This window comes from Megascapheus bottae, chromosome 22 (genome assembly GCF_031878675.1).
Source record: "Megascapheus bottae isolate mThoBot1 chromosome 22, mThoBot2.hap1, whole genome shotgun sequence".
Taxonomy (NCBI): domain Eukaryota; kingdom Metazoa; phylum Chordata; class Mammalia; order Rodentia; family Geomyidae; genus Megascapheus; species Megascapheus bottae.
Window position 1 is genome coordinate 6,292,578 of NC_143530.1, and position 71,540 is coordinate 6,364,117.

General features: G+C 43.4%; 2 protein-coding genes and 1 pseudogene across 2 annotated transcripts; 1 reads left to right on the top strand and 2 right to left on the bottom strand.

Moving 5' to 3' along the window:
• Nucleotides 1-9,867: 9,867 nt before the first annotated feature.
• Nucleotides 9,868-51,206, bottom strand: Cdc5l (cell division cycle 5 like). The gene is made up of 16 exons (XM_090355554.1): nt 51,038-51,206; nt 49,386-49,489; nt 47,654-47,815; nt 45,661-45,788; nt 43,251-43,350; nt 38,183-38,401; nt 35,254-35,398; nt 33,816-34,004; nt 31,483-31,631; nt 27,711-27,873; nt 26,272-26,436; nt 25,027-25,107; nt 24,542-24,784; nt 23,447-23,644; nt 12,223-12,435; nt 9,868-11,335 (listed from the first exon to the last, which is right to left on the bottom strand). Exons 1-16 carry the CDS (start codon nt 51,080-51,082, stop codon nt 11,231-11,233), a joined length of 2,409 nt encoding a protein of 802 aa, XP_090211680.1. The 5' UTR covers nt 51,083-51,206; the 3' UTR covers nt 9,868-11,230.
• On the top strand, nt 39,378-39,611 carry LOC150047626 (immediate early response 3-interacting protein 1 pseudogene; annotated as a pseudogene).
• A 3,476-nt stretch (nt 51,207-54,682) lies between the features above and the next one.
• On the bottom strand, nt 54,683-64,872 carry Spats1 (spermatogenesis associated serine rich 1). The gene is made up of 9 exons (XM_090355555.1): nt 64,766-64,872; nt 64,289-64,365; nt 62,202-62,346; nt 60,861-60,979; nt 60,008-60,169; nt 58,122-58,242; nt 57,173-57,235; nt 55,636-55,751; nt 54,683-55,342 (listed from the first exon to the last, which is right to left on the bottom strand). Exons 2-9 carry the CDS (start codon nt 64,302-64,304, stop codon nt 55,314-55,316), a joined length of 771 nt encoding a protein of 256 aa, XP_090211681.1. The 5' UTR covers nt 64,305-64,365; nt 64,766-64,872; the 3' UTR covers nt 54,683-55,313.
• Between the last annotated feature and the right edge of the window lie 6,668 nt (nt 64,873-71,540).

The window sequence follows — 71,540 nt, forward strand, 5'->3', positions numbered from 1 at the left end:
CTAAAACACCAGGAAGATACATGATTACACCAGTAACAGATGTGAAATTCACCAGAACACAGGACACTTTGAAGAAGGGACTTGACTACAGGGTGCGGCGGCCGGGCGCTGTTCTTACCTTCTTCAAAAGGCCCTCATGGAGTGAGGCATCGTGGGGTATACCTGTAATCCCAGCTATGTGGACAGCAGAAGTAGAAGAATCTCCATCAAAGGGCAAAAGCATGAGACCCTAGCTGAAAAATAACAAAAGTAAAAATGGTATGGCTTAAGTGATAGCCTGGTTAACAATTTCCAGGCTTTGAGTTCTAATCCCAGAGCCACCAAAAATAAAAATAAAGTAAAAAGAGCCCTGACTGTCCACTCTACCCCATCCATCTCCCCTCGACGACATCTGCTTCAAGCCATGGGACTTCAAGCACTGGATGGTCCCACTTCACAGAGCTTACTACTTATCAGCTAGTGAAGGGTCCCTCCTGTCCCTGCCAGTGGCCAGCCCTAGGCACAGAAGCAATGCCTGCAAGCACACACTCTGTAGACAGATTCAGCAGGCAGGACCCACGTGCCACCACGTGTCACCCATGGCCTCATCCCTCAGGTGCACAAGTCCCCAGAGGCCCCCAGCCCTGCCTGAGTGGCTATGAATGGAGAACATTCCAAAATTCGCCTGCAACACCGCGGTGTTAGGCAGGAATCCCACGTTGGAATTCCGGTGCCTTTGCAAATGCTTTTCATTATTTGCAAAAAGAGCATTTAAGAAGAGAGATGCTTCCCCTCGTTTCCTGCCCTCTCCTGCACAGGGGCAAGGGGTTTTATTCAGAGGGGCAGATTCTGTTTGGGGGGGGAGAAGGGGGGACAGCCCCAGGGGACTTGGCTACCTTCAGGAATTTATACAGACTAGAAAACATAATCCAGTGCTTTCATTTAGCACAGTTATCACCAGAGGGGTTGCTCCCAGCCCTGGACAACATTTCATGCCTGTGAACAAGCAGATCTTCGAAAACTTAAGAGGCCTTGGCTGAACCAAAATGTTTGTGTCTCCTGTGTGTGTGTGTGTGTGTGTGTGTGTGTGTGTGTGTTTAAAGAAACACTTTCCAGCACCAGAAAGGTAATATTCTGGAGGGCTGCCTGCCTTCCTGCAATTAACTACAATACCACCCAACGACATTTGTTGGCCAACACTTCCCATGGAAATACCTCAAATGCTTTTCCTCCTGGTGGTTCGGCAAGGAGAGACATACAAGCAGACAGAGCTTCCAAAATGGGACCTTTGTCTCTTTCCTGTTCAAGCCACAGAAGGCCAGCAGGACCCGCAAGCCCTTCCTCTGCCACCCACCAAGCCCAGGCCCCAGGCAAGGGGTAAGGGCCTGCTCCAGGGTGGGCTCCGGAGCCAGGAGCCCTGAGTAGGAAGGGGTGCTGCCTGGCTGACAGCCCTGCTGCTTGAAGCCAGCCCCCTCCAGCCAACCTCCAGCGTGTGAACTTGACCACAGGCCTGCACCGCCCCAGCCCCAGGCCTCTACTTCTCTGTCTGCTCAAGGGGACCACGCTTTGGAGGATCATTGAAGGACACGCAAGTTGACACCTGTGTGAGCTCCTGACACAGAGTGGGTACTCGTGACAGGGAGGGGGACTCTCTGACCTCTTCCTGCTGCTCCCCCATCCCTGTTTAAAGGATGGACAGCCTGGGTGGGTTTCCAAGAACCCTCAGAGGAAGAAAGGAGGGGTGTTGGCAGGCAGAGGGGACTGAAGGCACATGACTGAAAGCAGCCAGTCCATCCCACCAGGACATGCCCCAAGACGGCCTGTTGCTTCTACCAGGCCCCCAAAAAGACCCCCTCTGAGCCCCATCTGCACACTGCCTGCATGGTCTGTGCTGTCTCGGGCAGAACAGGCCGTCTACCTTCAGGCCGTCCTTCACAGAGGAAAGGGAGTGTGTAAAGGGGTAGCATTTACACTTGTTAGGCAAGTGTCACACCCCTGGAACCAGCCCTTTTGCTTGTGAATTTTTCAGGTGGGGCCTTGTAGCTGTCACCCAGCCAGTTCTAGGACCTGATCTTCTTACCTCCACCTCCCAAGCAGCTGAGATTACAGGCAGAAAGTACACAGCTGCTCAAATGTTTCAAGCATGGAGGAGATAAGCTCTGATTCATTGTTATTTCAAGGAACCAATTTCTATGATTTCATCAGTGATTTTTCATAAACCTTACGAGTATTTAATGCTGGTTTGACAGAAGCTGATGGCAAATCCACCAACATCCTGCTGATGGCCTGGGAAGAGATTGCCTTCCTGTCCTCCGACAACTCAAGGCCTCAACCATGAATCATTCCCTAAGTCACTCACACCATCTACTTCCTATACCACTTATGCTGCCCTTCAGAAAATAAAGGAGGATGTACTCTTTCCATTTTTTCTTTATGTTAGATTGTGTGATTCACACTGTCATCTCAGTTAAATATTTGAATGCCAACTCCTGTCTGTACCCAATAAATAAGAAAGTATGACCCACAGCGCCACTTCTGGTTTTCTGGTGGGTAATTGGAAGCATCTCATGGATTTTTGTGCCCAGGCTGGCTTTGAACCTCAATCCTCAGACCATAGCCTCCCAAGTAGCTAGGATGACAGGCGCGAGACACCAGCGCCCGGTTAATACATCACTTTATGTCTTCTTTTTTCTCAATGCCCCTTCTCCATCTTTTTTGATGGCAGCACTGGGCTTTAAATTCAGAGTCTTGTACTTGCTAGGAGATCCAGTACCACCTGACTATGCCCCTAGCCCTTTTGGCTTTCATTAATTTCCTAGTAGAGCCTTCCTTTTTACCTAGGCCATCTTGGACTGGGATCTTCTTCATGCCCCCATATAGCTCCCCATAGAGCAAGCACTCATGACCAGGACCAGCATTTTATCAGTTGAGACAGAACATTAAGGACTTTCTGCCCCTAAACCATGATCTTTCCAACCTCGGACTCCTGAGTGGGTAGGGCTACACATGTGAGCCACAGAGCCCAGCAATCAGTGACACCTTTCCATTACCACCCAGCTATCTCTTTTGAGCCCCTCTCATGTGTTATGGACACTGGCCAAAAAATAATAAATACATATATATATATGTATTACACAGTAAATATTTAATGTATGATATATATATATACATACATATATATATATAAGGGGTGTGTGTGGAGACAGAGCAGCTAATGGCTACCATGGGGTGAAGGACAGTTTGGGAAGAGCCTGCTCCTTTCTGGATATTCCTTTTCTGTTGGGTTTCTCTGCCTTTTTGTCAAAGCACAAAAGTGGGAACTATAAACACAGCAAGAGCCTTGCTCTCCTCATAGCCTGGTCTCCATCCACCCATCCATCCTAGAAATCTCTAGGGCCAAATATTATTTCTAATAACATAGCTTTCTCATTCCAGTTCAAAATCACAAACCCCTCTGGGGAGAATGTCTTAGAGCACAACAAACAGCCTATGCAAAGGTTTCAGAAAATTACTTTATGAAAAACCTTTGGAGTGGACTCTGCCTGGAAATTAAATAAGTATCAGGTTGGCTTGAGAAAGTTATCGCATGAGCCCCAGTAGCTACAGGGTGTTTAAAAAAGCTTGCTTTATTTATTTATTTATTGCTGCTTCCAAATAAGGGATGAATTGATACTATGATGAGTGACCAAAGGTGGGCTGGAAAGTGAGCTTATCCACGATTTCTTGAGGGCTGCCAGAACAGAATGCTCCGTCACATGAAGGTATAGCAGCAGGTCCCCAGACTTCAACCTTATTTTTAAATCAGTACTGGGACTCAAACTCAAGGCCTGGGCACTGTCCCTACCACTTGTGCCACAATTCTACCTCCAGAGTTTTGGTGGTGAGTTGGAGGTAAGAGACTAGTGGACTTTTCTGCCCAGGCTGGCTTTGATTTGCAATCCTTAGCTCTCAGCCTCCTGGGAAGTTAAATTACAGGAGTGAGCCACTGGCATCTGGCCCTGATTCCCAAGTTTTAGTGTGCATACGCACAGCTCAAGAACAGCGTTAAAATGCAGACCTCCCAGTGCACTGATCTCCCACGAGACTGAGACCTGACGCCCAGGGAAGCTTGGCACAGGACCTGAGTGCTGAAGTCAATGAGAGCAGCCACCTGGAAAAGGCAGCTAACAATGGGACAGTGCCCCAACTCCCCAAGGAACGTTTCACTTGAAATGAGCATCTGGGAGCCTACAAGAAGTCATTGTCCTTACGGGACTGTCTCCCTTGGTGTCTCTCTCCTTCCCATTTCCCACACCATCGAGACAGTCTAGCAACATCACAAACCGGTGACCTTGGCCTTACACCTCTCAGACCTGTCACATGACTCACTGCCCCCAGACCCCCACTTCAATCTTCCTCTCCTCCCTGTCCACTCCTCACCTGCTCTCCAATAGTCCTGTCCCCTGCCAGCCAGCCTCCTCCTTCCACCTCCACCAGAAATTCCTCTTCCTATTCCATCAGTGAAGTCTCCCGTTTTTTTTTTTTTTTCAGACCATCACCCTGGCATTGTCTGGAAAGGTTTGGTTCCAGTAACTGAAATCAAGCTGGTTTCAGATGATGTGGGGTGGGGGTCAGGAGAGGTGAGGCATGGAGGCTTGTTTTTCAAGAAGCCTCTGAAAGCTGAACTGAAGCCTCTCTAGGTCCCATCTCTGCCCCTTTCTGCGAACAGTTTTCTTGGTTCTTTTAAAACCATGAATGAAGCATGCGTCTTTCAGGTCCTGATTCCTCAGTACAGCCACAAGTGGAGAGTAACTCTTCTTTTCCACACCAACTTCTCAGTAGAAAGGACTTATTGACTCATCTTAGGTCCTGGGTCAAGTCTATTCTGACACAAACAAGCAGGGACTGGAACCCACAACCTGCAAGAGAAACTCCCTCAGGCTTCAGCACATGCCTCACTGCCGGACTCTCCTGGAGTTCCAGCAGGATGCCTGGTTGCAAGCAGCAGAAACTAGTTTGGACCTGTTTCTGTGAAAAGGGAATGGTAGCTCAGCCACTGTCAGGGGACCGAGAAAACATCCTGCAGACTCAATCCAGCCCCACTGCCCAGCCATCATTCCCCAGGTTGTGGCATCCACTCTCACAGTGCTCCTTCGAGTCTCCAGCTCCTGAACCTGTCCAGCAGATGCACTCCAATTTGCAGGAAGTTTGAGAAACTCCTCACTTCTACATTCTCTGAAATGAGCCATGGATTTCAAAGTTGTATCACAGGGACTGTTATTTTAGAATCTAGTATAATTTTGCAATTTATCTAGTTCAAAGGGGAGTTTTCAAAAATATAAAAGCAATGTTGCTTTAAAATAATGACAATGCATATGCTCTACTCCAACGGAGTGGTCAAAAGGTCAATCCAGTGACTGGCACCTCATTCCAGTGAAATTCCTCTGGGTAACCGCTAGGTGGCACCAAGCTGTAGTGTACGATGGATCACATTGGTCAGGTTCCCTGCCCAAAAGGAGCAACCACACATGCATTATCACTTCAAAACCAATGCTTACTAAAGGCAAGAACCAGATAACTGATGGCAATCAAAGAAATAGTGGAGGGCAACACCAAATAGGTGACTTGGAAAATACTAGTCTGCAGTTGAGAATAACACACGTCATCCCAGCTATGACAAAACCTCAAATGGGAGACTTAGGTCTTGGGCAGTAAATGAGACTGAGAGTATCTCAAAAATAATCAGTGCAAAAAAGAAAGCAAGAGCCTGTATTCCTAGCTACTCAGCAGGCCGAGATATGAGGATCATGGTTCAAAGCCAGCCCAGGCAATAAAGTTTGAGACTCATTATCTTCAAATAACCACCAGAAAACCAGAGGTGGAGGGCTCAAAGTAGAGTGCGAACCTTGAGATGAGCTTAGATAGCACCCAGGCCCAGAATTCAAGTCCCATGACCTATCAAAAAACAAGAGACTATTATCAGCAAGTATTACAGCTCACATCTGTTATCTTTCACTCCTAGGGAAGCAGAGATCAAAAGGGTCTGGTTCAAGGCCAACTCAGGCAAAAAGTTAACAAGACTCCATTGTAATCAAGAAACCAGGCGTAGTGGTGATCCAGCTACATCAGGAAGTTTGAGTAGGAGGATGGCAGCCTAAGGCTGTCCCTGGACAAAACATGAGATAGTATCTACAAAAGGACTAGGAGCGCTAGTTGTGAAGCACTCCTAGCAACCTTAAGGCCTCAGCTCATTCTCTAATACAGAGAGAGACAGAGACAAAGACAGACAAGACACCAAAGGTCAAATGTTCACGCTGCCCATCACACAACCAGACACTCGGGAGTCAGAAGCCGGTGAAATGAGGTTTATTCAAAGCCAACCCTGAAGAAGACAGAGGAGGGGAAACTGACAGGAATCTCTACCTCAGGGGGCTTCAGGGTGTGAAGACATTTTGTAGGAGAAAGAGGTACAGTGACACAACAGGCAGGAAGTCCATGCACTAGGCGGGAGTTCATCCAGAGGCGGCTCTTTCTTCTGTGGCGGGAAGACAGGAACAGATTTCCATCTCTTGGGGAAGGCTAACTAAAACCCTAGCCAGAGCTTCTAGCAAAAACAGTGAGAAAGTTTTCTAATTAACAGTTAACCACCAGAAGTTACACATGAAATTAAAAATAGGATAGACAGTTTAGCAGGCAAACCCAAGCAAGAAGATTAAACCCTCTAATAACAAAGGAAGTAAAATTCAAGGCACACAACAAAAGGAACTAAGTGTTGAACTGTACATAACAGGTCCAAGTATATCTAAAACACAGTATCAAACTATACAGAGCAAAACCTCCTGATAAAATTCAACAGAAATGATTATGACTTTAAAATAACACATCAATTCCACTGTGTTTATAAACCAAAAAACTAATATAACAGTAATATAAATTAGTTAATACCTGTTCACCTCTGCAGCATGCAAATTGAACAAATCTTCATTTAAAATATGCACACAAAAAAAGATTTGATAAGTCCCAAAATTCAGAATTCTAAGAAGCAAAAATGGCACACACACTGGTATTTTCTTTCTACAAGGTAAAATTTCTTCAAGTAGCAATTTCTTGAAAATAACCCCACAGAAATTTCTAAATATCCCTAGTACTTAAAATTAGAACTAAAACTCTAAAGGTGAGAAAATAAGGTGAGTGCACATCAGAATGGTCAGGATAATCACATTTTTAACTGAGATGTAACTTACAACTTAATATGCACATACAATCAAAATAGGCATCACTCAAAACCTTAAAACAAAGAAATATAATTCAAGACAAAAATCACAATCAAAACACTAGTTTTCTGAAGGAAAAAGGTTGCCTTACACAAGCCAAAAATAATCTCTTGAGAAAGTAAATTTCTTAGAAATAGCGAAAAATCAACTTTTAAAGACTCCTAATTAAAATTCTATGCCACCAAATGTTTAAGCTTCAACAAGTGTAAATTAAATTCAGTACATAGTAAACATAACACAAGTATATCTTAAGACAGAAAATTTTAAACTTACTGAAATTTGAAGATAGTACACTAATAGTCACAAAAGAAACTAACAATTACCAAGAAATTATTTTCCAACAAGGCTCTGAACTCAACGGTTTTACAAGCACAGACTACCGCCAATCTTTCATAGAACAAATCTCCCTCATGCTAGGGCCATTTTAATGCACAGAAAAATATACACCGCCCTATTTACTCTGGAGAGCTAGCAAAATCCCCATATCCTAAGTTGTACAATAGCCCAAAGACCCTCTGGAGAATTCATATGGAAGTTGTCAATTTCATAAGTAACAAAAAGAAGTCAGACTCAAGCACAAACACAGCTGTCCTATTTTGAAAGAAAGGCTTCCCTACAGAGGATGAGAGCTAGGTAGAGTAAGCATGCAATTAGCATAGTATCTTTCTTGAGTGCTTTATCCAACATCACCTCTAGTGCTTTGAATAGAGTTTTGAAGAGAGCTACAGTGGTTTCTCTTGACTCAATCCTTCCCAAAGTTAGGAGACTTTTAACACTAGGTTAGCACTACCACTTTGTGAGTAGCCATGAGAACCACATAATCAACATGAAGGATGAAACAGGCACCACATCACTCAAATCTATGCTGATGAGCAGCCTTCAGTTTACAGGGGACTAACACGGCAACAATATTCCATTACAGATGACAAGGCAGAATGGCTCACAATGCAATACACACTAAGGAGAACAATTGGTGATGTTTGTAGGCATTAACTTCCATGTAATAAGAACATGGTGATTATCAGTACAATTAGATTAACTATTTTAAGCCCATTTAATACAGGTCTACATAATATGCAAATTAACAATAAATGTTTTAATTTTTTTTAATGAATCTACCTGGTTCCAGGAAGATGGTTTAATATAGGAAAACCTATTTTTGTAAGTAATCATTACATAGAAAAACTATATATTATCATCTTAACAGATGCCAAAAAATCTATTTGACAATATTCCACAGCTTTTTCTAATTCAAACTTCTAAAAACAGACATAACACTATTAAGATAGTCTCTAACTCAAAACAGCCTATTTAAAACAATACAGCCATTATATTCACTGTACATTTGTGAAAATGGAACCACATAACTTGAGGTTACGGGGTGGGGTTAGGCGAGATGGAGATAACGAAAAGAGTGACACTGAGCAGGATGCATTATACCTATGAACTAGTTTGTTGAATTGAAACTCCTTTGTGCAACTAGTAAAATATAATAATAGCCTAGTGGTAAAGTGCTTGCCTAGCATGCACAAAGACCCGGGTTCTATTCCTCAGTACCACATACATAGAAAAAAGCCAGAAATGGTGCTACGGCTCAAGTGGTAGAGCTCTAGCCTTGACAAAGCCCAAGGACAATGCCCAGGCCCTGAGTTCAAGGCCCAGAACTGGCCAAAAAAAAAAAGTAAAGCAGAGCGAACATTTTCATTCAAAATAGAAAGAAATAAAACAAGAATACATCATCACCACCATCTAATGTCGTTCTAACTAAACATATCCACTACCACAACATGCAATAAAAATTTAATGAAGCTATGAGAGTATCACTGTTCAGATATTATTTCCTAGAAAACTTAGAATTAAAGTCTGAGAATTAAATGATGCTGGGAAAATATGTTCGAAGATTTAAGAAATAGGACCCCTTTAATCTCTCCTCCAATCTCTATCCCCCACCTCAATTTTTGCATGAGTTTGTCTGGAATACTGTGTCAAGAATCCCCCACTAACTGACTTTTCATTTGCTACCTCCAGCAAAATGAGACAAATGTATCATTCGTCCCCCATCACAGAGACCCAATTCCTGTGTCCTTATACTCCGGGGCCTAGCATGGCCTGCAGTAAGGCCATTCTTGACACTCCTGCCACACTGCCCTCCTGTTCCCAGGTCAGAGGATGGCTCTCTCTAAAAGGGTGATCAAGTATTACCTCAAGTGTTAGCTCTTCAGATCTTGATCATTCCCTATTCACATGGGTTCTATTTTCACTTCTCCACAGAAGCTGACACTCAGGATCTGATACTTCTCCCTGTTTATATTCATTTTCCCAAATTAACTTCACCTCTACAAGGACGACCTTGTTGTAATAACACTCATCTCCACTGCCAGTAAACACTTAGATTTGTTGTAAACTCCACAGATTGTAAACTCCACAAAATAAAATCAGAAGCATGTCTATTTTATTCATTGTTCTTTCTCTGGCACAGGACATTTATTCAATAAATAGCTAGTGAATGAGCAGGTCTCTCCTGCCTCCTTTTAACAGTCAGATGGGGCAAAAATTCAACCACATGTTGAATTCACACATTGAGCTTATAGACAAAGTAAATGAGTAAACCCTTTTTGTTGTCAGGATTTGGGACTTTTTCTTTTTTTTTTTTTTAAGATAGGGGTCTCTCATTATGTAGTCCAAGCTAGCCCTGACCTTTTTTGCTCCTCCTGTCTCAGCCTCCTGAGTGCTATGATTACAGGTGTGCACCACCATATCTGGCTACTAAATCATCTTATACATATATATATATATATATATATATATATATACACTTACAAAATTATCTGCTCCCACTTCTGCTTATTCTTCATATTCTGCACTTAAGTACTTGATAAGTAAGCTAAATACAGAGCTGTAATGAAGCTGGAACCTTTATGCCTGAGGGGTGGGAGGCAGGGAGGGGGGAAACACTTTGTAAAAAAAGAAAACATGGGCCAGGATCGTGACCTAATGGTAGAGTGGCCTAGCACATATGAAGCCCTGGGTTTGATTCCTCAGTGCCACACACACAGAAAATGTCACAAGTGGTGCTGTGGCTCAAGTGGTAGAGCACTAGCCTTAAGAAAGCCCAAGGACAGTATCCAGGCCCCGAATTCAAGCCCCAGGATGGGCAAAAAGCAAAAAAACTCATAGAAAAGAAATCATTTTGGGGCCGGGAGTTTGGCCTAGTGGGAAAAGTGCTTGCCTAGCATGCACAAAGACCGGGTTCGAGTCTTCAGTACCACATACATAGAAAAAGCTGGAAGTGGTGCTGTGGCTCAAGTGATAGAACAGTAGCCTTGAAGAAAGTCCAAGGACAGTGTTCAGGCCCTGATTTCAAGCCCCAGGACTAACAACAACAACAACAACAACAACAACAACAAAAAACCCTAAAAAAAAAAAAAAAGAAAAAAAAAACATTTTGAAGTTCTAATTCATGAGCTAGGTAAGCACCGTAAAGGTGAAGAGTGAAGAACCAAATTCATCTGACTCACAGTGTAGAGCAATGCATACTCTGCTGAACACAAAGGACTGCCCCCGAAGAACGCAGACTGGATGTCAGCTGAGTCCCTACAGTCACTGTGTGACCCCCGAGAGCAGCATCTGCTGTGGGCAGCTTCTGACTATTTACTTTACAAAAAGGCTACATTCTCAGTTTTGACATCTTTTTATTCAAGGGGTTACTCACAGGCAACACTTCAATCATGTTCTTTTTTAATGAAAGGCCAAAACTAAAAAACACAACTATGACACTGTAAAAGAATGCTCAGCTTAATAATTTAAACCCTGGTCCATCCTGTGTAGTTAAAAGTCCTTATACAGAATGTGTAAGACTGATTTGAAATTATTTAAAATAAACAACTGAAAAACTGCAGATGGTAGGTAAATCTGCCAATGAAGACAAGCATCCATTTCAGCCTTGCAGATATGGAAACCAGTGATTCTTTTGTCTTGTGAGAGACACAAAGTGTGCTTCAGAATTTGGACTGCAATGTCTCCTTCTCCAGCAGTAGGTCCGCATACCTCTGCTGAAGCTCCTTTTCTCTTTCCTGCTGCCGCTGCACATCTTCTTTAAGACACTTGGAGAGAAGAAAAGATGAAATAATAACTTCACATGTACATTCATAGAAAGTGAAAAAATCTGATGAAACAGAGCCATCCTAGAGACAGCCAAGATACTTGAGCACCCAGGAGGAATACATCCCTGGAAAGAGAATCACAAGGAGCAAAGATTTTTGTTGTAAAACCACTTCTGGGGCTGGGAGTTTGGCCTAGTGGTAGAGTGTTTGCCTAGCACACATGAAGATCTGGGTTCAATTCCTCAGTATCACATACATAGAAAAAAGCTGGAAGTGGTGCTGTGGCTCAAGTGGTAGAATGCTAGCCTTGAGGAAAAAGCCTAAGGACAGTGCTCAGGCCCTGAGCTCAAGGCCCAGGACTGGCCAAAAAAAAAGAAACAAAACACTTTTGTAACCATCCTTTTCTTTGCTTTTGTTAAAATTAACATCTTGTAAAATCTCTGCTGCTAATGCAATAAAGAGCCACTACTACCCTCCCAGCACACACAAATATCCTAAATAAGCCCTGACTGCCTTGAACTGGGCTCACTGAGGCGAGATGGACAAAACTTGGCCAAAAGAATTCAATGTTCTGAGGTTCACAGAATCCATTTACAAAAGGACATGGCTTCAGTTACCCTCTTCTAGGGACATGAATGGGATATGGTTAGGTCAGTGGGATAGAGCACCAGCAGTACTTATTCCCTTTCCTAGAGTATCCACATGGAACTGGAGGTGAGGAAAGGGAAGGCCTCCATCATTTGCCTGGCATATACATCACAAGGCAGGTCTAACTGGACGAAGGCCTCCAGTACACACTTCAGAGAAAGCCTACCAGGAAGAGGAAAATGGCAAAGCTCTGATCATTCAGTTATTTGCAGCTTTGAAGCAACAACACAAAGTGCTACCTCTAGTCTCCGTGGAATTGCAGAATCTTCGTGTTTCTTGAGTTCTTCAAAAGTGCGTAATTCCAAGTGGGCCTGCTCAATTTGGTCCCATAAGTCATTCAACTGTTTCATAAGGCCCATAGCCCGAGACTGGTAACCTCCAAGCAAAATCTTCATCTTCTTTTCCATCTTTGCAGCTCTCTTGGCTTCAGTTGTCATGTGACCCCTGTTTATCTGGGGGAGTAGGGGAAGATCACCTCAACATATGTGAAAAAAGCAAAACACTAAAGGACTAAACAGAGCCTCAAAACAAAACTACATGACAGCTCCTCTTACTTCAACTAATATGGCACAAATTTAATTTAAGAAGGATCTTGCATTACACCTGAAGTTTATCCTCTATAATCTCTCTAAAGTAAGTTCACTCACGATTCAATCTCAAAGCAAGTCTTAGTTTTTAGGGTATGGGAAGATGACTATGTTTTAAAAAATATGATTTGGGACATGATATAAAAATCAATGTTAATAAATTCTTTAATAAAAAATGCCCCCCCCAAATATGATTTGGGCCAGGAGTATAGCCTAGTGGTAGAGTGCCTGCCTAGCATGCACAAAGACCTGGGTTTGATTCCTAGGTACCACATACACAGAAAAGACCAGAAGTGGTGCTGTGGCTCAAGTAGTAGAGCACTAGCCTTGAGGAAAGCCCAGGGACAGTGCTCAGGCCCTGAGTTCGTACTCCAGGACTAGCAAAAAAATAAAAAATATGATCTGGTATCAATCCTCTGCATTGATTTTGAACAGGCAGCATTTATACCTCAAAACTGAGCTTCTACATTAGACAACTTGGCCATTTTTAATAACTGTGGTAACAGCCCATCCAATTATCATGTTGTAAGTGAAACAAAGCATAATATTTTCCATATACAAAAGTACTATGTCAGAAGCTTCAAGGGAAATAAAAAATCCCATTCCTGATAACAATAACAAAAATTCTGAGGAAACAAAAGGTTAACAACAACAACGAAAAAAAAAAACCCTAAGAAAAACAACATTTTTCTATTAAATATGTGTGCCGGGCATATATGAGCTACCCTCCTAAAATTGTAAGGAAATAATTAAAAGTGTGTAATTCACCAAAGAACAGAAGAATAAAAACAAAATTTTCATCAACATTCTGGCACCTTATAAACTGGTGTAGCAGGCAGAGAAAGGCCCTACTCAGAGGGAGGAATAGCAAGAAGAGAGCTGCATCCATTAACACACAGGAATATATTCTACATGCCCACATCATAACCACATCCGAGTTCGAAGTGATCTGCAAAAGCCTCATTTTGACACACAACACACAATGATGAGGTTTAAGCCTTTCCTCCTTCCTCTGTCTCTCTCAGTATGATAATATAAATGCTATTCTTCTCTCATACATTAAATGAAATGGGGATACTTAAACAGAAATGGTCTTCATGGAAAATACTACCAAATGCAAAAAACTGACATGAAAATCATACCAAAGATGTTCTGAATAGGTTTAGAAACTAAGTCAATCAAAACAAAATATACAGTTTTTCTCAACAACTGTGATATATAACATCTGGTTTCAAAAAAATGCAGGCTCTGGGGCCGGGAGTTTGGCCTAGATAGAGTGCTAGCCTAGCATGCACGAAGACCCAGGTTCAATTCCTCGGTAACCACATATATATAGAAAAAAAGCCGAAGTGGTGTTGAGGCTCAAGTGGTAGAGCTCTAGCCTTGAGAAAGTCCAAAGACAGTGCTCAGACCCTGAGTTCAAGCCCAGGACTGGCAATCAATCAATCAATATTATTTTTTTAATGCAGGCTCACTCTCAATGCTTTATGGTCAGAATATGCAAAAAAAAAAAAGTATCCATGGTCCAGGAATTTGGCCTATTGGTAGAGTGCTTGCCTAGCATGCATGAAGACCCAGGTTCGATTCCTCGGTACCACAACATAGAAAACAAACAAACAAAAAAGTCAAAAGCGGTGCTGTGGCTCAAGTGGTAGAGCTCTAGTCTTGAGAAAAAACCCAAGGACAGTGATCAGTGCCAAGCCCACGACTGCACCAAAAAAAAAAGTATCCAGCAAAAGAAAGTTTAGTGCTTCTACTAGAAAAGTAGTACTTGATTCATATCTACCCAGTCTCTAGCTTGGTTTATTACAAATTAAATAAATGACAGGGAAATGCCACTCTATCATGTGCCTTACAAGCATAACCTATGCACAAAGCTCCTTTGAAAATATTCTTCCAGCATTTCATGAAAGCTAAGCTTTCATTATTCTGTACTTTACCTGAAAAACTAAACACAGGTGAGTTGGTAATGGAACCATTTTCTCCTAAAGGTAACAAATCCAGTAAGTTCCATGATATGCTGTCTTTCTTTTCTTTTTTTTTTTTGTCAGTCATGGGGCTTGAACTCTGGCCTGGGTGCTGTCCCTGAGCTCTTTGGCTCAAGGCTAGTACTCTACCACTTGAGCCATGGTGCCACTTTTGGTTTTCTGGTGGTTAATTGGGCATAAGAATCTCACCAAGCTAGGTGTGGTGGCTCACACCTGTAATCCTAGCTACTCAGGAGGCTGAGATCTGAGGATCAGTGGTTCAAAGCCAGCCCCAAATACTAAAGACCCAGAGACTCTCACCCTCAATTAATCAAGAGAAAACTGGAAGTGAGGATGTAGCTCAAGAGGTAGGGTGGTAGTCTGGAGCTAAAGAGCTCAGGGTCAGTGCCCAGGTCCAGAGTTCAAATCCCATGACCAACCCAAAAAAAAAAAATGTCTCATAAACTTTTTGTGTCAGGGCTTGGTTTTGAACTGGCTTTGAACTGTAATCTTCAGATCTCAACCTCCTGAGTATCTAGGATTATAGGTATAAGCCACTAGCACCCAGCTTGTCTTTCATATATATTGCCAATCAAAGTTCAGAATCCCCTTAGCGTGCTTTAAATACATATCAACACATCATTTCCAATCATTTTTATTTTTGGTAGGTCATGGGGCTTGAACCTCGGGCCTGGGTACTATCCCTAAGCTCTTTTGCTCAAGGCTAGCACTCTTAACACTTTGAGCCACAGCTCCTTGTCAGATTTTTCTAGTGGTTAACTGGAGAGACTTTCTTACCCTGGATGGCTTTGAACTGAGATCCTCGGATCTCAACCTTCTGAGTAGCTAAGGATTACAGGTGTGAGCCACCAGCTCCAGGCTCCAATAATCGTAAATAAAATTAAGTTCGCTATCACTATTAGGAATTTAAAGCAGACCAACACCTGACCGATTAAAGCTGACTTCATCCAGTGTAAAAGGTAATATTCAACCCAAAGCAGACGAATGAGAATATGTCAGCACATCAGTGTGTGAGAATGTAAATGCTGTGGCTGACAGATCACAAAGTTTCTACAGTTCTCTCAACAGCATCATGCATCTGGAATAATATCAGGAGAAGTAGTGACACCAGAAGGGCCACAATTTAATGTTTGCTAAAGTTGGGTAAGGACAGAGGACATTGGTCTAATTACTTCAGGACAGATTTGAAAATTCCTGTAATAAAAGACAATTTCCGGGCAATGGAAACAAGGGTTTTTTTGTTGGTGGTGGTTTTCTTTTCTTTTCGTTCTGATTGTTCATTTATATGTCTTTGGAAGTGCAAGGGGAGACAAAGAAATGGAAGAACAAAGAATGAACAAATGCGGCAATAATATTCACCAGACACTGTTGAAAATGAACTAACTATACAACTTGTGGGTGAGGATGGGAGGAAAAACCAGGAGACAGCAAGAGAAAGTGTGACATTTTCCAAAAAGAAATGTACTCAATTACCTGACCTATGCAACTGTAATCCCTCTATACACCACTTTTATAACAACAACAACAAAATCTTATTAAAATTCATGCCTACTCTAAAGGGGATTGTTAACATATGACCAACTATTCACCAATCACGAAACAACAATGTAATGAACTATAATGGAACCATTAATATTTACAAAAGCATGTCAATATATCAAAACATAAACATAAAATGATAAACTGAAATCCATGACAAAAAACCCATTTGCAATAACCAAAAATCTGAACGTTAGGTCTTGCTGGGTATAACAATCTCTCTTTCAAAATCTACCCATGTGGGCCAGAAGTTTAGTCTAATGGTAGAGTGCTTGCCTAGCATGCATGAAGCTCTAGAGGGCTTGATTCCTCAGTACCACATACACAGAAAAAGCCAGAAGTGGTGCTTAAGTGGCTCAAGTGGCAGACCACTAGCTTTGAGAAAGCCCAAGGACAGTGCTCAGGCCCTGAGTTCAAGCCCCAGGACTGGCCAAAAAAAAAAAAAAAACCAACCATGTCTCCAGCTTCAGACATTCATTAAAACACACAGAATATGAGAACTTTTAACACCCATTGCACAATGAAGTTGCTTCTTTTTTTTACCTTTTTTGTGCCAGTCCTGGAGCTGAAATTCAGGGCGTTTTTACTCAAATCTAGCTCATTGAGCCACAGAAAGCCTTCTAGCTTTTTTGGTGCTTAATTGGAGATGTGAATTTCACAGACTTTCCTGCCTGGGCTATCTTCCAACCTCCATCCTCAGATCTCAACCTTTTTTTTTTGCCAGTCCTTGGCCTGAACTCAGGGCCTGGGCACTGTCCTTGGGCTTTCTCAAGGCTAGCACTCTACCACTTGAGTCACAGCACCACTTCTGGTTTTTTCTGTGTATGTGTTATTGAGGAATCAAACCCTCTAGAGCTTCATGCATGCTAGGCAAGCACTCTACCACTAGGCCACACCCCCAGCCCAGATCTCAGCCTCTTGAGTAGCGAGGCATGAGCCACTAGTGCCCAGCTCAAGTTGTTTCTTGAGGGTGAACAATTTTCAGCCAGGTATCCACCACTGAGGGAACCGAGGTTTGCAGACACACTTGCTCACACTGCTCTCTGCTAGTATCTCATTTCATTCTCCTCAAACTACCACTTCCATTAGGCAAAAACTATTACCCTTCCAAGGTTCACAGATAAACAAAGTGAGGGAGACCCACATCAGTCACTGTGCGCTGATGCTCTGCAGTGGTACCCTACTTTACAGCCCACCTCAGGCACACCGCTAACAAGGAACCACATGTTCTCCTTGCTCTAGCCTGAGATAAAAGCATACCTAAGCCAGGCGTGGTGGTTCCTGCCTGTCATCCTAGCTACTCAGGAGGCTGAGATCTGAGGATCAAGGTTCAAAGCCAGCCCAGACACTAAAGACCATGAGACTCTTATCTCCAATTAAAAGGAGTAAAAGGGAAGTGGGGCTGTGGCTCAATGGGAGGGAGGTAGCCTTGAGCGGAAGAGCTCAGTGACTGCACCCAGGCCCAGAGTTCAAGCCCCACAACGCACAGAGGGGAAAAAGCATACCTGAAAAAAATTCAACCTGTGAGACTGAATGGCTTAAAGCTACCATATGGGTCCCTGAAAAGCCAATCACTCCAGACCCTGACCACAGGACCTTGGTAACTGCTGTTGCTCCTCATTCCTCTCTGCTGGGACAGGCAGGGACCTGGGGCAACACCCACTTAAAAAATTTTTGACACTTAAGCAAGTTTTTAACCTTTCCCAGATTCTATATTTAAATTCCCAATTATTTTACTCTTAAACTATAAGCCTATTTGAAAATAAACATTTTTGAAAAAATTTACAGGGAATGACTTTTTAAAGAATATGAGCAAAATGAAACCTGTGTTTAGTTATTAAAATACGATCTTTGCTACAAACTTTTGAGAGAAAAAAGATCCTTTAAAAAATCATATTCATGGGGCTGTGAGCATAACCTAGTGGTAGAGTGTTTCCCTAGCATGCATCAAGTCCTGGGTTCAATTCCTCAGTACCACATACACAGAAAAAAAGCCAGAAGTGGTCAGAAGTGGTGCTGTGGCTCAAGCAGTAGGGTGCTAGTCTTGAGAAAGCTCAAGGACAATGCCTAGGCCCTGAATTCAAACCCCAGTACTGGCAAAAAAAAAAAAAAAAGAATTATATTCATGGGCAGGCACAGGTGGCCTGTAATCCTAGCTATTCAAGGATCTGAGATCTGAGAACTACAATTCAAAAACAATCCAGGCAGGAAGTCAGTGAGTCTCTTATCTCCAATTAACCTCTGAGAAGACTAAAAGTGACACTGTGGCTCAAAGTGATAAAATGCTAGCCTAAACAAAAGAACTTAGGGACAATATTCAGGTCCTGAATACAGCCCTACAACCAACAAAAAAAAAAATCATATTCACAATATTGTAGTATTAAATGAAGTATCAATATGCAGTTTTAATCTTTCCTCTCTTCACCTACACACTAATAAAAAGACATACATATGCACACAAAATGTTGGGAGGTGATTATGTTAGATAGAAGACTACTATATTCTTCTATTTTAACTTTCCTAGAATAGACAGGTATTATTTTTAGAAAAATGTCCACACTTTTTTTTAATGTATAGAAGAGAAACTGTCTAAAAGCCTGGCAAGAGACCCATGGAAAATTTATGATCCCCAGGAGATGAGTCAGCGAAACCGTAAGTGTTTCCTCGGGTCATTATAAAAGGGAGCTGTATGGGACTTCTAAAAGTGTAACTGTTACTTTCAAGCTCACTGAGTTTGCTAAGGTTACTAAGTCTAAGTAATTCCAAAATAAACACATTATCCTTAGGTTTCCAACACTGTCTTTAGTTTAAGTCTGTTACAGTGAGGTTCAGAAACACTTAGAGCATCCTTCACTAAAACTCTTGCTTAGGGGCTCAGAACTGAATCCTACACCACTATAAAAAGAGGTTTAACAATACCCAAAATAAATACACAGTGGATGGCAGCTCCACTCCCCAGTCACCATTCAGCAACATGATTCTATAATAGAAAGATATGGTCCTATCACCACATTTGCAAACAAAAGTCACAAGTAGTTCCTCTCATTTCCAGACTCCTCACTGGCATGAAGTCTCTTCACTGAACCTTCCCTCTACCGATGAGAGCAAGTTCCAGTAGGAGATTACAGTCAACATCTATCAGAGTGAGCAGCCAGCAGAATGAATCCCTGAAAGTAAGCCAACAGGCAGTCCCTAACTAACAACCTCTCCAGGGTCAGTAATCCACTAACAAAACAACACCAGCATGTTTTATGGCATATGTGAGACAGTGAAGTCCCAACAGCCTGAAGCAGATCCAGTTTGGGCTGAAGAATCACAAGCAACACAACTAAACCAAGGAAATCTCTGATCCAGCTCTCAGTTCTTGCTAGAGACAACTGAAAAAAAAAAAAAAAAAAAACAACAACAACAACAACCATCCATCAAAGCCTTGAAAAAAAGAGTCATGGCAGAGGAAAGCAGACTTGGAAACCAGAGTCCCACGGGACTGGGACCCTCCTCTCCTCTCTACAAGCCATGTAAGCATCATCCTGATGACATATCTTCTGCACAGAGCCCTTGACCAGCACTGCCCACTAACTCATTCCATACCCCTCATTTTCACTCCAAGGAAAGGTTTTCCTGTGTAAATGTATCTGCCTTCAAAATGGAAATTGCTGAGAAAATGGAATCCATTGTGCTGCCAATTCTGCTGAAATATAACCCTCCAGAAAGTCAGGGTCCTCAGAAGAGTTACAAACACAGGGAGAAGAATTTTTAATGTGTTATCTGTGCTCTTTAAGTTACTTTATTTCCAAGAAGTCAGTGTTACCTAATATCTGTGGGCTACAACAACTATGCCAGTGAAATACAGGGAGAGGTATTACTCCTGGACATGTTTCCCATTTTTATAGCTAACATGACAAAATCCACTTTGCAGCCAAACTTTCTCAACACAGAAGTTTAGATATTATTTGAAATACTATTAAATTTAATGGCATGCCTAAATTAAGACTTTTCATTTCACTTTTGCACCTACTAGAAATTATTTCACTCAAAATAATTATGTCTTCAGATGATTTCCTATCACTCGAAGGAGAAACAAATTACAACACTTCAAATTCTATTTGCACTTCCCAATAGAGAGATGACTCACTTAGGTGGCATCCAAAAAATATGAGTTCTCCCACATCACGCTTTTCCAAGGTAACTTAAGCCCCCAGTGGACAGTTTATCTGGCACTACTTCTCCTAGCAGTCACCTGTCATGTCCTCAGAAGCATTAAGGTGCACAGAACACTTCAACTCATGTTAAAATGCTCTCAGCATGCTGTGTTGCGCATTCACCTCCTTTCCTTCTCTGATACTGGCTATCACTTCTGCCTCCTCTGCCACTCCTTAACACGTCGGCATCTGGCAAGCTGCCTCCGAGGCAGAATACAACACATAGGCATGGGTACAATGGTCCTTTCCATTTCTGACCTTTAGGCACACTGTCTCTGCATTTAAGAGACTATAAAACATGAGCACACAGGCATTCCACATTTCCCAGAATCTCGGAGGAGGTTCTCCACATTTTAAGTGGGTATCCTAGGATTTTCAGGAATGGGCTAGGTTTCAAATATTAATCATGAACAATGGCTGAAAGACCAGCTCCAATGTAAACCTCAAGGCATATTTTTTAATCCATTTAGGAGACACCAGTGGCAGCAAAGCTGGATTTCATCTGACTTGATGAGCTGTGATAGGGCCACAATTTAGATTCACTGTTCCAAAGTTCGTGGCAGAAAAAAAAAATCAAAACACTGGCAACTATGGGGTGCTGAGCTTGCCCAGAAAAGCCTATCTCCCTGAACCTGAGAGTGGAATGGATAATTTGAGAATAGCATTCAGTTTATACAATACAACTGGAGTTCCTTCCCCACAACAAACTTTGAATAATGTTTATAATTTAGCAATCAACTGAAATGATGAAAGAATTACCACAATTGAAATAAAATATTTATGTATTTCAAACCAGTAAAACTATGTCTTCAAAAGCTATGAGAAACCTAGTTCTGAATTAGGGATGGAGACAAAACGGGGGATTTGTTTATTTGGGTCTTTGGGTTGCTTTTCTTCTTCAAGATTTAATAAACTTTCATTTGAAATAAGCAGAGTTTACTAAGTTAAAGGATCTGATTAAGTATTCCTTAAAAGTAACTAGCTGGATAAACAATAAAGCACAAGTTATCCAAGAGTCAGGGGGAGAAAAATTACTTCAGACTGTTTTATGAACATTCTTCCAAATTCACCAATCCTTCAACAAAAATAGTTCAACGGGAGATTTCAGTTCCTGGTACTGAAGTGAACAAAGAGAACCACATGTTTTTAATGGCTGCTCATAAACGACCCAAATAAATCTCTAAAAGAACAGCAGTGGTTCTTTCTGTACTTTTCCCTTCAAATTCACAAGACCAACTCCTCACAGAAATAAAAATTACTGTACTTTATGGCACCATTTGCTCTGTGACACATTTATTTGCTGTCAGAAAAGTTAGTGCCTCGACAAAGTAAATGAGATTTAGGAGGAAAACTGTTTTGTTTTGTGTTTGGTTTGTTTTTTGTTTTTTTTTAAATTTAAACAGCACAAAATGTCCTTGCCATTTGTGGCAGAAAAAGTTTACCCACCTCAAATGAAAAGATTTTCAAACTAAGTGACAGATCTAAGTATTTATATACAACTGTTTCAAGGAAGCTTTCCAAATAGCTTTCCAATCATTTCTGATGCTGACCTTAGATCAGGATCACACTGCTAACTACCATTTATAAAAAATGAAGCCTACAGAACACAAAGTATCACTTACAATTCAACCACTGATGGGTTCTGTGCCCCTGACTTTGGCTGTGGATTAAAACATAGAGCAACAGCACATCCTGCTGGAAGCTGGTAGGACAACTAGCACTATTAGCAGCTGAACCTAGCTCCCCGAAAAGTGAGAATTACTTCAGAAATACTCACTTCCCACTAAACAGGAAGCAAAAGTTCAGAGGCACTAACCACTAGGTGTCTGTAGATGTGATCTTAAAGGTTAAATTAAGACTTTCAAATAAATGACTTCCAAATTAAAAGAACACTGTATTCCTGCTCATTTCTCTTGCTCCACAAAGCCCAACTACCCCAAGTAATTCTAATAGCTGGATTTGGCCCAAAATAACAATACTTGCAAATTGCCATCTAAGAAAAACTACTGATCACATAAAAGAGGAAACTGAGGCTATTTTCTGCATAAAATTGTCTGATTCTACATACAATCCCATCTTGGCTCAAAAAACACCCCTAACGACCACCATTAAGAATCTACAAGGCAGCCTGGTGGTCTGTGATTGGCAAAATGCCTGCATAGATTCTGGAATTTGAAACATGCCAACTATATTAAGGAACCACAATCATGAAACAACTAGTGTGTCTCTCAATCACAGAAACCAGTGCAGCCATTAAACTAGCTAACTAGGTAATCCAGCTCCTCTCTCTAACTCCAATGTATAGGAATAAGGAATACAAATATAGGAATAGATGCTACATGCCAGTGGCTCACCCCTGTAATCCCAGCTACTCAGGAGGCTGAGATCTGAGGATCACAGTTCAAAGCCAGCCCTGGCAGGAAAGTCCATGAAGACTCTTACCTCCAGTAAACTACTCAGAAAAGGCCAGAAGTGGCACTCTGGCTCAAGTGGTAGAGTGCTAGCCTAGAGCACAAAGAGATCCAGGGACAGCGCCCAGACCCTGAGTTCAAGCCCCAAGGAGGAAAAAAAAAATACACAGAAATAGAAAAGCATCAAAGCTCTATGCTGGCTTGGCTAAAAAAAAAGAAACTCCTTTGTACCAATAAAAGACATTATCCTGATGTCATCCTAGGAATATCACTTCTCACAAAAAAGGCTGTCATCAACCTGCAGTACATTCTTTAGAAAATGAGCAATTCTGAAAATCCAGTGAAAAAGGCCAAGGAAGATCAAACACTTCAGTGTAATGTTCTACAAGTAGTTCAGAGGCAATACAAAGCTGAACCTGTAGCTGGGCTCCAGTGGCTCATGCCTATAACCCTAGCTACTCAGGAGGTTGAGATCTGAAGATCACAGTTCACAGCCAGCCCAGACACTGAAGTCTGTGAGACTCTTATCCCCAATTAACCACCAGAAAGCCAGAAGTGGCACTGTGGCTCAAGTGGTAGAGCACTAGTCGAGCTGAAGAGCTCAGGAACAGCACCCAGGCCCAGAGTTCAAGTCCCATAACCAGTGGAAAAAAACTGAAGCTGTCACCAGCGGTATTATTTAGCTCATTATTCTAATCAAAATCTATCTGAATTGGAACTTTCAAAGGATACTGACCTCAAGCCTCTTTTCAAGTGATTCAATTCTATCCTTCTTGCTGGCTAGATTAGCCCGTGTATATCGGCTTTGCCCCGGAAGATACAAAACTTGACTGTAGCACTCTTCCCACACCTGGCTGTAAGCTTCACTGGAGAGCTCACCATGACTCATTCCTTGTTTTACCACTTCCATCTCTTGTACCAGAATTTCCTGTGCCTGTTTACAACCAGAAATTCAGTAAGTTTAAATTCCATAAATGCTAGACAGTGGAAAACTTCTAACTAGTCCAAACTGGTGCAGTGGTTACAACTGTAACTCTAATTGTTTCTGTAGTAACCTACAGATCTCTTACGAGATCGAGAGGTTAATGGCTCAGGGCCAGCTTATGCACAAAGTTGACAAGATCCCCATCTTGATCAATGAAGGGCTGGATGTGGTAGTATTCACCTGTCATTCCAGCTAGCTGGAAGTGTAAACAGGAAGATAAGGGACCAGGCCCACCCAAGCAAAAAGCCTACTGGGAAAACATCAAAGAGGAAAAGGCTGGGGGGAGGGAGTCTTTGGCTCAAGGAATAAGAGCATTGCCTGGCAAGCACAAGACCCTTAGTTCAAATCCCAGTACAACAACAACAACAAAACAAAACAAAAACTAGTCTCTTTTCTCCCTCAAGTCAGAGGCCAGGAATTCTGATCAGATGTTTTTGTTGGTTTTTTTTCCAAAGGGAGGTGTCAATATTAAGCCAAATGATTCAAGAAACCCCTAAGTAAATGCAAATTGGTTTTAAGAAGTCAAGCACCATGGTCCTAATAGTATAAGCATCGTTTGTTTTCACTTTTTTTTTTTTTTAAGCAATACTAGAGTTTAAACTCAGAGCCTTGCACTTGGCAGGCATATGCTCTACCTCTGGAGCCAGACACCCAGCCCTTTTGTTTCTGATACCTGAGGGCAGGTTCTTGCATCTGTGCCCTGGCCAGCCTGGCTCTAAACACCCAGTGACAACTCCCATGTAGGTGGGAGGAAGGTGCACACCAGCAAGGCAAGCTCACATCTGTCCAGAACACACAGCATCTAAGAAGTGCTCAGCCCACAGCAGAAACTCTGCTCACACATACCTTTTTCAGCTCTTCTTTGGAGAACTTCTCATAAGGGCTATGCTCCAAATAGGTAATGTGTTCTGCATTGTTTGTACTAAAGCCTACAGTTTTTCCTTTCTTATTTCCAGAGGGTTCATAGGGATGGTGAAGAAGATCATAATGAAGCATTGTAATCATTTCCTTTTTGATTAGTTCTTCACTTTTCTGCAAATCTGTCAGAGGTGGTTCTACATTTAAGGGTCTTAGAATAGTTTCATTTACCTAAAATTTTAAAACAAGTTACAATTACCAGATGTACCACTGCAATATACTAATGATATGATGTATAATTTATAGTATGCACTAAATAGCAATTATTTTCAAAAGTGAAGTTTTTCCTCTACTAATGATTTCCAAAGAGACATTTACTATACTCTAGGAAACAGATGAAATTTTGTTTCACAATCTTTATGAATGACATAAAAAGCACCAATCAATTAAGCTTCCTGAATCAGGATCCTTACTTCAGACGGTCTTGGCAAATCTTTCTGGACAGCTTTGTGCATTCGCTTCATTTCTTTCACTCGTTCAGCTTCTCGTATGGCCTGAAAAAAGATTTTATGTCCATTACTGCATCTATCCAGTATTTGACACTTCTTATCAAGTACACTCAAAAACTAAAGGTGGAGCAGGTTTCTAGAACAATAATGTTAAGGCCACAGAAATAACTGGTAGATCCATTCTCATCACACAACAGAAACTAAGAATCTCCAGTGTGTACCAGAGCATTCTCTGTAATTATATCACTTCATGGTTACTCAGGAGACTTCCACACACCCTTTCCCTTCAGCTAAAGCTAGTGACTTTTCATTTAAAAGCTAAACCATGGGGCCGGGAGTTTGGCCTAGTGGTTAAAGTGTTTGCCTAGCATGCATGAAGACCCGGGTTCTATTCCTCGGTACCACATACATAGAAAAAAGCCAGGAGTGGTGCTGAGGCTCAAGTGGTAGAGCTCTAGCCTTGAGAAAGTCCAAGGACAGTGCTCAGGCCCTGAGCTCAAGCCCAGGACTGGCAAATAAATAAATAAATAAATAAATAAATAAATAAATAAATAAATAAATAAAAGCTAACCCATGGCATAAATAACAGGGTAATCAATAAAACTTTATACCATTTATGAGAAAGTAAATGTAACTCAAAAGTAGCTGGGAACAAAACACAAGGTTGTCTGCTCCTCACATTCACATGGTTTCCTTCTAAAATAGGACTTCCATTGAATTTGTGATTTATTCTCACAGACACCCAGCAGAACTAATCAAAACATCTTTTCTTCGCTAGAGTTGAAGCAATGTTTAGAAGGCTACTCGTGTGGGCTCAGGGCCTAAGCACTGTCCTTGGACTTTCTCAAGGCTTAGCACTCTACCACTTAAGCCTCAGCACCACTTCCAGCTTTTTTATATGTATGTGGTGCCGAGGAATCGAACCCAGGTCTTAGTGCATGCTAGGCAAGCACTCTACCACTAGGCCAAACTCCCAGCCCAGAAGACTACTTGTATATTTTAAAGAGGCATGATGAACTCTACTTGATACTTCCATATACCTAGATACAATCAGTTACATCAGTGTATATTACTAATGATGTATTTAATTTAGGAAAATGTTGCTTAAATATTGGGGAAAGATCTAGGGACATGAAGCTGCCACTCTTCCCTTGTGATATCTGCCGAACCACTGGACAAACTCTCACTCCTTTCTGCACCATCACTCACCTGCTTCCGTGCATCCACATCTGCAGCATCTTCAATGTATGTATCATCTACCTCACGTTCCTCAAGCTCCTTCTCAGCATTTTCTGGTAGAACAATTTCAAAATCATTCTTAGGGGCAGGAAGGCCCATCAATCCTAAACGGAGATGTTCACGAGATTCTCTTTCCTATAGAAAGGAATTATTCAATTCATGCATATCAAGGATTCAACCATATTCTCTGAATTTCCCAAAAACCCAGCTAGCCTAACATTAATTTAGAAAAATGATCCTGACTTCAGAACTAGTCTTTTCTTCTTTTAGAGACAGGTTCTTGCCATGTGATCTAGGCTTGCCTGGAACTCACAAGCCTCTTGCACTCCCCCCTAAGATTAAAGGTGTATGCCACTATGCCTGAATTGGTTTACTTACATAAGCATTCAGAAGTGGCATTAGTTGGCATCAAATAAGCATTAAAAGAACTTTAGGCTAGCCTGAGCTACAGGCTCAGAATTAGGCTCTCAAGACTCAAAAAACATATATAAATTAACCAACCTATACGTGAAGAGGTGTGAGATACATATATATCATGTTATCAGTATTATTAGAATTCACTTTTTTTTTTTTTGGCCAGTCCCAGGGCTTGAACTCAGGGCCTGAGCAGTGTCCTTGGGCTTTCTCAAGGCTAGAGCTCTACCACTTGAGCCATAGTACCATTTCTGGCTTTTTTCTATGTATGTGGTACTAAGGAGTCTTCATGAATGCTAGGCAAGCACTTTTACCACTAGGCCAAACTCCCAGCCCTAAAATAAATAATTTTTTTAAAAACTGATTTTCTGTGACATCCGATATGAACTAATGGTTAAAATAAAATAAAAAGAATACCTTTAGCTTCAGCAAAACTTAATTTTTATTTATTTGCTCTTTTGTTTGTTTTTGCCAGTTCTACAGCTTGAACTCAAGACCTAGACTCCATCTCTTGGACCTCTTTGTGCTCTACCACTTGAGCCACAATTCCACTTCTGGCTTTTCTGAGTAATTTACTGGAGATAAAAAGTCTCATGAGGACTTTTCTGCCTGGGATGGCTCCAAACTGCAATCCTTAGGTCTTAGTCTCCTGGATAGCTAGTATTACAGGCAAGATTTAACAGCACCCAACTTAAGTCTTAATTTTATAATTAGCATTGAGTTCTAGACTGTCTTAAACATACAAGGCAATTCAGAAAAATTCAGGTCCAAAGGTTCATTAAATAAATGAAACTGAAATAGAAATAGAAAAGTAAAACAAATGTATCCTTCATAAAAGTATTAATTAGTAAGTGGCAAAATAAAAATCATTGAGATATAAGAGTATTACTTTCAGTGCTTATCAATATTCAAGTTCCAGTCCTACCCCCCCCCAAAAAAAATGCATGTGTGTAGGCATGTATGCGCTTGTGTGTATGCCTAGAATTGACATTTACCATCTGCTTCACATAAGAAGGATCACTGTAGTCCGCCATTCCATCTTCTGGGTTAATGTTTAACTTGTCCCTCAGTGGAGTTCTACCAGGGGTGGAGTTAGTCACAGGCTTGGGGGTGGTTCCACTCCGAGGAGTCAGCCCTTCAGCTCCATTAGAAGGAGTCCTTGAAAACAGAAATTCCAGTTAATAAGAGTGTCACACATATTTAAATTACACTTTCAAATGTTTTTCATATAAATTACTTAATAGGAAATACGGAAGAAAAAACATTCTAAAACTTCTATCTTATTTTACATTATTCTCTATACTAAGGTAAAAGTTTAATAAACATAGACAGTATTTACATGTAATATATTTAATTTACTGACTTCCAGTAGTCGTATACTTGACATTTTCTGGCCTTCTTAAATAGGTCCACCTAGCATCATTTCAATCTTCGTTTGATGCCTTAGGATCTCTAAGAAGAGGCAGTGACCCCAGACGACTGTCAAGAGTTCAGTGCATTCACCAATCAAGTCTTTCTCTGCTAGGTCACTGACATCAAGTGCTTATGTAAGTTAAGTGGGTCACTCTTTTACTTTGTAAATGGAAATCAACCATCACCGTACAGAATTTCATGTAATAAATAAGTGCATGTGACGGCTTGGAGACTCTTTCAGCAATAACGTTCACAGATTTTGCATCTTGTACTTTAAGCCTTGTTCTAAGCCTTTTTTTATTTTTTGTTTGCTTACTTCCTGAATCTTGACTGCGATCCAGATTGATGGTACTGTCAGACAGCTGTTCGTTTAAGACATGGTCCCTGCCCCCAAGGAGCTTACAATCTAGTTGAGAAATAAGACACACATTGGAAAACAGGAATTAGGCTCTCAAGAAACACTGGATGTTACATAGAGACTGGCTGCCAGTGCTTCCTGATTATGCTGTCACGTACATGTGTGCCATTCTGAAGGGCTTTGTCTACTGAACATCACACAAGGACATCCAAATGCCTACAGTTAAACACCAAACAGCATTTACAAGTAAATGCCAAGTATTAAGTGTTCAATAAGCTGAAATTCCTTTTTAATATGACATGCTTCTGTAACATTTGTTTTCATTGTTTTTTGTTTTGTTTTGTTTTGTTTTGGTCATGGGTCTTGAACTCTGGGCCTGGGTACTGTCCCTGAGCTCTTCAGCCCAAGGCCACAGCCCTACCCCTTGAGCCAGAGCGCCACACCACTTCTGCCACTTCCAGTGCCATGCAACACTCCCGGTTCTGGTTTTCAGTTTTCTGGTGATAAATTGGAGGTAAGAGTCTCACGGACTTGTGAGACTGGCTATGATCCTGAGTAGATAGGATTATAGGCATGAACCACGACACCTGGCTTTTTCTGTAACATTTGTATCTTAACGATTCCTACTAAGAAAAATCTGTAATGTACTCATTAGATGCAAGAAGTTCCATTGCCAGGCCTGGAATCTCATGACTCCCAACTTTTGCTGATGCTGGACTATGACCAGGAAGCCACTGCCCTGTGACAGCCTATAGAATCAAGCCTAACTGTGATGCCCCTTTCCAGGAAGCCCCAACTTGCATTGTGCCTTCCAGCTCCATTGTGGAGTAGGAATTATTTTTCTCTTCTCCAGGCTATCAGCACTGTGGGGGGGAACGGAGTAGCCTTATCAGTTCAATCCAGTTTTAGCCTCACTTCTAGCTGACCTAACCTCTCTGCTGAGCCATTCACACTTGTTCTGTCTCCCTTAAGCCTCTTTCAATTTCCCTCTTCCCCTCAGTTTCCTCTGCTCCACTAGAGAAATGCTAACTGCACTTGCAATTACCTAACTGCCATGCCATTAGCAAGTTACACGCTATTCTGGGGGAACAAATGACAAATTTCAGGTATAAGAAGGGCATAAATCTGTCCCAGAACTTGGCTTCAGCCCTGGAGACAAAAGGAGGCGAGAACAAAAACAACAAAGAAAAGTAGCTTAAAACAGTAACAAGGGGCATCAATGTTCGAGAAGTAATGCACCCACTACCTGACAAATGTAACTGTAACCCCTCTATACATTATCCTGAGAATAAAATACAATTAGAAAAATTAACGAAAGAACTACAAATTAATACTAAACAATGATATACATGTGAATTGGCTAGGCATGAAAATAAGTGCTCCATCTCTATAACCCACTTAGAGACTCCTTTAAAAATAAGTTGGACAAGCCAAGCAACAGTAGCTCATGCCTACAATCCCAACTATGTAGGAGACTGAGATCTGAGGATTGTGGTTCAAAGCCAGACCAGGCAAAAAAAAATCTGTGAGACTTTTATCTCCAAATAACTGCAAAAAAAAAATCAAGAAGTGGAGCTGTGGCTCAAGTGGTAGACACTAGCCTTGGATCAGGGACAGCACCCAGGCTGAGTTCAAGCCCCAGGATCAACACATGGACATGGACCAACATGGACATGGAGATACATACACACACACTTAGAACGATATCCATAAAAGAGCAAGCCAGGAGCCTGTGGCTCATGCCTGTAATCCTAGCTACTCAAAAGGCTGAGATCTGAGAATCACAGTTTGAAGCAAGACCAGTCAGGTAAAGTTCATGAGACGCTTATCTCCAACAAATATTCAGAAAAATCCTGAAGTGGAGCTGAGGCTCAAGTGGTACAGCACCAGCCTTGAGCACAAAGTGGCGCAGGGACAGTGCCCAGGCCCTAAGTTAAAGCCCCATGGCTGGCAAAAATATAATAAAAGAGCAAATACAACTTACCAAACAATCACAGAAACTAGGTAGTAGGAATACAGATGTTAAAATTGCCATTCAACTTTTCAGAATGTTGAGATTTTTCTAATATAATGTTGGGAGATGAACAATAGTACTACACGACTAACAAAGACCACAAGTTTTATAAAATTTGACAAGTGATCATTAATAATGAACTGATCTACACCTTAAAATCTAATACAAGGTATTCCAAAGCAAGAAGTGGAACTATGGCTGAAAGTGGTAGAGTACTAGCCTTCAGCAGAAAGGCTCAGAGAAGCTGGGCACTGGTGGTTGACACCCGTAATCCTAGTTACTCAGGAGGCTGAGAGCTGAGGATCGCAGTTCAAAGCCAACCTGAATAGGAAAGTCCCCCTGAGACTCATCTACAACGAACTACTCAAAACCCAGAGGTAGCACTGTGGCTCAAGTGGTAGAGAGCTAGCTGTGACCACAAAAAGGCTCAGGGACAGTGCCCAAGCCTGAAGTTCAAGCCCTACAACCAACAACAACAACAAAAAAAAAAAGATTAGGGCTGGAATGTGGTTTAGTGGTAGAGTACACTTGCCTAGCATGCATGAAGCCCTGGGTTCAATTCCCCAGTACCATATAAACAGAAAAAACCAGAAGTAGTGCTGTGGCTCAAGTGGTAGAGCACTAGCCATGAGCACAGAAAAGCTCAGGGACAGAGCCCAGGTCCTGAGTTTAAGCCCTAGGATCAGCACAAAAAAAAAAAAAAAAAAGCTTAGGGACAATGTCCAGGCCAACTCAAGTCCCACACTGATATTAAAAAAAGGAAAATAAATACATACTGCAAAATGAACTGAAGCTTTAAAGAAGCTTTAGCTAGCATTGAACCATTTCCTAGACACTATTGTCATTAATTAGAAGGAAGAAGAAACCAGAAAAGCAAGCTGAACATTTATTTATATCTGCCAACTTTACAATATAAACATGCTACCCTAGCCCTTGGATTGCAGGTTTGCTAAAATACAAAACACACTCATTCTCACAATACCTGAATGGGGTAGAAAGAACTGTGTTGGGAGTCTGCACCACTTGCCGCTGTGGAGTCACTCCGGAAAAGTCACTCTCGTGCAATGGGGTGTTCAGTCCACCTTTTAATGGGGTGTCCACATTGGTCAGGGCCATGAGGTTCTGAGCTTCCTGATTAACAAGAAGGCAAAGCACATTTAACAGTTTACTCAAGCTGCAGAATCCTCTCTTCTGGTCCTATTAAACTTTTTTTTTTTTTTTGGCCAGTCCTGGGGCTTGAACTCAGAAACTGGGTACTGTCTGAACACTTTTTGCTCAAGGCAAGGGCTCTGCTATTTGGGCCATAGCAAAACTTCTGGCTTTTTCTGTGTATGTGAAACTGAGGAAGCAAACCCAGGGCTTTGTGCATGCTAAGCAAGCACTCCACAAGGCTACACCCTCAAACCCAATAAAATTCTTTCACATTTTCTAAATGAAAACCACAACAGAGCTGGGCGCCAGTGGCTCACACCTATTATCCTAGCTATTCAGGAGGCTGAAATATGAGGATCACAGTTTAAAGCCAGCTCAAGCAGAAAAGCCCCCATGAAACTCTTTAACTACTCAAAAAACAGAAGTAGAGGCTGGAACTCTGGCTTAGTAATAGAATGCTTGCCTAGCATGCACTAAGACCCAGGTTTGATTCCTCAGTACCACATACATAGAAAAAAGCTGTCAATGGTGCTGAGGCTCAAGTGGTAGAGCTCTAGCCTTGAGAAAGTTCAAGGACAGTGCTCAGGCCCTGAGTTCAAGCCAGGACTGGCAAAAAAAAAAAAAAAAAAGGCAGAAGTAGAGCTGTGGTTCAAAGTGGTAGAGTGCTATCATTGAACAAAAGAGCTCAGCAATCAGTCCTAGGCCCTGAGTTCAAGCTGCCATAACCAACCAAAAAAATTAAAAGAAGAACAATAGAGAAAATGAATACTCAGCCATGGCAAACTTGATATTTCCATTCCTCTGATAACAAAAGACAGTGAACATGCTGGGCACGGTTACTCACGCCTATAATCCTAACTACTCAGGAGGCTGAGATCTGAGGATCAAGGTTCAAAGCCAGCCCAGGCACAAAAGGATCTGAGACTCTTATCTCCAATTAGCCCCTAGAAAATGGAAGTGGGGCTTGACTCATGGGTTGGGCGATAGGGTTGAGCTGAAGAGCTCAGGGACAATGCCTAGGCCCAGAGGTAGGGCAGTAGCCTTGAGCTGAAGAGCTCAGGGACAGCATCTAGGTCAAGACCGAGTTCAAACCTTATGACCCACAAAAAATAAATAATGAACATATCAAGTTATGTTGTCATAAGCTCACATATGAAACTGTCATTGCCCAAAACCTTCTACTAGCAGTGCTATCTCTCTTTACAAATGCAAGGTGATAAGAATTCAAGTTTCCCAATATGAGCTGAAGTAAATGTCAGAATACCTAGTTTTAGTTTGGCTTCATCACTAATTCCTTATCCAGTCTTCATAGCATCTGAGTCTCCTGGGAAGTTAAGATACTCTAAGTGGCCCAACCACAAGACTCATAGAATCATGTTCCTTTCAGAAGTCATGCCTGACCTCTTTAGGCAGAATAGACAATGCAGAATCAACTAGTCTTCTTTCCTCTATATGCAGTGTATACTCATTACATCCTCTCACCTACAATCACCTCAAGCACAATTCTGATTGACTCAGGGATTGAGCATTTGCCTGGCATGTGCGAGATCCTGAGTTCAACCTCTATCACTGCATGAAATATTTAAAAGAATAAAAAAAGTAGTAAGAGGGGCCTCTCTGGAGCAAGCGATGAAAGGAACAATTATTTTTCTCACTAAAACTTCCACAACTATTTGACTCTTGAATCAAGAATCTAAAACTGTATTTCTAATAAAGAAGCAACCAGCTTTGCAGACATGTGGGAGCACAAGCTGTGGCTGTTATAGAGAAGGAGAATATGGTACTGGCAGTTTGCCAAAAAAAAACCCACAAGAATGCAAAGAAATTTGGAAAATTACATTTCCTAATCACACATCTGGTAATTCTAGGATTACTAAGCAATGTAAAACACTAAGGTTGTATGCTTTGCTAACAGGTACAAAAAAGCAGTGAAGGTAGAAGGGCTAGCTTCGAAATGTTATGAAATCAATAGATGTAGAAAGGACACCTGAAGTACACAGTTCTGGATCAGTAATTTGCCATCAGTAAATGCTCTGATATCTATGCATTTAGGACTCAGCTTCAACTACTGATCCAAAAAGAAACCACTCAGTCCTCTTTCCTGATACTTTTAAGGACAATAAACAAAGCAAAAGGCACACTCTAGTACAGATGACATCATACCTGCAGAATTCTGTCCTGTGAAGCTGGTGTTCGAGGAGTTCTAAGAGCAATGCTGTTGTTGGTGACATTGTACTCAGACAAGAGAGTGCTGGATGCAGAGTTTGTTATGCCAGACTCCTCAGCAGTCTGACGTGCAATCTCACTTGCTTGGCCTACTTTTACAACCTCCTGGAGCTCCGCATCTGAAATCTAGAAGGACACAATCATCAAGTCAACATGAATAAATATGGAGGTTAAGATGTCTATATTGCAGCAAGATGAACGACTGATTTAAGATGAAACTCAGAAGTTCACTGTTCTTCCCTTACTATGTGAGGACTTAAATTTTCCATAGTAAAAGTTTCAGAACTCTTACATACAATTTAGGGGAGGGGGGATTCAAATGACATAAGATGAATAGGATGAGCTACAATGGCTATATTGCCTTATATATTCTTTCAGACCAGTATAATGATAAGCATTTATACTACCTACATGAGTAAGACAAAAAGACAAAAAGAAAAAAATTCTGTCTACTTGAGCCACACAGTTTCCTAAGAAAACATAAATGTGTTATGGCAGTAAGTTTATCAAACTAAATATTCTAAGGAGTATTAAAAAAAAAAACTGCCGGAGGTGGCTCATGCCTATAATCCTAGCTATTCAGGAGGCTGAGATCTGAGGATCAAGGTTCAAAGCCATCCCAGGCACAAAAGGACTTGAGACTCTTATCTCCAATTAACAGGAAGTGGGGCTTGGCTCAAGGGTAAGGCGGTAGCCTTGAGCTGAAGAGCTTAGGGACAATGCCCAGGCCCAGAAGTAGGTCACTAGCCTAGAGCTGAAGAAGCCCCATGACCCACAAAAAAAAAATTTTTAGCCAGGCACCAGTGGCTCACACCTACAATCCTCAGAATCTTGGTTTGAAGCCAGCCCAGACAGAAAACTCCCATGAGCTTCCTGTCTCCAATAAAACACTCAAATACCAGAAATAGAGCTGTGGCTCAAAGTGGTTGAGCATGAGATTTGATCAAAAGAGCTCAGGGACACTGCCTAGGCACTGAGTTCAAGCCTCACAACCTACTAAAAGCTAAATAAAATAATTTTCTAAACCACTGTAAGTTACCCCAAGCCAAAAAAAAAATCTTTCTTTCTTTCTTTCTTTGGCTTTTTAACTCAGGTACCAAAGAATCAAACCCAAGACTTTGTGCATACTAGGCAAGTACTCTGCTACTAGGCCATACCCCTGGCCAGGGGAGTATTCTTATTTCTCAACTCATCCCACAATGACTGATTTTAATAGGTAGGCTCATTCACTGTACTGTGAATTTTTTAAGAGTACTCAGGACAAGCCTGAAGCATAGGCCCTCAATTGCCAAATAAATGAAGTAACGACATAAATTCAAACAATAAGATAAGCATATAAATTCATGAGATGAAAATATTGCTTTAATCAAATTACCTGAGGAGCAGGAAGTACCAGTTTGCTTCTCTTTTTAGTAAACTCAGAAACACCACTGGTCTGAAGAATTGCTGACGGTAAATCAGATTCCTTTTTTCTTTTCAAGTGCTGCTTGTCTTTTTTCCTATCTCTTCCTTCTTTTTCACTGCCATGAATTGGGTAGAGAAAAAAATTCTAAGTTACACATAAGCAATAACATTAGAGGCCATATAAATATTCATAATCTCTAAGCAAACTTTTTCTTACATGAATAACTAAACCATCAAAAAAAGACTTTCTAAAATACACATTGTTTCCTATAAAGAATGCAAACTTGAAATAACATCTATTCGGAAATAGAATACAGAAAGCTGGGTGCAGTGGCTCATGCCTGTAATCCAAGCTACTCAGGAGGCTGAGATCTAAGGATCAAGATTTAAAGCCAGCTTAGGCAAAAAAGGACCTGAGACTCTTATCTCCAATTAACGCCTAGAAAACAGGGAAATGGGGCTTGGCTCAAGGATAGGGTGGTAGCTTGACCTGAAGAGCTCAGGGACAGCACCCAGGCCCCATAAAAAAAAACAAACAGAATATACTGATTAACAGAGGCTGACAACTGCAGAGTATTTATGTCAACAGAAAATGGAAGGTAAACAAAGAACAGTTGAGTAGAAAAAAAATCTCTGACAATCTTACAATATTCTCCTCACAACAACAACAACATACAGAAGTAATACACTGCGGGCCGGGAGTTTGGCCTAGTGGTTAAAGTGCTTGCCTAGCATGCACGAAGACCCGGGTTCGATTCCTTGGTACCATATATATAGAAAAAAAGCTGGAAGTGGTGCTGAGGCTCAAGTGGTAGAGCTCTAGCCTTGTGAAATCCCAAGGACAGTGCTCAGGCCCTGAGCTCAAGCCCAGGACTGGCAAAAAAAAAAAAAAACAGAAGTAATACACTGGGCACAGTGGCTCATGCCTGTAATCCTAGCTACTCAGGAGGCTGAGATTTGAGGATCGGCTGTTCAAAGCCAGCCCCAGGTACCAAAGGCCCAGAGACTCTTACCTCCAATTAACCAATACAAAACTGGAAGTGGGGCTGTGGTTCAAGGAGTAGGGTGGGTAGCCTTGAGCTGAAGAGCTCAGGGACAACGACCAGGCCCAGGGGTAAGGCAGTAGCCTTGGGCTGAAGAGCTCTGGGACAGTGCCCAGGTCCAGAGTTCAAGCCCCATGACCAACCAAAAACAAAACAAAACAAAAAATCTACAAACTGGAAAAATCCTTAAAGAGTATCTGCATTGGCCAGGAACATGGCCTAGTGGCAGAGTGCTTGTTTAGCATGCACATAAATACAAAAAGCCGGAAGAAGTGCTGTGTCTCAAGCATTAGAGCACTAGCCTTGAGGAAAGCCCAAGGACAGAGCTCAGTCCCTGAGTTCAAGTCCCAGAACTGCCCCCCCCCCCAAAAAAAGTTATGTGCATTCCAAGACATAAAACATAAACATTATAAATAAATCTACCTATCTCCATCACATGAAAAGATTTAAGAATGTGGGACAAGGAGTTTGGCCTAGTAGTAGAGTGCTTGCCTAGCATGCACAAAGACCCGGTTCAATTCCTCGGTACCACGTACATAGTAAAAAGCCAGAAGTGGTGCTGAGGCTCAAGTGGTCGAGCTCTAGCCTTGAGAAAGTCCAAGGACAGTGCTCAGGCCCTGAGCCCAAGCCCAGGACTGGCAAAAAAAAAAAGGTTTAAGAATGTATCAGCAATTTTTTTTATTTTAATTTCCTTTTAATAAAGATAGGGCAAGCAAGATACCAGTACTCATACGTGTAATCTTAGCTACTCAAGAGCCTGAGATCTGAAGATCAGGGTTCGAAGCCAGCCTGGGCAGAAAAGTCTTCATGACTTTTTATTTTTGCCAGTCCTGAGACTTGTACTCAGGCCTTGAGCATTGTCCTTGTCTTTCTCTAGGATTAGAGCTCTGCCACTTGAGCCATAGCACTACTTTCAGCTTTTTCCTAGGTATGTAATACCGAGGAATTGAATCTGGGTCTTTGTGCATGCTAGGCAAGCAATTAACCACCAGGCCAAATTCCCTACCCTTCATGAGACTTTTAGCTCCACTTAACCACTCAAACCAGAAGTGGTGCTGTGAAGAGTGCTAGCACTGAGCACAAAGAGGCTCAAGGACAGTGCCCAAGCCCTGAGTTCAAGCCCCACAACTAACTGACCAACTAACCAACCAACAATCAACAAACAAATAAATACAAGGTAGCAGAAGTATTGTTTGGTGGCTCTATAACTTATGGGTGAGAGCCTTAGACTGAGGGCTTGGCTGAAATAGTGTTAATAAGATAGGGTCCCTTAACTGGGGGGAAAAAAAAATTCTGACTAAACCCAAAAAAAGCCAGGCACTGGTGGTTCATGCCTATAATCCTAGCTACCCAGGAGAGTGAGATCTGAGGATTATTATTCAAAGCCATCCCAGGCAACAAAGTCTATGAGACTCCTATCCCCAACAAACTACTTAGAAAAAAAACCAACCAGACATTGTTCTGTGGCAGAGTGGTAGAGTATCAGCTTTGAGCAAAAGAAACACAGGGATGACATCAGGCCCCAAGTTCAAGCCCCAAAATGGCATAAAAAAGGGGGGGGGGGAACCAGAATATGTTTTAGAATATTTCTTCCATTGTAAACACCGGCTCACAATGTATACATGAATGTCAAATGTGGTGGGTAAACAGTCAACTAAGAGAACTGTGACTCAAGGGCCACACACACAGCATTCAGTGCTAAAATCCTGACAGCCAGGGTCTGGCTTTCTCACAAAGTTAAGCCCATTACAGTTCCCATCAGGAGCTAAACAACATTCTGGTTTTGACAAATATAATAATTGGTGCTTAACAGAATTTCCATTTTATGTTTATTTCCAAAATCCAAAAGGAACTCACGATCTTAGCTCCCCATCGAGATCCTGTTGTCTTAGTTTCCTGAAATCTGCATCAAGGGCCTGGTAGTTTTCCTCTGAAGTATCATAAAAACCAAGAGCAGGCTTTTTTTCAAATGGAATCTCAGCATTATAATCAACTCCTCTCTTCTTTTTTCTTTTCTTCTGAATTTCTATACCAGCTGCTCGAAGTTCTCTTCTTTTTTGAAGGGCAGCAAGACGCCTAAATGAAGAGAATACAAAACCACCCAGAAAAATCACTTACTATTGGCCAACAACTAGAGAACTATCCAGTTATTTGGAGAGAAAAAATACTCATTTAAGCACTCACCTCATACCACTCACCAAATCTAAATTTTAACTTAAAGAATACAATAAAAGCAAATGAAAATGCCAGAGAAAACTGTAGTAAATATGTAGCTTCTCTTTGGATGCGAATATACTTACTAAGTAAAATAACTGTCAAGGGAAAATATCACCAGTTTTGAGATGTTTTATAACTTTAGCACTAGAACAAAATGATAAAATGAAGTTAGCTGAGCGCAGTAACTCTTGCCTATAACCCTAGCTACTCAGGAGACTGAGATCTGAGGATCACAGTTCAAAGTCAGCCCAGGCACTAAATATCAGTGAGAACTTATCTCTAATTAACCACCAGAAAACTGGAAGTTGCACTGTGGCTTAAGAGGTAGGTTGGTAGGCTTGAGCTGAAGAGCTCTGGGACAGCACCTAGGCCCAGAGTTCAAGTCCCACACCAACAACAACAAAAAATTAAGTTAAAAAGCAAATAAGAAAAAAGATTTGCAATTAATATAAGGAGGATTAGACTATAAAAGAGCATTAGGTAAAATTTTTCCAAAACTTACTCCAAAAGGAGTCAAAAGAAAAAAAGAGGGCTGTGAGTTTAGCCTAGTGGTAGAGTGCTTGCCTAGCATGCACAAAGACCTAGGTTCGATTCCTGGGTACCACATACATTGAAAAAAGTCAAAGTGGTCTGTGGCTCAAGTGATAGAGCTCTAGCCTTGAGAAAGCCCAAGGACAGTGCTCAGGCTCTGAGTTCAAACTCCAGGACTGGCAAAAAAAAAAAAAAAGAATGAAAAGAAAGACCATCGGAAAGCACCACAGCAGCAGCAGCACCACATCCACGGCGGCGGCAGGAGAAAGGAGTCGTCTGAGCCTCCAGCCGGCTTCCAACAACTATGGCCTTTACTCTGTACTCGTTGCTCCAGGCTGCCCTGTCCGCATCAACACCATTGCGGTGCTGCACAAGGAGTGCTTTCTTAAAAACATTGGCTAGAATTGTTGGAGTTGAAGAGGAACCAGGAATTAAATTTCAGCTGATAAACCTTATTCAATCTGTAAGAACTGTGATGAAGGTACCATTGATAATAGTAAACTCAACCACTAGCGTGTTGCGTTTATTATTTGGCTGAACATCAGTGGGAGAAATGAAGACTCAGAAGACAAGATGCCAACAGAAGTTATTATATCAGTCATTGCTAGAACATTTCTTAGCAGGTCGATCTTGCACTTGACAGAAACAAAAAACTATAAAGTTGACAATAAAACCAGAGTTTCTATTTATCTGATTTTTTTAAAAAAAAAAAACATGTTACACTTGTTTCATTACAAAAAGATCAGTTCAGAAACAGTAGTGCTGCAGGACTGGAATAGATTTGACTGCTGACTGTTACTAGTTCATGCTGTAGTAAAGATTGTCACTTCCTCTATCGCTGCTCAGGGATAGCGTTTTCAAGATTTTTAAATTTCCTTGTGACTTAGTTATGATGTGGGGATAACTGTCCCACCAAAAAAAATTAATGACTTAAAACAAGTAATATTACATATCAATGATACATAGGTAATTTGAACCATTTTACTTCATACTCTCTGGCTGAATATTTAGACTGTCTATCATCTCTACCTTGAAGAATTCAAATGTATTGATAATATAAGGGGCAGTGCTCTCTGATTTCAGAGAGAATTCCAATTTCTAAGTCAATCATGTGTTGTTTTTCTTTTATAGTTATTTTTTTTTTTTTTTTTTTTTTTGCCAGTCCTGGGCTTGAGCTCAGGGCTTGAGCACTGTCCTTGGACTTTCTCAAGGCTAGAGCTCTACCATTTGAGCCTCAGCATCACTTCTGGCTTTTTGCTATGTATGTGGGGTACCGAGGAATCGAACCCGGGTCTTCATGCATGCTAGGCAAGCACTTTAACCACTAGGCCAAACTCCCGGCCCTTTTATAGTTATTTTTATACATTTATTTTAGACTGGCCTAAATGATGAGATCAAAGTGTTTTCTTCATTTTTTTCCATGGGTTGCAAAATCCTTTATAAAGTCTGTGTCCTTTTTACAGTGATAACTTACTTTATAAAATCAGCATAGCCTTTGCAGGAAGTAGATGAATCTAGAGGGAATCACGTTGAGTGAGACAAGTCAAGACCAAAGGAACAAAAGGCACATGGTATCCTTAATATGTGGCTATTAAATCCAAACAGTACAAGAGCGAGGACTCAATAGTTACATACCCAATGCTATGGACATGGTACTGAAAATATAAACACAACTACATAGACATAAAAACTTATGACTCTAGGGGCCAGGAGTTTGGCCTTGTGGTTAAAGTGCTTGCCTAGCATGCATGAAGACCCGGGTTCTATTCCTTGGTACCACATACATAGAAAAAAGCCGGAAGTGGTGCTGAGGCTCAAGTGGTAGAGCTCTAGCCTTGAGAAAATCCAAGGACAGGGCTCAGGGCCTGAGCTCAAGCCCTAGGACTGGCAAAAAAAAAAAAAAAAAAACTTATGACTCTATAGACATAATCGATTTATTACATAGATTAATATGTATCTATGACATATAAACCCTCAGCCTAATTTTGATTATATTCTAATATCTAAGTGCCAGTGATTGTATATAGATTCCCTTCTTGAATACTTGTTTGTTAAACACGTCATTTGAAATATGATGTAAAAATCAATGTTAATAAGTTCTTTTAAAAAAAAAAATCAGCATAGGGAAGGGGGGAAAACCAAGACAGGGGGTGGGTGGTGGGTACCAAGACATGTGAAAGGGTATCAATATATGTGAATTAATGCACCTTCTATCTGGCAAATATCATGTAACCCTTTTATTAATTACAATAAGAAATTACAAAAAAAAAGAAAAAAAAATCAGCAGAGCCAATATGAACAATCCTAAAGTCACAAACTCTGTGTGTTAGAAGACTGTTTAATGTAAACATTTGCCACCTATAAAAAGATCATTTCAATTTTTAGGTGTAATAGTACATTAAAGGATGTGATTCTCAATTCATACTCCGTTCTTTTGAACATTGAGGCTGGACAGGTTTTTTTTGTTTGTTTGTTTGTTTTATTTTGTTTTTATGCCTTTGACTACCCTTTTTTGCTCATCCCATAATTCAGTTTTATGAAGAAAGATTAAAATATGTAAATGGTTTTCACGAATATCAGTTATACTATTTTCAAGGAGTAGAATGGTATCTTTGTTTATAGGAGAACTTTCGTAAATAAAGTTGAAATTAAATTTTTTAAAAAAAGGAAGAAATGAAAATAAATAATAGTATAGCAGCTGCAGAGTCCCATACCTTCTCTTCTTCTCCCGTTCCCCTCCCCTACTTCCTTCCCCAGTCCCCGCCCCCACCAGGACAGGAGGAAGAAATGCCAGGCCACAAAGGCCAGCAAAAGCAGGGTCTGGGAAAGGATAGGGAACAGAATGATCCAAACTTCTTTCAACAAGAACTAACTTCATTTGCAACAGTACACAGAAAAGTAACAGTGCACAGGGCACTTCTAATTCAGTAGATGTAGTGGTAAAACGCAAATGGGAAATAGAGCCAGTCATTGGAGATAAAGGCAAAAAAGATGGCCACTCATTTGCCAAAGAAAAACTGAAAGACAGAGTCAGAACGAATTCAAGAAATTCTCAAGAATCATCCCTTTATAGGACCCTAACTAAACTGGATCTACCTGTGAAGCAATTTATACCCCAAGACACTACTGTAGAAAATGGGGCCAGGAGCATAGCCTAGTGGTAGCATGCTCACCTAGCATGCATGAAACCCTGGGTTCAATTCCTTGGTACCACATACACAGAAAAAGCTAGAAGTGATGGTATGACTCAAGTGGTAGAGCTCTAGCCTTGAGCAAAACATGTCCAAGGACAGTGCCCAGGCCCTGAATTCAAGCCCCAGGATTGGCCAAGAAAAAAAAAAAACAAAAAAACACAGAAATGGCCAGGGGCAGTCAAGGAAAGGATGTCAAAGGGTATTGCCTAACTCCAAATATTAATTTACTTGGTAGCAATCATGCATTTAACCAAAGGAAAATAAGGAAGAAGTGGAGAAAATCCTGATTAAGGGCAATGACTATTTTAGCTCAATTTTTAAAGAGACATTTATTTCTATGAGGCTGGGAATGTGGCTTAGCGGTAGAGTGCCTAGTGCCTGCCTAGAATGAATGAAATCCTGGGTTTAATTCATAAGTACCACATAAACAGGAAGAGCCAGAAGTGGCGCTGTGGCTCAAGTGGTAGAATGCCAGTCTTGAACACAAAAAGCTCAGGGATAATGCCCAGATCCTGAGGACTGGCAAGGGAAAGAAAAAAAAAAAACCTAAAATTAGGTTCAAGGTTCATTAACTCCCTTCTCTGTTCTAAAGAGATAGCTGTTTCACAGCCAGTGCCTACCCAACTAATCAAGAAAGAATAATAGCTGGTAGCCATGCAAAATTCACACAGCCTGTGTGACCAAGGTACCACAGCAGACCAAACACAGAGAGGGGAAAATGCAGTGCTTCTGCCATAACTCACAAAGTTTTCAAAAGATGTATTTTTTTTCTATAACTACTATAAAATGGGTAAGGAAAAAATATGCAAGCATGAAGATCTAAATTCTAACCCCAGTTCCACAAAAAATAAAAATCAGCACCAGAGCTTAAGGATCAGAAAAACAAGAACTGGACAACTGAGATTATTCACCAAATAGTGTCAATTAATCATGCCTTCCTGGATCTAAGGTCAAGGATCGTGAACATGAAAGGAGAAACCCACCTTGCTTCTTCCAACTGCTTCTCTCTTGCTTTTCTCTTGGCCTTTTTCCCTTGAGTATTAGCCAAGCGAGCTCTAGCTTCAGAAAGCATCTCAAGTTCATCTACAAAAAAGAAAATAAAACCATGTTCTTCTGCAACTTAAGCAAGCTAGGTCAGATATATTCTAGTACCTAAAATTCTAAAAAACAATTTAAATAAACAGAAATATACTCATTACATAATATAGCATAAAGGCAATAGCTTGAGTTTTGAAATCAGAAAAACCTAGGTTAAAAACCAGATCTCTGCTGGGCACTGGTGGCTCACACCTATAATCCTAGTTACTCAGGAGGTTGAGATCTGAGGATTGCAGTTCAAAGACAGTCCAGGCATAAAACTTTAAAGTCTGTGAGATCATATCTCCAACTACCAAAAAGCTGGAAATGGCGCTATGGCTCAAGTGATAGGACACTTGCTTGCCTTGAGCTGAAGAGCTCAGGAACAGCACCCAGGCCCAGAGTTCAAGGCCCATAACCAACCCAAAAAAATAAACAGATCCCTAGCCAAGTATGACCAATAATCCCAGCATTCAAGAAGAAAAAAGGTCAGCCTGAACTACACAGTGAGATCCTACTGCAAAAACCAAAAGCAATAGATGGGAGCTCACTCAATGTAAAGCTCTAGCCTAGCACACAAGGTTCTGGTTCAATACCCAGCAATTAAAAAAGAAAAAAGAAGAGGCTGGGAGTGTGGCCTAATGGTAGAGTGCTTGCCTAGCATGCATGAAGCCCTAGGTTCGATTCCTCAGTACCATATACACAGAAAAAGCTGGAAATGGCTGAGCACAGTGACTCACACCTATAATCCTAGCTACTCAGGAGGCTGAGATCTGAGGATCAAGGTTCAAAGCCAGCCCAGGCACAAAAGGACTTGAGACTCATTTCCAGTTTACCTCTAGAAACCGGGAAGTGGGGCTTGGCTCAAGGGTTAGGGCAGTAGCCCTGAGCTCAGGGACAGTGCCCAGGCCCAGGGGTAGTGTGGTAGCCTTGAGCTGAAGAACTCAGGGATAGCGCCCAGTGGAGTCCAAAGCCCCATGACCACCTCCCCCCCACAAAAAAAAATGTATATTGGAAGTGGAGCTGTGGCTCAAGTAGCAAGAGCATTAGCCTTGAGCAAAAAGTATCCAAGGACAGTGCTCAGGCCTTGAGTCCAAGCCCCAGGAGTGGACCCACACACACACACACACAAAAAAGGATGAGGAGGAGGAAGAGGAGGAGGAGGAGAAGAAGGAAGCAGCGGTAACATCAGAGGCAGAGAAGAAGAAAAGCTAACTCAGTGTTTCCAGTGAAAGCACTACAAAATACATTTTTTTCAAAGTTCTTCAGATAACAAGAATGCAGCCAGCCCTGCCACAGTCCACTCATGAAAACCACGTTTAAACCTTACATTTTAAAAACAAAGTAAATACTGAACATTTGCAACCCTGTGAAGTAACACAGCAGGAAAAGAATCAAAACTCAGAGAGACTAAGACTTGCCTAAGGTCAAACAGCTAGTAAGTGGCAGACAAAGACAAACATCCAATTTCTTTAATTCTTGGTTCAATGCCTCACAGAACCATAAACCTCCCTCACTGTCTTACAGCGCTGTCTTCTCACTGAGATTAAATCATCCTCCTGAGGTCAAAGAACTGGGGTCCAATATCTTGACCTGGTGTCTCACTCTGTAGAATGGAAATAAGAAAGCAAAATCCCTGGGGCTCACCTCTGTCTTCTGGGAATTCTGCCCAGTAGTATTAAGCTGAAAAGTTTGAATTAAAAATTGAAGATGGTGGTGTGCTGGCCAAAAGGAGTAGCTATTCTAGCTGGGTATGGAGATAAAACACTTTCAATCCTAAGGCAGGAAGACCTCAAGTTTTAAGTCAGCCTGGACAACACAGCAAGACACTATCTCAAAAAAAAAAAAAAAAAGACACAGAGAGAGAAATTAAGAAAATAAAACAATAAAAAAACAAGAGCAGCTGGACAAAGTGGCTCACACTTGTAATCCTAGCTACTCAGAAGGCTGAGATCTGAAGACTGCCAGCCCAGCACAAAAGAACATGAGACTGTTATCTCCAATTAACCTCTAGAAAAAGGGAAGTGGGGCTGTGGCTACAGAGTAAGAGAGCAGCCTTGAGCTGAAGAGTTCAGGGACAGTGCCCAGGCCCAGAGTTCAAGCCCCATGACCACCAAAAAAAAAAAAAAGAAAGCAACTATTCCCTAACAGAAAAGACTTGGAAAGATAAAGAGATTTTGAAAGATACTAAAAAGATACTAAAAGTAATACCTATTAGCAGAACCATAAAGTCACAGTATTTCAAGAAAGAACTAAGAAGGTTTAAAGGCTTGACAATCTAGCAAAGAAAGCAGTTCCTCACAGGCACATACATACCCTCATCCATATCGATTGGATCAGGCCGTGCTGGTTTTGTCTCTGGATTTGGATCTATCTCTCCAGGCTTAAGCTTGCGTGGATCATCTGTAGTCTCCTCTTCATTGTCCCTCTGGGCAGTTTTGTCCCTAGGAAAAAATTCAGATGAGTAACTCATTTAATATTGGAATTAGGTTTCCTAATTCAGGCATTATTTTTTTTTTCAAAAAAAAAACCTTACATATAGGCCTTAACAACATAAAGCATTTCTATTATTGTTTTATCAGAAAGAAATGGTAAATTCTCTCATTTTAGCAGGACTCTGGTGGTTCACACCTGTAATCTTATCGCTCAGGAAGCTAAGTTAAGAGGACCAAGGTTCAAAGCCAGCCTGGACCAAAAAGTCTATGTAACTCCATCTCAAGATGATCAGTGAAAAAGCAGGATGAAGATGTGATGCAAGTGGTAGAACACCAGTTATGAGCAAGCAAACCAAGCAAGAGAGCATGGCACTGAGTTCAAACCAAAATACCAGCATACACACAAAAACATCTCTAATTTCTGTATTTCCATTCATCATGAAAGCCTCTTAATGTGAATTCAGTACATAATCTCAGGAGGCTGAGATCTGAGGATCGAGGTTCAAAGCCAGCCTGGGCACTAAAAAGTCCAGGAGACTCTTTCTCCAATTAATCACCAGAAAACCAGAAGTGGTGCTGTGGCTCAAGGGGTAGGGCAGTAGCCTTGAGCTAAAGAGCTCAGGGACTGCACCCAGGCCCAGAATTCAAGTCCCACAACTGACAAAAAGAAAAAAATATATAGTATATGGAAGTGGAGGTATGGCTTAAGTATCTAGAGCAAAAAAAAAAAAAAAAAAAAAAAATCAAGAGCACAAGGCCCTTAGTTCAAGCCCCAGGACTGGCACCAAAAAAATTAAAAACTTAAAAGTACAACCACACAAATTAAAAAAACACAATTATAAACAAACCAAAATGAGAACAGGCATGGTGGTTCACAACTATAATCCCATCAACTCTGGAGGAAGAGGTTCCATGATCATAGCAAGGCCTGAGCAAAAGCTCAAAACCCTATATGAAAAATAACCAATGCAAGCCAGGCAGCTTGCACCAGGTAGCTCACAACAGTAATCCTAGCTACTCAAGAGGATGAGATCTGAGGATCAAGGTTCAAAGGTAGCCCCAGCAGGATAGTCCACGAGACTCTTATCTCCGTTTAACCACCAGAAGAAGCACTGTGGCTCAAAGTGGAAGAACACTAGGACAAAAAAGCTCAGGGACAGAGTCCAGGCCCTGAGTTCAAATGCCACAACCCAAACCAACAACAAATACAAATAAATAAGAGAAAATAGGATTTTGAAGCATATGTCATTTGGAATAAAAAATGCTTCTCCAAGGGGCTGGGAGTTTGGTCTAGTGGTAGAGTGCTTGCCTAGCATGCACAAAGGCCCAGGTTCAATTCCTTGGTACCACATACATAGAAGAAGCCAGGCGTGGTAGCTCACGCCTGTAATCCTAGCTACTCAGGAGGCTGAGATATGAGGATCAAGGTTCAAAGCACAAAAGGACCTGAGACTCCTATATCCAATTAACCTTACGAAAATGGGAGGTGGGGCTTGGCTCAAGGGTAGAGTGGTAGCCTTGAGCTGAAGAGCTCAGGGATGTGTCCAGGCCACATTCAAGCCCCATGACCCACCAAAAAAAAAAAAAAAAAAAAGGAAAGCAAGCAAGCAAGCAAGCAAGCAAGGAAGGAAGGAAGGAAGGAAGGAAGAAAGGAGCGAGCCAGAAGTGGTGCTATGGCTCAAGTGGTAGAGCTCTAGCCTTGAGAAAGCCCAAGGACAGTGCTCAGGCCCTGAGTTCAAGACCCAGGACTGCCCACCTCACAAAAAAAAGAATGCTTCTCCAGCTGTAGTTAAAAGTTTAAAGACAGAAAATGCTAGAAGTTTCTTCAGCCTCATTAACATAAACACATTTTAAACTGCTTACAGATTACTTACAGAAGAAACTCATAGTGTTCCAAGCACTGGGCTGCTGTTCTTCCAATGATGGGTGCGATGGTCCTCCACTGAGTGGGCATCAACTTGGCCAAGTGTAAAAGTTTCTCCTCTTCTTCTCGGGACCATTCTGTTTTCTTAATGCTTGGATCTAGCCATTCATACCTAATCAAAGGGATACCATTTTTATTCTTTAATCACTTAGTATATCCAGTTTACACATCAGATATTCTGACTTGTACTATCTAAAAATAGCTGTTCCTATCCTTTAATGACTAAAGCTATTCTTTTGGGGTTTTTTTGTTTTGTTTTTGCCAGTCCTGGGCTTGAGCTCAGGGCCTGAGCACTGTCCTTGGACTTTCTCAAGGCTAGCGCTCTACCACTTGAGTGTCAGCACCACTTCTGGCTTTTTTCTATATATGTGGTACTCAGGGATCGAACCCGGGTCTTCGTGCATGCTAGGTGAGCACTTTAACCACTAGGCCAAACTCCCGGCTCTAAAGCTATTCTTTTAGACAACAAAATGGTTACTAAAGGTTAAACTGATCCTACTTTACTCCACTGTATTTTAATTATGTGAGACAAAGAAAAAAAGTGATTTGCCTAAAACATGACCTTCTTCTTCAACTATCTTTTTATTTTCATTTATTTCATAAGAGGTTTGGAAAGTTTCCAGAATGACACTATCACTTGGAAAAAGACACTATCATTATGGTCTTCTTAGTACTTTCTCAGTTTGATTTTCTAACAACTGGGACTTCCTTCAAGTATTTGACTTACATCTACTACATGATTTTAAATACTGTATGCATTTTCTCATATGCTTTTAAATTCAAGTAAAACTACTACAGCATCCTGTCTTTCCTAATGTCCACCTCACCTACCTTTTTCATCCAATACTTAGCCAGATATGAGAGGTTGACAAAAAGGACCTAACTCCTCACAACCACCATTACAAGAGCTAAGCATCACTAACAGAAAAGCAAAAGCACATATTCACCCTGAGAATCATAAGCCTCTTTATACTCTAATCTCTGCATCCTGGCACTTTCCCCTCTAGTAAGTTGGGTCACCATTGTACAATCCAAAATATATTCCTCATAACAGACAGGTTGGGGCTAGGGCCAGGGCTGGAGCCAAATCATTCATGCTAAGAGACCAGGTAAACAATTGAGTGTGTCCATTATCCTATGCTATAAGAAGGTGCACCACAAATGAAGTGTTTTAGTGTGTTCCAGTATGTTTTAGTTTAGCAATTACATAATTTTTTGATTCTAGTAAGAGGAAACTCAACTATTATAAGCTTCCATAGAAAATTAATCATTGTTTATCACTTATTTATGAAAATAAGTTTGAGTACAACCAATTCCAAACATTTGGGCTGCAATACATTTCTAGCCTGGGATCCATCTGTCCCTAAAAGATTTTTATGCTTCACAAGGCACTTTCAAACATATTAACTCATTTAGATGAGGCTTCAGTTAGTGCCAAGAGTTATATGCCAAATTGGGAGAAAACAGGAGCAGGATGGAGGGGATGGAAAAACAGCTTGTGTAAGACTACACAGGAAACAAGTGACAGCTAAGTCTGAAATCCCATCCCATCTCCCATCCCATGCTTCTTGTTATATCAGGAAGCCAGCTTTTTTTTTTTTAAAGATGATTCAAAGAACTGAGAGAGAGTTCACTGATAATCAAGATTGCTTTGTGTTTTCTACTTATTAAATAATACATACCATCTGGCTTTGCATTGCTTTGCTGATTTCCTATGCAGTAGTGAGGCAATCCTAGACCACTGGTTTTTCCCATATTTCATTACCGCTGCTTTCAGAATTTCATCCTAAAAGAATTGCCAGAGTAAAAGTACATTCAATCACAAAACTTCAAGTGAAAAAAAAGATTTAACTGTGATGTGGTTTCTGTAGAGACATGTACACAAACATACACACACAGAGGTGAAAAAGAGGTATGAACTGCAATTAATCACAGAAAAAATAAAAGAGAAGTAGAGCTGTTGTTCATATGGTAGAGCACTAGCCTTGAACAAAAAGAAGATCAGGGACAGCACCTAGGCCCCAGAGTTCAAGACCCAGGACCCAAAGGGAAAAAAAAAAAAAAAAAGAGGGAACTGAAGCTTTGAGAGGTTAAGAACTTAGGGAGCATCACATACAAAGGTCTGGCACTGTTGCAAGGGAACAAAGCAAACTCTAACAAATAGCAAAAGGTGTATGAGTGAGAAGGAATGTGAGTAATTCTTACAGGATGAGTGCAGTATTTGACAAGGATTCCAAGAAGTGTTTCTGTACTAAATTTGCAGAGGATATCAAGGACCCCAACCGGCAATAAGACATTTCAAGAAGATACAAGAGAAAGAAGACAAGAGCATTTAAGAATATTTTCCAGTGGTAAGTTCAACGCACTCTGCACACAAAATGCACTAAAATCTAATTTTTATTTGTCTTTTTCTATTGCCCCTTAGTACACCCATGGCAGTGAAGACTGGCTTCTATTCAGGCAAGATGAATGACAGGAGGAGGAGACGACCGGCATTTACTGGGAGAAGAGACAAGTTACTGATAAGCAGACAAGCAGACATAAATGGGCTCCTCTCGCCTGGCGCCCTGGTGCGATTGGAGCAACTTCTCGGTGTTTTTTTCACCAGAAGCAAGCACACCTTGTTCCAAGTCAAGAAAGAGTGACGCCCTCAGAAAGATCACGCCCCGCCCGTGTGCCATCGCCCCCTCCCCAGAGAGAGGGGGCGCGTTCCCAATTCAACAGTAAGCGGGGTCGAGGGGTGGGACGGGGGGAAGGGGGGGGAGTGCGCAGCGGCCCAGTGGGCAAATCGCGGCGCCTGCCCTCGAGAAGCCCGGGCACACCGTGCGGGCCGCAGGGGCCGGGTCCAGGGCCTCAGGGCACACTGTGCGGGCGGGCCCCGGGGCCCGACGTGCAGACCCCGGACACATCCACCCCGCGGGCCCCGGGCCCGACTTGCAGGCCCCGGGCACACCCACCTCGCGGGCCCCGGGGCCGACGTGCAGGCCCTGGACACGACGTGCAGGCCCCGAGCACATCCACCCCGCGGGCCCCGGGGCCGACGTGCAGGCCCCAGACACGAGGTGCAGGCCCCGGGCACATCCACCCCGCGGGCCCCGGGCCCGACGTGCAGGCCCCGGACACGACGTGCAGGCCCCGGGCGCACACCAGGCCCCGGACACACCCACCCCGCGGGCCCCGGGGCCCGACGTGCAGGCCCCGGGGCTCGCCCTCGCGCTGCGGTCCCCCACGCAGACCCCACAGGGCAGAGTCGGCGCCCCGACTCCACGCGCGCGCGTGCGCACTAGCTACCGGACCCGGCGGAGGGCGGCGGACGGCGGGAAAGCCCACTCACCTCGGTATTCCTCCACACGCCCCCCTTGATCATAATTCGAGGCATCTTGGCGGCGGGGGGTCCCGGCTGGCAGCCGAGAGGAGCTCCGGGGCTGTGGTAACGGCGCCCCGGTCACGGGACGCGACGCCGGCGCTTCCTTCTGGCGCGACCTTCGCCTTTGAAGCGATCGACGCAGGCGCGGGGGGGGGGGGGGCGGGGAACGCGAAATCGCGAGTCTCGCGAGATGTCGCTGGCTGACGCCCCAGAACCCCCAAGCTGAAGAGCGTGGAAAGGATGGAAAGAAAAGCATCAACCGCTCCTAGCCAAAACGTCCCAGGCCGCGCGCAGGTCCGAGAGCGGTGGGAGGGACGCAGGACTCTCGCGAGATAGATAGGCGGAACTGGGCCGAGAGCGCCGTCACGTGATTGGCCGTGACGTCACGCGCCGGCCGGCGGTGGGAGCGGAGCTGGCGGCCGCCGCGCGTCTCCGCGGAGACGCCCGGGAGGACGCGGGCTGGCGCCGCTCCGGGTTCCCGCCTGGAGCCGAGGCGACGGCGCAGGCCGCTCACCGCCGCCGGGCTTGGGAGGCCGAGGGAGGCCGGGCCGGGCGCGGTGCGTGGAATCCGGCCTCCGCCCGCCTCGCCCGGCCAGGCCCCGCGCCGCAGCACCCCGTGGAGATCCGGGAAGACGCTGGACCCCCTCGCCCGCAGGGCGTCGTCCTTCCTCCACTGGTGTCTTCAGGAGGAGCCGAGGTGGAGGGGGTACCTGGAAATGGCTTTCTGTGATAGGTCACGCGAACTCGCCCGGTCATCTGTAAATCCCATTTCACTACCTGCGGCCGAGGGTGACAAGCCTGCCCTGGACCTCTCTGCACTGCTCTCTTTCCTTACAGTGCTCCTTACCCTGCCCCCGTAACCACTCTTCGTGGACACGCACCATTTGACTGATCGGATCCGCTCCGACCCAAGTTCCCGAGGAACTTCTAACACCAGGACCCATCAGCAACCAGGCTCTGCTGGCTGCTCCGCTTCTAGCTTATACTACCCAGGAAATGGGTGCTACCATTTCGGGACTTAGGGAAACTACGACGGAAAACAAGCGGGTTACAGATGTATTCAAGGGAGCAGGAAGCAAGTGTCAAGACACAAGGGCTAGAGCCCAGCCCCATCTTCTGATGGCCTGGGCTGGGGTGTGTTCCCAAGCCCCGGTTGTTTTATTCTTGCATTCTGATGATTTAGTTCCCCTTTTGACATTCACCAGTTGGAGTTGCGTTTATTATTAAGAGTCCTAACAAATTCAGAGTTGGATAATTCCTCTCCCAGAGCCTTTTCAGATTTGAAAAGCCGTAAGATGGCTTCTTCCCATTCAAGAACATGATTAACATATTGTCACTTTTGTGCCCTCTACAAGATGCCCGTTAAGACACTTTAATATCTACACACTATAAGGAATTTAGTTCTGTTAATGTCTACCACATGAGCCCTCCAAGGGCATGCATGGCATATCTAATTTTTCCAAGCATATTATCCCTACCAACTGTCCCTTTTGTGCTTTTTGTTTTGTTTTTTTGTTGGCCTGGGCACTGTCCCTGAGCTCTTCAGCTCAAGTCTGCCGCCCTACCCTTGAGCCAAACCCCACTTCCCGTTTTGTAGAAGTTAACCTGAGATGAGTCTCAGGTCCTTTTGTGCCCAGGCTGGCTTTGAACCTTGATCCTCAGATCTCAGCCTCCTGAGATTACAGGCTACGATTACAGGCGTGAGCCACCCAGCCCAGAACCAACTGTCCCTATTCATGACTCAGAACATGCACATTCTGAATTTTTGAAGCCAAAGCCCCATAGACATAAACACCATATCCCTATAGCTTCACCAGTCAGGATGGGAATCCCACCAATCAACAAATTCACCATCACCAAGCAACTGCTAGAGATTTCTGTCAGGACATGCAAAAGAGAGACCTGAGACCCTTCAGCAAAGTGAGTAGCCACTTGTAAAGAGAGACTAAATAAGAAGTTTAACTTTTTTTGCTACTCCTGGGGCTTGAACTCAAAACCTGGGTGCTGTCCCTAAGCTTTTTCACTCAATGCTAGAACTCTACCACTTCAGCCACAGCTCCCATTTCTAGCTTTTATTTCTTGCCCAGGCTGGCTTCAAATGGCGATCCTCTGATCTCAGTCTTCTGAGTAGCTAGGATTGCAAGAGTCAGTCACTGGCACCAAGAAATGTTTTTTTGTTTTTTGGTTTTTTTTTTTTTTTTTGGTGGGTCATGAGGCTTGAACTCTGGGCCTGGGTGCTGTCCCTGAGCTCTTCAGCTCAAGGCTACCAACCTACCCCAGAGCTACAGCCCTACTTCCAGTTTTCTAGTGATTAAATAGAGCTATAAGTCTCATGTTCTTTAGTGCCCAGGCTGGCTTTGAACTGTGATCCTCAGATCTTATGCCTAGCTAGGAAACACTTTTATGAATTCTCTCCTCCAAAACCCCAGAGAATCTGGGAACAGGTCACCCTATGGAACCTTTTGATGTACATTTGTTCTCCATTAAAACCATACACATAGTTTGCCATTTTATACAGCACAATACTTTTTTATTTATACAGCAACAGAAATGCACAAAAAAAGTTTTCCAGAGTTAACGGATTCTGGAAATGTCATTGGAAATTTCCTTTGGCTTTTCTAAATTGTTTGCTTTTATTTTCTTGGCTGGATTTTGTAGGGATGGGTGGTCCTTGTGTCCCAGGAGGCAGAGAATTAGTACAGATATATGCCGATATCACCTCAGGGAGTGGTCGGGCACAGCAGCACATGGTAGGTACCCTGTTCTCTGCCAGCTAGTCTTCCAGCACATATGAAGGTAGCATGAATGTATTGAGTTCTAAACCTCTTCATTCACCTTGGCTGTCTGGAGAAAGAAATCATCTCATGTCTTGGGCACTTTTGAGTATCAGCATGGGTCCTACATCTCCTTTTCCACAGTAAGGTTTCAGGGAGACCAGATCTGCAGTCCTCAGTCACCAACCAACACTCCCACCTTGTGGAGAGGATGTTGGCGAGGAAGACACTGAGAGGCAGGAGTTTGCCCACATCATATAGCCTGACTGTGGAGAACAGGCTTTTCTTTCCACCTCCTCCTCCACATGGTTGCTTCTACAATGTGTGAGAAGCTCCAAGAATAATGACTGATGACCAAAATTCTCTCCTTGCTTGGCTGTGTAGATAAGACAATACTGAAATGGAAATAAGCTACTGGACAATAGTATCTAATTACAGCCCTTACATTTTTCTGACATGTATTTGAGAAAATAACAAAAAGTAGTAATTAAATGAGAATTGTTTTAGTCAAAAATAATGTTCACTGCCATGAACCTCCGGTCATATCCTCCCCCTAAAAAACATGCAGGTGTTGAAATCTAACCCCCAAGGTAAAAGTATTAGAGATGAGGCTGTCATTTCCTAAGGAATGGATTAGGAAATTATTAGCAGTAAAGGCAATTGGAAAAGAATGCAATCAGACTCATAATGTAGACCCCAGGGGTGGGCACAATGGTGTATGCCTTTAGTCTCCACTTAGCCTAAGTAGCACAGGGAGACCTCATCTCAACAAAAAAAAAAAAAAAAAAGGAAAAGATCCCACAGAGCCAACCTGCCACTTCTGCCATCTGAGGAACTGGAAGTCCAACCTCACCAGACCTTGCATTTAGAATTCCTAGAGTCCAGAACTAGGAAAAATAAATTCCTGGTGTTTTTAAGCTATCCACAATGTAGAAATCTGTTAGGCAGAAGTCTGAGAAAATTAAACAGTATCTGTCTTGAATTGAGGGTATCTTTAGAAAACTAAGCTCACCTGAATAAAACGGAATGTGGACTAAATATATCAGTACTGAATTCTTTGAAGTTGACATCTGAATGTTCACGTTAGAAAATATACTTGACCTTAGGGGAACCATTCATGTAGTCATGTAGGTATACAGGCTTATGATGTCTTCCCACTCTGTGTTAAATAGTTAACAAAATAGTCACAATAGTAATATAAAAGACACACAGAGGGGGGATCTGAAAGGTTGCTTACAATCACAGAATGTAGGTGAAGCATAGGCAAGTGTTTGTGTAAAGATCTCACAACTTGTCTACAAATTCTGCAAGATTTCAAAATGTAAAGCTCAACAAGGCAAAGTACAGTGATTCCTCAGAGAAGCCATGATTTACAACAGTGACATTGTCAAAAACACAGCAACTGGATGAAGCTCGCTGGAGTGCAGTCAGTGCGTGCTTTGTGGGCATGTTTCTGAGCATGTTCCTGCTCAGGGTTTTCTTGGGAAGTCCAAAGTACCTGTGGATAGAGGCACGGAGTTAAAGGTTGTGCTTCCTTGCGAGACTAACATCTATCTACCAACGCATTGGACCCACGATGCCTGTCTGTGACATCTGCCCAGGGTGCCAGCTTGAAGGAGGAGCCATATCCATTCCACAAGAGGCTTGGCCTCTTCTCTCTTTCTTTCTGTGTGGAGCCTCTTAAAACCCTGCTCTTCTCTCTTTCTTTCTGTGTGGAGCCTCTTAAAACCCTGCTCTTCTGGACTCCTCTAGATTTTATCTTGGTTTTTTCTGAAGTTTCTTTAAACCCACCAGAAAAGAATATGCTCTGCATTAACGTAGGTGCAGGCTGCCAATACTCAAGTTCCTCAACTTCTTTTATCTCATTCTTCAAGTTGTTGGCCTTCTCCTTCTCCCAGAAAGGCAAGCTGCAGGAAGAAGAAAATTTGTCTGATGGGAAATTTACTAACAGAAATCACTGCATAAGGAACAGCATGCTCCAAAAGTTACATACACACAAATATTTAGCTTTCAAATTCAGAAATCATGTCTATAATTATAGCTACTCATGATGAAAAGATTAGAAAGATCATAGTTCCAGGCCAGACAAGGTTTTAAAAAAAAAAAAAAACTTTCCAGAGCAGGGAGTTTGGCCTACTGGTACAGTGCTTGCCTAGCATTCATGAAGACCAGGGTTCAATTCCTGGGTACCACATACACAGAAAAAGCAAGAAGTGGTGCTGTGGCTCAAGTGGTGGAGGTCTAGTCTTGAGAAAGCCCAAGGACAGTGCTCAGGCCCTGAGCTCAAGCCCAATACTGGCAAAAAAAAAAAAAAAAAAAGTTCAAGCCAGGCACCAGTGGCTCATGCCTATAATCCTACCTATTCAGGAAGCTGAGATCTGAGGATTGCAGTTCAAAGCCAGTCAAGGCACAAAACTCCATGAGACTCTTATCTCCAATTAACCACCAGAAAACCGAAGAGATGCTGTGGCTCAAGTGGTAGAGGTCTAGCTTTGAACTGAAAAGCTCAGGGATGAGCCCAGGCCAAGTTCAAGCCCCATGACCAACACACACACACACACACACACACACACACACACACACTCACACGCACAAAGTTCAAGAAGTTCAAGAGAATCTAGTTGTAACCAGAAAGATTGAACATGGTAGTATGACCCACATCAGGAGAAAAATCATTCCCTAGACATAGACCCAGAAATGACAGAATGAGGTAGCACACACACGGTTATTGTAAGAGATACAAAACAAAACAAGCTGCATGCTGGTGGCTCCCACCTGTAATCTTGGCTGCTGAGAAGGCTGAGATCTGGGAATCATAGTTCAAAGCCAATCTGTGCAGAAAAGTCTGGAGACTCTTACCGACAATAAACTACTCAGAAAAACCCAGAAGTAACTCTGTGGCTCAAGTGGTAGAGTCCTAGCCAGCCTTGAGCACAAAGCTCAGGGACAGTGCCCAGTCCCTGGATTTGAGCCCCCAGACTAGAAATAAAATAAGAGGAATGATATACTCTAGGAATACCAGAGTTCCCCATTCCTTTCAGTTTGGCCTCTGTAACTAAGTAAGCTCCCTAGAGGTAGTATTTCTTTCCTGGTATCTGCTCTATGTACAGACTCCTCTCGTGAAAGATAGCACAACCCATGGCAACTCACACTGTGTCCATCCCATGCCAAATGCCACAGATTCTTGACCTCCCTGTTTCCAACTGCCCCCTGGAATCCAAAAATCCCAGAGGTTCTTCAGGCTTTCCAGGCAGGTAAATAGGTAGGTGGGTGAATAGATGGATATGAGAGAATGTTTTCATAAATAAAACTTGGTGACAGAACTCACTTGGGAATTTGTGGAAGAGGTTCAAGTGGAATAAATGTATCAAATTTCTTCTCAAAAGGCACTCTGAAAAACAGAAGAAAAATATAACTATAAAATTAGTGTGGCTTGGGCCACGAGTTTGGCCTCGTGGTAGAATGCTTGCCTAGCATGTACAAAGACCAGGGTTCAGTTCCTCAATACCACATACATAGAAAAAGCCAGAAGTGGTGCTATGGATCAAGTGGCAGAGCTATATATAGCCTTGAGAAAGCCCAAGGACAGTGCTCAGGCCCTGAGTTCAAGCCCCAGGACTGGCTAATAATAGTAATAGTAATACACTTAGGGATGGGAATGTGTCATAGTGATAGAGTGCTTGCCTAGCATACTTGAAGCCCTGGGTTCAATTCCTCAGTACCACATACACAGAAAAAGACAGAAGTGACACTGTTGCTCAAGTGGTAGAGCACTAGTCTTGAGCAAAAGATGCTCAGGGGCAGTGCCCAGGCTCTGAATTCAAGCCCCAGGACTAAAAAAAATAAAATAAAATAATAGTACAAATTTATAGCTGGGCACTGGTGGCTCATACCTGTAAATCTAACTACTCAAGTTGAGATCTGAGGATTATAGTTCAAAGACAGCCAGGACAGGAAAGTCGGTGAGACTCTTATCTCCAATTAACCCACCAGAAAACCAGAAGTGACACTGTGGCTCAAAGTGGTACAGCATTGGCCTTGAGCAGAAGAAATCAAAGCCCCAAGTTCAAACCCAACAACAAAACTACATAAACACATAAATAAATAAATAATCCATAGGGAAATAGAGGTATGTATGTTTCAAATAGCAGAGTACCAGCCTGGAGTGAAAAAGTCAAGTGCCCTCAATTCAAGCTCCAGTTTTGGCAAGCAACACACATAATAGGCACAGTTCCTTTAGAGGTTTAACGAAATAACTTGGAAATTAACATGCTTACAGTGCAAAGTTCACTGGTGGCAGGGTTGCGCCTTCTCTATAGAAGCCCTCACTCTGTTCTGGAATTGCATATGGATTATCCCCGGGATTCAGCACTGGGATTCCATTCCTGGGATCAATATCTGTGGAAAGTTTGAAAACACATCACACAGAGAACCCAAGATGATCCATGGATTCTCGCCACCCACTTGAGCAAAATCAAAGCCGACTATTTCAGTTGAATAAGTTACATCCAGGTATCCTTAAAGTTCTCCTTCATGAGTACCTTGCCTTGAGGAGAGAAAAGTAGATGTGCGAGCCTATGTTTACAACATTTCCCAGGAGAAAAGACGCTTGAATTCAGACGGAGTGTTTTGGCTTGAACTCCAGACGGAATGACAAATGTCTATGACATGATTTGAAAGATCCCGGACTTTAAAAAATGTTTAAACTCAGCTGGGCCTTAGTGGTTCACACCTGTAATCCTAGATGCTCAGGAAGCTGTGAGCTGAGGATTGTTGTTCAAAGCCAGCTCAGCAGACAAATTCATCTCCCATTAACCAGCAGAAGACTAGAAGTGGGGATGAGACTCGAGTGATAAAGAGTACCAGCCTTGATCAACGAGCTAAGCAAGACTGAAGCGCCCTGGATTCAAACTCCAACTGCAGCACAAAAATAAATAACAGGGGGCTGGGAGTTTGGCCTAGTGGTTAAAGTGCTTGCCTAGCATGCATGAAGACCCGGGTTCGATTCCTCGGTACCAAATACATAGAAAAAAGCCAGAAGTGGTGCTGAGGCTCAAGTGGTAGAGCTCTAGCCTTGAGAAAGTCCAAGGACAGTGCTCAGGCCCTGAGCTCAAGCCCAGGACTGGCAAATAAATAAATAAATAAATAAATAAATCAATCAATCAATCAATCACAGTATGTGCTCTGGGCTAAGGATTATGGGATAATATAAAATATACTTTAGAAGCATCTGACAGCATCTAATCGAAGCAAAACTTATTCTCTTTGGACTTCAATGACTAATAACATGTTTGGACTTCTCTGCTAATAACTTTCTGAGAGAATTTCTCTGTTGTCAGAAAAATGTATATTCTCCGGGTGTGGTGGCTCACACCTGTAATCCTAGCTACTCAGGAGGCTGAGATCTGAGGATCAAGGTTCAAAACCAGCCCAGACACAAAAGGACCTGAGATTCGTCTCCAATGAACCTCTAGAAAATGAGAAGTGGGACTTGGCTCAATGATAGGGTGGTACTTTGAGCTGAAGGGCTGAGGAACAGTCCCAGGCCAAGTTCAAGCCCCATCTCACACACACACACACACACACACACACACACACACACACACACACACACACATACACACACACACCAAAGGAAAGAAAAGAAAAATTTATATTCCCATACATTGTGAATACTTAGCCAAAATGTTACCTGCCAAAAGCACTCAATTGGGTGCCAGCGATTCACACCTCTAATCCTAGCATCTTGAGTACAAGAGGCTGAAATCTGAAGGTCATGGTGTAAAACCAGCCAGGGCAGCAAAACCTGAGACTCTTACAAGACTAATGCTCTAACTCCTGAGCGCCAACCACCCTATGAGACTCTTTATCTCCAATTAACCACCAAAGACCTAAAGTGGAGGTGAATCTCAAGTAGTAGAATGCTAGCCTTGAACACAAAAGCTCAGAGACAGTGCCCAAGCCTGAGATCAAGCAACAGGAGCATGCACATGCATGTGCAAGCACACACAAACACACACCCCCTCTGTTTTCCTATCTTCCTAGCTGCATTAGGATGACATGGTAACCTTGGAGATCTGACCCCCAATTACAAAACTCAAGGTCTTCAGAATTCAGGCCCTCATTGGCATTGAGCAGTAAAAGTCCAGGAAGAGAGCATTACCGTATTTCTTCCTCCCAAGGATCTTGTCCACTGTCCTTTCTGACAGAGACCTCTTGTTTCCAAGGAAAATCCCATTAAAGAAGCACTGCTTTCCAACATGGTAGGTATGGATATTACTGCTGGACCTCGGGTAAAATGTCCACTCAGGACGCTGCCCATCTTCTGCAAGACATCAGAGTCATTTCATTAATACCAACCCTGCCTCACAGTCCAACCCAGTCAATATCTTGCTATGTAGCCCAGCATGGCAGCAAACCTGTCATCATCTTGAGGCACTGTGCGTGTGTGTGTGTACTCACCTTGGGATTTGAACTCAGGGTGCTGTGTCCCTGAGCTCTTTCACTCAAGGCTAGCACTATATCACTTTGAGCTATAAAGCCATTTCCAGTTTTCTGGTGGCTAACTGGAAGGAAGTATCTCATGAATGTTTTCCTGCCTGAGCTAGCTGCTAACTTCAATCCTCAGATCTCAGCCTCTTAAGTAACTAGGACCACAGTCGTGAGCCACCAGCACCCAGCTGTCCTTGAGCTTTAGTGCTCAAGCCTGGTGTTAACCACTTGAGCCACAGCTCCACATCTGGCATTTTGCTGGTTAATTGGGGATAGGCATCTCACAGACTTTGGGCTGGCTTGGAACTTGGATCCTCAGATCTCAGCCACCCAAGAGGCAAGGATTTCAGGTGTGGGCCACAGGCACCTGCTGGCACCAGCACCCGAAACGCATGACCATCATTCCCCAGCAGAGCTGTCCCGAGGATTAGCCGTGTGTCAGACACCTGGTACTAGTGGCTCACTGAACCACAAAGGCTGAAAAAACCAACACAGACATAGAGGAAGGCATTTGAGCCATTTACCTGTCAGACACCCAAGCAAGCTCAACTCCTCAGGGTGCTTGGGGACTTCAGACACTGAGTTTTCTGAAGAGTGATCTGAAGAGCGGAAACAGCACTTCCCACCTGGATCTGCAGCAGTCCTGGAGAGAAAGTAGAGGGATTCAGTCTTCAGTGACTCCAAATGGGAGTTAGCGTCTGCCCTTACAGGTCACAGTAGCATTCCATTATTCTCATAGAGATCTGAGCCTATTTCTCTAGAAAAGTCTCCAGTTTATCATTTGTTTATTCACAATTGCGGGGAGCTGAAACATATTCAAAATATAGATGTTGTAAAACAATGTGGCGGTTCAGAAAGTTAAATGTAAAGGCTAGGCAGGATGGCTCACATCTGTGATCCTCACATGTTGGAAACGGGATATTTAAATACTCAGGAGCTGAAAACTAGGAAGACGGAGGCTTAAGGCTAAAGAAGATAAAAAAAAAAATTAGCAAGACTCCATTTCAACTAGTACAAAAGCTGAACGTGGCAACAGTTGATTGGTTTATCAGCTAAACAGTAAATGTAAATAGGAGCATCACTGTCTAGGCCAGCTCAGGCACACACATGAGAACTAGGCATTTTAGGTCTTAGAAAAATAATTAAGTCAGGGACTGGGAGTTTGGCCTAGTGGTAGAGTGCTTGCCTAGCATGCATGAACACCTGGATTCAATTCCTCAGTACCAGATACATAGAAAAAAGCCAGAAGTGGTTCTGTGACTCAAGTGGTAGATCTCTAGCCTTGAGAAAGTCCAAGGACAGTGCTCAGGCCCTTAGTACAAGCCTGGCAAAAAAAATAAATAATAATTAAGAAAAAAAAGATTGAGGTTGAAATGCATAGTATAGTACCTGCCTAGCAAAAGCAAGGGCTTAAATTCAAAGCCAAGTTATCAAATTAAAAGAGTTAAACATAGAATTACTATCTGACCTAGAAACTGCACTAAACTCTAGTGACTCCCTGTTCCCAGCCACCATCTATGTCCTTTCCCCAAACAGGCAACCACTGTCCAGTTACAAATAGAAACAGATCTTTTTTTCCCCACTACTAGGGTTTGAATTCAGGGCCTGGACCATATATATCCCCTACCTTTTTCACTCAAGGCTAGTGCCCGCTTAAACCACAGCTCTAGTTTTTTGGTGGTTTATTTGAGATAACACAGACTTTCCTGCCTAAGCTGCCTCTGAACCGCAATCCTCAGATCTCAGCCTCCTCCATAGCTAGGATTACAGGCGTGAGCCATGGACAACAAACTTAATGAATGGCTTCTGGATCAGAGTTTATCCCATGTTGATGGCTCCTCACCAGACCCTAGGCCCTGACTTACTTGTGGTCAGGATCCTCCCTGTCAAGGCCTAGGGGCTCACAGGCATGAGTGCCTGTCTCCACTGCTGATTGGGAGCTGGTCTTCTCATTACAGGGCATGGTTCTGGCAAAGCAGCCCTTCGATTCTACAGCATCATTCTCAGCACCTGCAGCGCAGAGATATCACTAATTATTAACTTATTGAAGTACCTGGCACTCTATCTTGTTCCCTATACTGTTTTTCATTTGTTTGGTCAGTCATGGGGCTAGAACTCTGGGCCTGGGTGTTATCCATGAGCTCTTCAGCTCAAGGCTACCACCCTACCCCTACCACGCCACAGCCCCACTTCTGGTTTTTCTAGTGGTTAGAGATAAGAGTTTCATGGGCTTTGAATGGCAGTCCTCGGATCACAGCTACCGTGTACACCTGGCTGTTTTTGTCCTTTTTTTCTATTAAATAGTTGTGCAAAGGAGGTTCAAGTCCCCAGTTGGGTTATGCAAACAGAATGCATCTTCATCAATGTCACCCATTTTTCTCTTCTTTCCCCATCCCATTCCTACCCTCAAGTTATGTAGTTCAATTTCTACATAGTATGTATTGATTATAATGACAGCATTTATTCACTCTAAAATAAAAGGGGGGCAGGAGTTTGGCCTAGTGGTAGACTGCTTGCCTAGCATACACGAAGACCTGGGTTCGATTCCTTGGTACCACATACATAGAAAAAAGGCAGAAATGGTGCTGTGGCTCAAGTAGTAGAGCTCTAGCCTTGAGAAAACCCAAGGACAGTGCCCAGGTCCTGGGTTCAAGGCCCAGGACTAGCCAGGCATTGGTGGCTTGCACTGTTATCAGGAGGCTATGATCTGATGACTGAGGTTTGAAGTCAGACCAGGTGACTCTTGTCTCTAACCAGCAAAAAGACAGAAATGGAGCTCTGGTTAAACTGGTAGAGTGCCAGTATCAGCACCAAAAAGAATAAATAAAAGGAAGCACCTCAGGTGAGTGCGGCCCGACCCAGGTAAGAAGTGCTGTCCTGGAACTGTGCCCAGGTACAGAGGAGCCAATGGGGTGCCAGTAGCTGAAATAAGGCTGGGGCAGGAACAAGATGCCTAACAGGGAGAAGAAAGGCCCCAAGAACCTATGGGAATTACCCTTGCAAGAGGCCACAAAAGGAGCCGGGAGTTTGGCCTAGTAGTAGAGTGCTTGCCTAGCATGCATGAAGACAATGGTTGGATTCCTCGGTACCACATACATAGAAAAACCTGGAAGTGGTGCTGAGGCTCACGTGGTAGAGCTCTAGCCTTGAGAAAGTCCAAGGACAGTGCTCAGGCCCAGAGCTCAAGCCCAGGACAGGCAAAAAAAAAAAAAAAGAAAAAAAAAGAGGCCACAAAAGAAGTGTCAACAAGGATAGTATAGACTGCACTTTGTGCCCATAATGCAACACAATTAGAAATCAGTGATAAAACACAGCCAGAAAACTCACACACCTCCAAATAACTCACATAAAAGAAGAAATCATAATGGGAGTCAGGAGTGTTTAATAATCAAGGTACATAAATACATATATCAAAGCTTGTCCGTTTCAACTAAAGCAGTAATTACAAACTGGAAATATTAGATGTTTCATAACATTATATTTTTTTGCCAGTCCTAGGGCTTGAGGTCAGGGCCTGAGCACTGTCCATGGGCTTTCGCATGGCTAGAGCTCTACCACTCAAGCCACAGCACCACTTCTTGCTTTTTCTATGTGTGTGGTACTGAGGAATCAGACCTTTCTGTGCCAGTACTAGGGACTTGAACTCACGGCCTTCTTAGGATTTCACTCAAGGAAGGTGCTCTACCACTTGGGCCACAGCTCCATTTCCCCAGGCCTTTTTTTTTTTTTCTTCCTCACTGGGAGTGAGCAGTTTTGCTCTGCCACAAAGCAACAGGATCACGGCCTGGGCTCTCTAAAACTCTAAGCCAAAAGAAACCTTTTCTAAGTTGACTGTCTCTAGAAAAATTTGACAACAAGAAAGCTCACTAACACACTGGCTTTGCTGGCTCCAGCAAACTTAAGACAAGGGGACGGAGCCACACCCCACCCTCCTGATTTCTTAGAACTCAACTGAATCCACTCTCCATCTCGGTCCTTCCGGAGTCTCTCTTTTCTGCAATCTTCTCCAGCTCTCAGCAATGGATCACTCTTGAAAAGGAGAGAGGGAGGAGAAGACCTCAGAGCCTTGGCCTGTGGCCTATGCTTTCAGTCAATGCAAGGGGGAGGGGAGGGGGAGAGAAGGAGGGAAGAGGAGAGGGAGAGGGGGGGGAGAGGAGAGGGAGGGGGAGAGAGGAGAGAGGGAGGGGGAGAGGGAGAGAGAGAGAGGAGATGGGGAGGGGCGAGAGGAGAGGGAGGGGGAGAGGGATGGAGGGGGAGAGAGGAAGGGGGGAGAGGGGGCAGAGGGGGAGGAGAGGGAGGAGGAGGGCGGGAGGGAGGGGGTACAGGTCTCTGTAAGGAAGGGCACCACACCCCACTGGGGGCCGGGCCGGCTGACGCCCCCAGCAGGGCGGCTCCTTCCCTTCCCTTCCCGCGGGGAGGCCCGGCGCACCTCAGCTGCGGTGCCTCCTCGCCCAGGGGCTGACCCAGCTCCGAACACCAACCGCCACCGCCGCCCGGAGCCTGGAGCCGGGAGACCGCGAGGCTGCCCGCCACCACCGACGCCAGGAGGCCGCGTTCCGGGGTTGCCAGGACGCCGGGTCGCCTCCCGCCGGTGGCGTCTGCGCCTGCGCCCCCGGCCCCGCCCCTCCGGCCCCGCCCGCCTGGCCCCGCCCCGCCCCCTTTGGCCCCGCCCCCGGACCGCCCGGCCCCGCCCTCGCCCCGCCCCAGCCCCCGCCCCCTCCTGCCCCGCCCCGCCCCGCAGGATGCCATCTTCCCTGAGTGTCAAAATAGAAAACCGACGGGGCCCAAGGGCGCGCCAAGGTCACCCAGAAGGCAGGTCCTCTCCAAGCGTCCCCACTCCTGACGCCAATTTAACAATCACACAGAGAAGACTGCCCGAAGACACGCTCACTCCCTCCATCCACGTTTACACCTGATTCTTCTCCTTACGCGGGGGGAAGTTAAAAGTTACTTTTATTCTTTTTAACTGATTACAAAAACGGAGATCCTATAGAAATCCTAGGACTGGGGCTGGGAGTTTGGCCCAGTGGTAGAGTGCTTGCCTAGAATACACAAACACCAGGGCTCGATTCCCTGGTACCACATACATACACACAAAAAGCCCCAACTGGGGCTGTGGCTCAAGAGGCAGAGCGCTAGCCTTGAGGAAAAAGTCCAAGGACAGCGCTCAGGCCCTGAGTTCAAGCCCCAGGACTGGCAAAAAAAAGAAATCCTAGAAAGGTAGTAATATTTGTAATCCAATGAGCCAAAGATCAACTGCTCTCTGAGGGTCTAATGCTGAATAATGAATCACTCACAAAATTTGTTGTTTTTGAAAATAGTGGTTCCTATAAATATCTGGATTCTTCCTTCTTTTTCAGGAGAGAGGTTTAGAGCTAAATCTCCCTACATAGCCCAAATGAACCTCAGGCTCACTGTGTAGTTGAGGCTGGCCTTGAACGTATGGTCTTACTGCCTCCACCTCCCAAGTGCTTACACTACAGGAGAGTACCACCACCCTCAGCTGTTCTCATCAGATTTTGAGGGCTCCCTAGGACAGGCTGCTCATGCTTGGGGTCTTTTCTGTCTCAGGAGTTAGCTGGAGCTTTCTCATTTGAGACTGGTGACTGACATTGCTTTTGGCTGGTCAGCTGGGCCTTTCCCTGGGACTTTTTTTTTTTTTTGTCAGTTGTGGGGCTTGAGCTCAGGGCCTACACACTGTCCCTGAGCTCCTTCACTCAAGGCTGGCACTCTACCACTTTGAGCCACAGTTCCACTTCCAATTTTTGAGCAGTTACTAAAGGGCCACAGGGCCTTTTCTACCATGTCTGGCTTTGAACCTCAGCCTCAGATCTAATCCTCCTGAGTAGCTAGGATTATAGGCGTAAGCCACCAGTTTCCACCTCCCTGAGACTTCTGTCATCACCTACATGTGGCTTTTCCCCATGCTTCTGGGTAATGTGAGCATCCTGGGAAACTAAGCAGAGGCATAAATGCCTTCTCCATGGTCACTGATGCAGAAGACCTAGAACCCACCTCTCACTAAAAGGACCAAGGTCACCTTGGGAATTAATGGTTGTTTATCTATTTGTTTAAAGTGACCATATGTGCCAATATAAAATTAAACTATATAAGGCCAGGCACATGCCTATAATCCTAGCTACTCAAGAGGCTGAGATCTGAGGACTGAAGTTCAAAGCCAGTCCAAGCACTAAAGTCTGTAAGATTCCAATTAACCACTAGAAAACCACAAGTGGTGCTGAGGCTCAAGAGTTAGGGTGGGTGCCTTGAGCTGAAGAGCTCAGGGATGGCGCCCAGGCCCAGAATTCAAGCCCCACAACTGACAAAAATAAAATAAAAAATTAAACTATGTACACAAATTTGCATCTAGCCTCCAAAAAGAAACATAACATTACAACCCTGGTCATTCCCCTTATTAAAGTTTTAAGTGGGCTTTGAACCTTGATCCTCAGAGCTCAGCCTCCTGAGTAGCTAGGTTTACAGACGTGAGCCACCGCAACCAGCTTAAGTCTGTACAATATCTCTATCTAACAAGCAAAAAGCCAGAAATGAGGCCATGGCTCAAGTGGTAGAGCACAGGGAAAAAAAAACAAGAACATTTAGCTCTGAATTTAAGCCCCAATACCAGTACAAATTAATCAATTAATTAAAGCCATCTTCCCCATTGTGCAATCCAGAATCCTGGTGTGTCTTGAACCTGACTCTTCTGGCTCTCAATGAAACTTGGGAACTTGGGGCTGCATGCCCCTCATGTAGAGGTGTTGAAGAAATGCAGCACATTGAATCAGATGAAATTTGTCATTTATGTAGTCATGCAAGATTGCATATTGGCACTTTCATGGGTTCGACTTAACTGTAAAAGATTGGATATTTTGAGGCTGGGAGTTTGGCCTAGTGTAGAATGCTTGCCTAGTATGCACAAAGACCCAGGTTTGAATGCTCAGTACCACATACATAGAAAAAGCCAGAAATGGTGCGGAGGCTCAAGTGGTAGAGTTCTAGCCTTAAGAAAGTCCAAGGACAGAGCTCAAGCCCAGGACTGGCAAAAAAATAAAAAATAAATAAAAAAGTTGGACGTTTCTAGCAAGTTCCATAGCGAGGTCAGAGGTCTGGAGCTTAGCCTCCACTCTAGTCTTTACTCTACAGGACCCCACTGGGGTTCACTGAGCAGGAGCTAGGTTGAGAGAGGAAGGATAAACAGGGAGCAATATGGTAAGAGCAGGTAGACCAAGACAGCAGATAGACACAGACACAGGGAGGGCAGTTCGACTTCTTTCCACTTCCCATGACACCTGCAATCCTGACCCTGGAGGCCAGCAGTAAGAACTGTGGGTCTTGTAGCGGAGAGTTTGGCCCCTAAGTGGTAGAGTGCTTGCCTACCATACACAAAGACCGGGGTTCAATTCCTTGGCACCACATACACAGAAAAACCGGAAGTAATGCTGTGGCTCAAATGGTAGAGCATGAACTTTGAGGAAAGCCCAAGGACAGTGCTCAGGCCTTCAATGAGAGGAAAAACACAACAGCCCCAGGGAAAGTTATCAACTAAATCCTAGCCTCTTCCTCCTGAGATTTGAAATTCGAGCCTGTTAAAATATATTTGACAGCTGAGGACTCAAAGACATCGTTTGTCTTTGTCCTTGCCTAGCTCAAAGTTACAAGTGAAATTGATTGCAGGGGGAGTCTAAAACACCTCCCCCACCCCCACCCCAAAAAAAGCCCCACCAAAACCCTTTCAGAGGGGCCTGACTTCCTCAATATCAGACAAAGGTCACCAGCCACAAACCTTCATAGCACATGCACGTCCTACCAGCAAACACCAGAGGGCAGTGTAAACCCAGACAAGGAGAAGCAGCTCTGACCCGGCCTCTCTACCTCAGTCTTCAGCCTGGAGCCTGGTAGGACCTTAGCAGACATTGAGGAGAAGCACTGTCAACAACATTCAGTGGTGACTAAAGAGGGAGAAATGGAGCAAGAGAGTATAAGCTACTCTGAACTGGCTATGCACCAAGCCCTCATCTTCGAAGTTCTCACTATGAGCTAGGGGCAGGAAACAGTACCAGACACCTATGTTCCAGGCACAATACCACGTATAGGGACTCAAAGGTGAATAAAATGCCCTCCTTTTCCCAGCCAAGTACCTGATAGCCATGACAACCTCTGGACCAGAGCAGAATTCATAGCACGGTAAAATATCATTGGTTTCTTCCCCATGTACAGAAAGACATACTGGGCCAAGTGGTAGTTCAGTAGAAGAACACTTACTTGCCTAGCATGCCCAAGGCCTTGGGTTCAATCCCCAGCACTGTAGGAAACAGACAAGCTAGGAGGAGGGTAGCTGGCAGCACCCAGATATTAAAGCCAGGCTCCATGAAGTCACCATCGTCACTCGTGACCACTGCAGAGCTGGAATGAGCACACTCAGTGTTGAGAGGGCCCATGGGTTCTTTGTCTAGGCAGACTATCAGCACACTGCCCAGGGTTGGTCTGGGATGGTGTCTGTCCTCTCTAGGCAAGGAATAAAGGCAAAAGTTTCACTATTACATAGCTTCATTCTTTACCAGTGTCCCTCCGCACCCACTCAGGCCGGCCTGACCCCTCCCAGCTCCTTCCCCATCTCCTCGAGCCTGTCGAAGGGGCCCCTCCACCCATCTCTCTCTGGGATTCAGTGAATACTTTCCTCTCTGGACCCTACTGGCCTAGAGGCAGCAGAAAGTGCTGGCTGACCCAGTGCTGTCTTCAGCCATTATTAAGGAATTTTCCAAGGACATTTCCAAATAATTAAAGTGCCCCTATTATGCCTCACAACTCAATCTGTTACTCAACTTATTCTAAAATATTTTAGGGCCAAGAGTTTGGCCTAGTGGTAGCGTGCTTGCCTAGCATGCACGAAGACCCAGGTTTCATTCCTCAGTACCACATACATAGAAAAAAGCCGGAAGTGGTGCTGTGGCTCAAGTGGTAGAGCTCTAGCCTTGAGAAAGTCTAAGGACAGTGCTCAGGCCCTGAGCTCAAGCCCAGGACTGGCAATAAATAAATAAATAAATAATATAAAATATTTTAAGCATGTCCTTGACTTGTTAACAAAATTCCCTGAACATAATTATAACCTTTCATAATACACCTGGGGTGTATTCTCTGAACCTTCTTAGAGCAACTTAGCGTGGTATTTGTGTGCGAGCCAGTTTTAGGCCTTGGCCCTGCTAACTCAAAGCTAGCTCTCTATCACTAGAGGTACTTCCCAGCTTCCGATCTGGTGGCTAATTGGAGATAAGAGCCTCACAGACTTTCCTGCCCAGGCAGGCTTTGCATTGCCATCCTCAGATATCAGCCTCTTGAGTTGCTAGAATTACAGGCCTGAGCCATCAGCACCCAACTAACATAGGAGTGACTTAAAGGAAAGATTCCTCTCCTCGATCCCAGGCCTGAATAAGCAGTCCAAGGTGAGCCACAGCGAGTAGGGACTCAAGCTTTCCCGTCCTCTTGCTCAGTGATTACTAGGTGATACACTTCTCATTACCTTTGTCATGTCTCCTTTTTCCTCCGACCCCTGTACAAGGGCATTGTATTCAGGGCCATGTATTGGCTAGGCACATGCTCTAGGACTTGAGCTCTGCTCCCAGACCAAAGCCAGTCCAAGTCTTTGCAACTCCATCTCCAAAATAACCTGCAAAAAGCAGGGCTTGATGCTGGTGCTGGTGGCTCACGCCTGTAATCCTAGCTACTCAGGAGGCTGAGATCTAAAGATCACAGTTCAAAGCCACCATGAGCAAGAAAGTCCATGAGACTCTTATCTCCAAATAACCATAAGAATATTGGAAGTGGAGCTGCGCCTCAAAGTGATAGAGCATTAACAGTGCCTGGGCTCCAAGTTCAAGCCCCACAACCCACAAAAAAAAAAAAATCAGACTTGAAATAGGGCTCTAAGTGGTAGAGTACTAGCTGAGGAAGCAAGCAAATGAGAAGAATTCAAGGCCCTGACTTCAAACCCCAATACCACACACACAAAAAAAGTCTATAGTAATCTCATTAGTCCTTGAATAGATAGAAAACCAAATACATGAGCTTTCTAGAATTACATGTATTAACACATTCACAATACACACATAATTCTTCTGCATGCTATTAAGCAAATCACTCTCTGCTGTTCCACCTGTAAAGTAAAAATAACAAAATAACAACTCACATTGTTACTTAGAAAACTTGGAGAATGGGCAGTTGTTGTGCCAAGATTATCCTATGTTCTGGGAATGACCCCCCCTCCCTTGCTCAGGGCCCATGTACTTGAACCTCAGGTGGCAACAGCTTGATGCTCAGTGGTTAGACACCTGAGCTCTGATTAATCTTAAAGCGACCAGTGGTTTGAGTTACCAAATAGCCAATCAGGTGGTTTTAACTATGGAATTCCCCTATGAAAGCTGTGTAAAATCCTTGTTCAGGGCCTCTTAGCGTTGCCGCTACGGGTACGCGGAGGTCCGGGTCTAGACTCGTAATAAACGACCCTCGCTTTTTAGCTTTGACTGTGGCCTCTGGTGGTCTTTTGGGGGTTCTAGGAATTCGGGTACAACACAGTGGCTGGTGATACAACACTTGGAGGGCCTATGAAAGGCCCTGCGTTTCATCCCCAGCACGAGAGAAATAAAAATGAAAAGCAAGTCCGGCTGGGCACTGGTGGTGCACAGCTGTGATCCTAACAACTCAAAAGGTCGAGATCTGCGGAAAAGTCTGTGCAACTCTTTCCTCCCATTAAGCAGCAGAAGCCGGAAGCCAAGGTACGGCTCCAGGGGTGGAGTGCCAATCTAGATAGGGGAAAAAAAATAAAACAGTGAGAGGGTGAGGCCTTGGGTTTACGCCCAAGGCTGGCCTATTAAAAACAAAGCCGTACAGCGAGGCCCGGTGAGGAGCGCCTGCAGCCCCCAGCTCCTGGGCCTCTTCAGGCCCTGTCCTCCTGCTCCTGCTCCGGGCTCCGTCCCGAGGCGCCACGTGCAGGCTGTTCCCAGTCAAAGCCAGAGCAAGCAACCCTACCACTCGGGGTCCCCAGGGGGTGTGGGGATGCCATCGGCATCCCTTAGACTGGCCACAGCCACGGCTCTCCCAAGCCAATTAACAAACACATCGCACGGGGGACCTTCCCAGGGTGAACTCTTAAACCCCACTGCATTTACAGGGGGAAGTGAGCTCCCCGATGAGTCCCCAGGACCAGG

What these genes read in the sequence shown, in the direction of transcription:
- Spats1 (XM_090355555.1), bottom strand. An exon ending in AGGGAGGATCCTGACCACAA is followed by an intron (nt 60,980 to 62,201) that starts GTAAGTCAGGGC and finishes CTTTCTCTCCAG; the next exon opens with GACTGCTGCAGATCCAGGTG. An exon ending in GCAGAGCATATTCTTTTCTG is followed by an intron (nt 55,343 to 55,635) that starts GTGGGTTTAAAG and finishes CTCTATCCACAG; the next exon opens with GTACTTTGGACTTCCCAAGA.
- Cdc5l (XM_090355554.1), bottom strand. Translation starts at nt 51,082, where the DNA reads ATGCCTCGAATTATGATCAAGGGGGGCGTGTGGAGGAATACCGAG. An exon ending in ATTTGCCAAGACCGTCTGAA is followed by an intron (nt 24,785 to 25,026) that starts GTAAGGATCCTG and finishes TTAAAATTTTAG; the next exon opens with GTAAATGAAACTATTCTAAG. An exon ending in CACTTGAAAAGAGGCTTGAG is followed by an intron (nt 12,436 to 23,446) that starts GTCAGTATCCTT and finishes CTACTCCCCCAG; the next exon opens with ATAAACAGGGGTCACATGAC.